Source organism: Phaseolus vulgaris, chromosome 6 (genome assembly GCF_000499845.2).
Source record: "Phaseolus vulgaris cultivar G19833 chromosome 6, P. vulgaris v2.0, whole genome shotgun sequence".
Classification (NCBI taxonomy): domain Eukaryota; kingdom Viridiplantae; phylum Streptophyta; class Magnoliopsida; order Fabales; family Fabaceae; genus Phaseolus; species Phaseolus vulgaris.
This window is the reverse complement of record NC_023754.2, coordinates 17,886,460-17,958,548: the sequence shown is the minus strand read 5'-3', so window position 1 is coordinate 17,958,548 and position 72,089 is coordinate 17,886,460. Positions and strand designations below refer to the sequence as shown.

General features: G+C 30.0%; 7 protein-coding genes and 1 long non-coding RNA gene across 11 annotated transcripts; 3 read left to right on the top strand and 5 right to left on the bottom strand.

Moving 5' to 3' along the window:
* Nucleotides 1–960: 960 nt before the first annotated feature.
* On the bottom strand, nt 961–8,143 carry LOC137831473 (SMR domain-containing protein At5g58720). 2 transcript variants are annotated; one of them, XM_068639160.1, is made up of 11 exons: nt 7,372–8,143; nt 6,802–6,827; nt 5,714–5,836; nt 4,920–5,005; nt 3,845–4,095; nt 2,329–2,405; nt 2,161–2,217; nt 1,876–1,943; nt 1,645–1,773; nt 1,471–1,541; nt 961–1,328 (listed from the first exon to the last, which is right to left on the bottom strand). In XM_068639160.1, the coding sequence occupies exons 1-10, from the start codon at nt 7,946–7,948 to the stop codon at nt 1,484–1,486; spliced, it is 1,452 nt and encodes a 483-aa protein (XP_068495261.1). In that variant the 5' UTR covers nt 7,949–8,143; the 3' UTR covers nt 961–1,328; nt 1,471–1,483. The 2 variants fall into 2 exon arrangements, with proteins under 2 accessions (XP_068495261.1, XP_068495262.1); XM_068639161.1 differs by having other exon boundaries at nt 1,667–1,773; nt 7,372–8,130.
* A 3,766-nt stretch (nt 8,144–11,909) lies between these two features.
* LOC137831470 (uncharacterized) lies at nt 11,910–17,251 on the bottom strand. 2 transcript variants are annotated; one of them, XM_068639157.1, is made up of 5 exons: nt 17,071–17,251; nt 16,815–16,963; nt 16,667–16,715; nt 15,456–15,598; nt 11,910–12,219 (listed from the first exon to the last, which is right to left on the bottom strand). In XM_068639157.1, the coding sequence occupies exons 1-5, from the start codon at nt 17,117–17,119 to the stop codon at nt 12,133–12,135; spliced, it is 477 nt and encodes a 158-aa protein (XP_068495258.1). In that variant the 5' UTR covers nt 17,120–17,251; the 3' UTR covers nt 11,910–12,132. The 2 variants fall into 2 exon arrangements, with proteins under 2 accessions (XP_068495258.1, XP_068495257.1); XM_068639156.1 differs by having other exon boundaries at nt 16,667–16,963.
* A 4,905-nt stretch (nt 17,252–22,156) lies between these two features.
* LOC137831469 (vacuolar cation/proton exchanger 3-like) lies at nt 22,157–25,521 on the top strand. The gene is made up of 11 exons (XM_068639155.1): nt 22,157–22,539; nt 22,695–22,762; nt 22,878–22,906; nt 23,214–23,410; nt 23,525–23,740; nt 23,980–24,096; nt 24,208–24,324; nt 24,425–24,478; nt 24,583–24,699; nt 24,936–25,029; nt 25,196–25,521. The coding sequence occupies exons 1-11, from the start codon at nt 22,252–22,254 to the stop codon at nt 25,204–25,206; spliced, it is 1,308 nt and encodes a 435-aa protein (XP_068495256.1). The 5' UTR covers nt 22,157–22,251; the 3' UTR covers nt 25,207–25,521.
* Nucleotides 25,522–28,656: 3,135 nt separating this feature from the next.
* Nucleotides 28,657–30,403, top strand: LOC137831467 ((S)-8-oxocitronellyl enol synthase CYC2). Its single transcript, XM_068639152.1, has one exon. The coding sequence runs from the start codon at nt 28,959–28,961 to the stop codon at nt 30,135–30,137; it is 1,179 nt and encodes a 392-aa protein (XP_068495253.1). The 5' UTR covers nt 28,657–28,958; the 3' UTR covers nt 30,138–30,403.
* A 3,786-nt stretch (nt 30,404–34,189) lies between these two features.
* Nucleotides 34,190–43,535, bottom strand: LOC137831465 (ABC transporter G family member 31-like). The gene is made up of 23 exons (XM_068639148.1): nt 43,057–43,535; nt 42,810–42,930; nt 42,340–42,428; nt 41,959–42,043; nt 41,090–41,246; nt 40,926–41,002; nt 40,683–40,827; nt 39,933–40,234; nt 39,562–39,843; nt 38,900–39,216; nt 38,647–38,807; nt 38,462–38,565; nt 38,208–38,364; nt 37,886–38,061; nt 37,440–37,772; nt 37,060–37,350; nt 36,868–36,951; nt 36,305–36,438; nt 35,871–36,098; nt 35,596–35,767; nt 35,420–35,507; nt 34,972–35,138; nt 34,190–34,879 (listed from the first exon to the last, which is right to left on the bottom strand). The coding sequence occupies exons 1-23, from the start codon at nt 43,392–43,394 to the stop codon at nt 34,598–34,600; spliced, it is 4,290 nt and encodes a 1,429-aa protein (XP_068495249.1). The 5' UTR covers nt 43,395–43,535; the 3' UTR covers nt 34,190–34,597.
* A 9,744-nt stretch (nt 43,536–53,279) lies between these two features.
* On the top strand, nt 53,280–56,171 carry LOC137831468 (E3 ubiquitin-protein ligase AIRP2). 2 transcript variants are annotated; one of them, XM_068639154.1, is made up of 6 exons: nt 53,297–53,438; nt 53,664–53,794; nt 54,008–54,158; nt 54,759–54,825; nt 54,966–55,197; nt 55,816–56,171. In XM_068639154.1, the coding sequence occupies exons 3-6, from the start codon at nt 54,051–54,053 to the stop codon at nt 56,024–56,026; spliced, it is 618 nt and encodes a 205-aa protein (XP_068495255.1). In that variant the 5' UTR covers nt 53,297–53,438; nt 53,664–53,794; nt 54,008–54,050; the 3' UTR covers nt 56,027–56,171. The 2 variants fall into 2 exon arrangements, with proteins under 2 accessions (XP_068495254.1, XP_068495255.1); XM_068639153.1 differs by lacking the exon at nt 53,664–53,794 and having other exon boundaries at nt 53,280–53,438.
* Nucleotides 56,172–57,160: 989 nt separating this feature from the next.
* On the bottom strand, nt 57,161–58,662 carry LOC137831466 (ammonium transporter 1 member 3-like). Its single transcript, XM_068639151.1, has one exon. It carries the CDS (start codon nt 58,651–58,653, stop codon nt 57,271–57,273), a length of 1,383 nt encoding a protein of 460 aa, XP_068495252.1. The 5' UTR covers nt 58,654–58,662; the 3' UTR covers nt 57,161–57,270.
* An 8,755-nt stretch (nt 58,663–67,417) lies between these two features.
* Nucleotides 67,418–67,910, bottom strand: LOC137833085 (uncharacterized). Its single transcript, XR_011084676.1, has 2 exons — nt 67,795–67,910; nt 67,418–67,631 (listed from the first exon to the last, which is right to left on the bottom strand). It is a non-coding gene; the product is annotated as an uncharacterized lncRNA (long non-coding RNA).
* Nucleotides 67,911–72,089: the final 4,179 nt, after the last annotated feature.

Genomic DNA, 72,089 nt, shown 5'->3' with positions numbered 1-72,089 from the left:
CCTATTATTTAAGGATTAGGTGTCATGCATTTAGGAAATCATTCATAAATTTATATGTGGAGTTAGTGGATGTAGAATCAGTTTTTCTCATATTTAATTGTATGGCTATAAAGTCTAGAGTCAGCACTTTGAATTAAATAACACGATATTTAAAAAAAAAAGAAAAAATCGTATTAAGTGACAATTGAAATTACATGTTACATTACAATCTTTGAAAGAAATGACATTGGTACATAATATAATTATATAAACATAACAAAAATAGCACTATTACTTGAAAACATGCAAAAACTAGTTCTTAAAATATGGATTTAGACTCAATTTAGTCAAAAACCAACTCAGAAATATTCTTGCCTTACATACATTTTTTATCATATTATTAGTTAATATAAAGTTTTGATGAACTGTTTTTTTATCACAATATTTAGACATTTTGAGCATATTTTTATCATATTATTAGTTAATATAAAGTTTTGATGAACTTTTTTTATCACAATATTTAGACATTTTGAACATAAAATTCCCATGACCGAAAACAATGTTCCGATAATACTTTAACATCATCACTTTCTCCTCTCATCCAAATTACAACTCTATAACTTTATAAATTATTATTTTATTTTTATATTCTTTTATACAAAATACTGCTAAGTGAATGTGAGTGAAATATAGGATGTTGAAGAGATATATTCCTTTCTGATAACATGTAAAACTCCCATTACAGGATTTGATGCAATCATTTTTAATTTAACTACAAAAGTCTCAGCAATTCGATCATAAACTCATTATTTTGAGCATTACCACCCAAATTTACCAGACTTCACCAAAAAAAGATTTCATTAAGCTCAAATTGAAAGTGAGCTTGTACACTTGGAGTTGTTAACTCTACAGTTTAAGAGTCGTGGCTTTGAGCCAACTAACAACAGAAAATGGAAAAGTTAAATGTAAAATCCCTGAAAATGAAATTAAATATCTTTTACCTATTCACACAGCTGAGTAATTTTGAGTCGTACATCCAAACTCAATAAAGCTACAGGTTACACATGATAGGATAGGAAGACAATATGTCCAAAGATCTAGCTTGGCTAACATGCAATGTACATGTCAATGTAATCTCTACTTTATTTATTTTGCCCAGGCTAATGATCTAATATGGTACAACAAGTTGATGCACATAACTTATGCAACATGCTTAATCAATCAGTATTATCACTGTCACTGTTGCTGTCCAGAAAGCTATACTCTCTCCATCCGTTGAGCTTAATCAACACAGTTCCCTGATTCTCTTCCCTCCATTCAATTGCTTCTCTCCCCAAAAGCTCTATAACCTGTGTTTAGAAACAAGTCAATTTCCCTTTTAATAACCAAGTTCCAAAATATTGGTCAACATGTAAATACTTTGAAAACTATGTTTCACACAAGATACAAGAGCATAGACAATAGGATGGAAGAGGGTGGATTAAACCATACTGATTGTTTCAGCTTAGACTTTCCAAAACCATGCGATCCACATCCTGTGATAACCCTTAGTGTCTGTACAGCTGAGGCAGGGATATAAATAAAGGCAATCAGATAAACAGACAGATGTAAATGCAAATGCAATTCAATAATGCAAGTCTAAAAGTCTTGAGAACATGTGAGAACCTAGGCCCTCGGAAATGCTTACAGGGGACATATGATCCAAAAAGAAGGTGGAGTTTCAGCATTCTAATTGCTTGTTTCACGTGCTGCCCATGTAAATCAATAGTTATCACGTTTTCTATACCCTTGTTTCTGCATATATCACAAACAGTAGCTTAATACGAGCAATAGTACATGAGGCAATTGTTAAAAGGAAGTTCTCTGGCTTTAGACTTCACAAAGAAATCCACGAACCTAGCTATAAATATGTCATGGCTGGCCCTAGTGTCTGCTTTCTGAGCTAGTTTAGTTTGTTCTTTACCCTAGCCAGACATAAAAATAGTTAGCATCATATAACAAAGCAAACCATAGTAAAGGCTCGGATAAATACAGTTAATGTCAAGGTTATCGATCCGAGATTTAAATTGTGAAAAAACAAAATTTAACAGATTATTATAAATATACATCTCAATTATCAAGGAAAAATAAGTCATATGTTTCCATACAAAATTCTGTTGTTCTCATAAGAGAAGAATAAACCTGGTCAGAAAGATATGCAGCATAAGCTCGATCCCCTTTGGTGTACGCTGTTGTAGCCTGCAAAATAATATCATCCCTTTATGTTATCAACTGAATTTGAACTCAATAGAAAACTGGCTTAAAGATCACAATGAAATAATCCCAAGAAAAGGCCAAATGTGAACTTACTTTCTTGTAATAAGATTTCACTGAATCCCACTGCTGGTTTGAATCTTCCCTAAATACATGATATTCATCTCCCTTAGCTACAAATGGGAAAAGCAAAAGAAACAAATGAAGTGTCATGGTTCAATTCGACAGCATCAAGGAAACCATCAAATTGAAGCATACAAAAATAAGATAATCAAAATAACTAAATACACAATAAGATTAGAGTAATTAGACGTCCATAGTTGGACATCTTTTCACTTCTCTTTTCCTCCTTTTATTTTTAGAATAAGAAAGTGGTATTATTGCATACGCTAACATAGCATTTTAAACAAGTAGAGATTGTGAGGACAATTTTAAAAATTACTCTATAATTAATTTTAACAAAACATATATTACTTTCTTATATATAACTATTTGGTTTAATTGCACATTTGGTTCCTTAGATATGGCAATTGTGTGGTTTTGGTCTCTCAGACTTCAATTGCATGAATTAGGTCATTTTGGTATGTACAATTGCGCAACTTTGGTCACCTGTCAGTCTTCAGTTAAATATTTAACAGATTTTGTTAACGTGACACCTAATAAGTTGCCTCGTACATATGTTATCATGGCTAAATTACACCTTCGGTTCCTTTAGTATTGCAATCATGGAGGACCAGAAGTGCAATTAAGTCATGTCATGTCAGCATATATGTCAAGCAATACATCAGTTGCCATGCCATCATCCAGTGGCACATCAACAAAGCTAAATACTTAACAGTACCAGTAGAAGGACCAAAATCGTACAATTATAACACCTAAGAAACCAAAAGTGCTAGCCTAACTATATTTGTTTCCCAGGTTATCATCGTGTTTTCTTTCCCATTTACCAATAATATATCATAAACCCAACTTTCCTCAATTTTTTTAACATTTTATATTTTTTAAGAATAAATTTATTTTCTATTTTACCCTATATTAATTTCTAAACTTTTTGAAGAAATTCATTAGCATAAGCATTGTGCTGCTCCTACTAATTGATTGAATGCTTGTGCTGCTCCTACTAATTGAACAAGATCAAGACCAAGGAAAATGTGTTTAGGAAGACCCCATTTCACATTTTCTGGTAATAATACTCAACAAGATCCAACCTTTTCTAACAATCTCTACCAATATCAGAGGTAATCTTGCCAAAAATGCATGATGTATTCTCCTTGCTCTGACTCAGGTTGCCTAGGATGGCAAGCCCCCAAGCCACCTGGCCACACCACATAGAGAGAGGTAACTCAATCATATTAATTTCATTAATCCTTAAATTGAGTGAATTTCAGTCCAACATTTTCAATAAAACCACCAAGAAAGTCCCATTTCAAAACATAATAAAAAGTAAAATACAAGGAGACGTAAGCATGCAACAAATCATAAAGTATTTGCAATTACTGAAAATCAGCCAACTACTTTAGAATAGTAAAATGGAACCACAAAAGCAGTAATGAACAGATACTGTTCAAGATAAGCCAGTAGATGCAAGTATTTCAAATTTGCCATTATGTACCGTAAGTACGTTGCTGAGATTCTGCAACATGTGGGGAAACATTGAACCCAGGTCCCAAAGACTGAATTTTCTTTACTACATTTCTCCAATTCATGCTATCTTTGTCATGTTCAGTGCTTTTGGGAAAGTTAAACAAAGATTCCAACACCTTCTGAGGAATATCGGACACCTTTAGAGGAATGTCAGACTTTGTACATTCTGAGCTAATAGCAAAATCAACCTTAGAATTAGAGAGGACCTCCGCATATTTCCTAAAACCAAGAAAAAACTAAGGTAGAGGAGTTAGGTTCCGCATACCAAGATTGTTGTTTAAGAGGATGTCAAGATTTGAATGCAGGAAGGTCTAAAGGGGCTAAAAATAAATGCTAGAATAGGAGGGACATTAAAGTAACAGGCAAACCAAAATTAAAAATAATAAGTTCTATTAGTATTATCTATTTATTTAATTTGGTACTATAGTGTGGCCTTGAGAGCATTGAATCTGTGACTACGTGCAAACTACCACACCTGTCTTCTTCTCTAGCCCAATCTTATATCACTAATTCAATCAGTACAAAAGTGGCATGTGCAATTGTATATTTTCATCTAAAGGGTAGGATGCCTGACTCCCAGGAATTCTGCAAGCATTATAGCCCAGGTTCAAGATTGAATTTACTACAATTTATGCAAGGAATTGAGAACGATAATATTTGGCCTGCTAAGCATAATTACAATCCTAGTGGATGAAACAGAGAATTCCATCCCAATGAATGTACCTTGAGATTCTATGAACTTCAACCCTCAAAGAACAAAAATGTACATGTAAAGATGCAATTGAAATATTATGCAGCAGGAGATGTCTATCGGAACATTCAATTGGCAACTACCTAAAATAAATTTATTTACCAGGTTACTTCTATAGATAAATATAATAATTTGATGAAACAGGTTAAAAGATATTAATTTATCATTGACAGATCCTCTAAGTTCCATTTTTTTGGAAGGAGGGGTGTCATGGGATAGAAACAGAAAGAAAAAGCCATAATTTATTGAGTCTATACCATGAACTGGAACATAATACATTGATATAATTTACCTTCCAAAGGATCCGAGAGACCATATATTATCAGAAATATCACCATCTGATGAAATAGATGTGGACTCTGATCTCCTGTCTATCAACTGTTACAAAAAATAGGCAATTAATACAATGTACAGTAAGGGTGCAGAAAATGAAGTCAAAATCATGGTAGTATCAGAGAGTTGATATTATGAATCGTAAATCGTTTCGTATCGTGAATCGTAAGATTCATAAACATTAAAAAATTTAATATATACTTAAATATATAAGATATGTATACATGCAAGATACAATAAATTATATATATGTATATGTATATATATATATACCACACAATTTCACCAAAACAACCTCTAAAAAAATAATGTGGTGCATACATGTTATTAACAAATGCTGTCTATCTTTTTTTATTTACTCATTTTTTAAAATCCACACTGATTCACACAATACGGAATCGTTTCGGTTCGCGATTCAGCGATTCTTCGTGCGAATCGCACGATCCAGCTAAGATTCAGGGACAACAAAGATTCTTCAAACGATTCGTATCATGGAATGGTGAAACCGTATGTACGTATCGTGAATCGTAAGATACTAACTACTATGGTCAAAATTACCTCCAAAATCAACAGTTTTGCAACTCTGTAGAGTTGAATAGACAAATAATATAAAAACTACATGATGTAGTGCAACTGCAGTAGCTTAAGTAATACGCACATTACTGAGTTTTTTAGAATACAATACCAGTTCCAAAAATAAAACAAGCGCAAATTTGAAAACAATAATAAACATGATTCTATTCTGCCACTTACGCTGTCATTGGGGTCAACAAAGACTCTCCCATCTCCTATGTTGTCTACTCTGTAGTTAGGATGTCTGTCAGTATTGGATTTCTCAATTGTAGATCCAGCTAAATCAAGCAATACATTTGAAGCCTGGAAAATCATTCAGAGCTAATCATATTACAAACTAGCATAACTTTATTTGATCTGTGTAGCTCCCTAAAACTCTTGTAGAGATGTGAAACCAGATACTGCAACACCACTACTACCAATTTACACAAAAATATCTACAGAATTAAAAGTACAACTAGAATAGCTAAAAATTGTGGCCAACAAACTCAAAAACAAAAAAAAGCAGTGCCATACAAACCAAAGAGGAATGGATACAACATGGCATGCACATATGACACAATATGGCCATGGGAACACCACAAATTTAAAAAATCATATAAACCAATACGGCTATGACACAACACATAAAATTGATATTAAATAAGCTAAACCACAAAGCAGAGTCTTTAGATAGACATGATGAATTGCTAAAATTTATCTGATTATTTTGGTATTAATGTGTATTGGAATAAAATTTAAAAAATAGAAGAAAATTATAAAGATGCAACTACAAGTATTTAAAATATCCAAGATGCAATGTCCAACATGGATAAATACACCACACAGTCATGACACGTCATTGCTACCATTTTGAAAGTGTGTGCTTATACCAAATAAGAAAGAAAACAACAGATTATGTCTACAAAAATGTAACTGTGTTTTACTCTGTTTCCTATTTCCCAAATTTTGTTCAGTTCAGATATGTATGTATTAAGTAAACTCAAAAGCCAAAAGACTTGAGACAAAAAAAGCTTTCCAATCAACCCGCACCCATAAAGAGATTCCAGAAACACAGCTGACGAGCTGAGTCTGAGGATATAACCATCTGCTTTTAAATATATCCACCACAAAACCAACAAAAAGAGAACAAACAAACAAACAAAATAAACCTTTTTTAGTACAGAGACAACAATTAACTGACTAAAAGTAACAAGTGCAATATTGAAAAAACACAAGAACATCAAGTGCTAAGGACAAAACTTTACAATCTCAGATTGCCATCATACCCTTTCAATATCATATCCACACTGACCTGCAAACACAAATTCCAGGTTCAGGCAATAAATAATAAACCAAAAGAAACTAATCTACTAAAAAAAAATCAAAACCGCCACATAGAAACAAGCATAAAATGTCTTTAATAAGGTTTCTTGCTTTAACGCACAAGCAAAGACAAAAAAAGTCTAAAAGCAGCATCAGATCACTTTAAGGAACAGGAATAATTTACTCCCATTTAAACTCAAAAGACCATCTGAGTTTCCTTTAAGAATCACGTCAAATGGTTGAATCTTTAATAAAATTTAGGTTTAATTACTCATTTGGTTCTTATAGATATATTATCTTTACTTTTTATTTAGTCTCTATACAATAAATTATTTACTTTAATTGCTATGCATACATTTTTAAACTAGCTTTAACACTTACATAATAAATAATGTATGCAGGTATAGAGACTTAGATCAATTACATAATTGAAATAAATAAATAAATTTTAAAAATTAAACATTTAGTAATTTATTTTCACAGCCAACAAATCTTGAAAAGAAAAAAACATCAAAAAAGGGCAATTTACTCACAAAGAACGTCTCTAACAACAGCCAAATTAAGATCACAATCCTCCCCAAGCATCGAGCAGAGGAACTGCTCTGCCTTCTCCATATCAAAAACTCCATCATTAGCACTAAACCCTTTGTTCCTTCCCTTGTTCCTCCTCACATACTCCTTGCCCAAAACCGTTGAAACAGTGCCAGTTGAAGCAACCACCTTTTTCTTCTGCTTCCCCCCTTTGAAACCCCCCACAACAACACCCTCCCCGCAATTCTGCTCCCCCTCCTCCTTCGACCCCAATTCCATTCCCAAAGAAGATGTTCCACCGCCACTGCTTCCACCGCTGTAAGAAGAAGAGCAACACGAAAATGAATCCTCCGACAACCCCTTTCTGAGGATCTCCGAAGCCCTGTCGGGATCACACCCTGCAATGTCATACGCTACGGAAGCTTCCCTTATGGAAGACAACGAGAAAGCGTCCACCAATGCATCCAAAACCCTTCTCTTTGTCTCCTCTTCTTCGTTCTCCACAACCCCTTCTGCTCCTTTTCTCTCCTCAACCTTCTTCTGGGGCTTCGGTCTCTTCTTCTTCCTCGGGTTCTTCATATCGGAACAGGGCGAAACGGATCTGGGGCCTGCGGAAGGAAGGAACGGAATTTCAGACGAAAACGGGGTCGAAGATTGGTTGGGAGGGTGAAAGGAAAGATTTTGAAGAGGGAATGGTTGATGGGTGTAGATGGCGGAACGGCATGGGAGAATCTCAGGTTGTGAAGAAAACCAATAGTATGAGAAAAAAATAATTATTTTTTATACCAAGAAAAATAATAATTAATAATATATTCTTAAATGATAATAAGAAATTAATCAATTCCTTTTCTAATGCAGAGCAGATAAATAAAAGAGTTAGATTGGTTTAATTTATTTTTTAAGTCAAATTGATTAAATTCTACCTGTTTAACAAAAGTTTAACCAACTATTATTTTTTATTTCATAACAATTTTTTTTAATGATATGATAGTTAAAGGTGGATAGTTTACATTACATAAAAAATACATGGCAGTTTCTTTTATGCCATTTTTTAATTAAACAATTTTATTTCTTAATAAATAAAAATTTATTTATTTATTTAATAAATAAATAATTATATAGCTTTAATATAATAACAATATAACTATACCGCTTCTCTAGTAAGATTTTCTTACCCAAATTACCCAATCATAATATTGATATCATATAAATTACTTAATTTGTTAGGATAATATAACAAATTATAATTAACATTTCACACTGGTATAATTTGATAAAATTATTAATTTATATTTTTAGTACCTATCTATATTAATACACATAAAGTATTTTTTTAGCAGATTTTTACAATCATAATATTCTACGGTTATCTATTCATTTTATTGATAACTAATTTCTCTAAAAAAAGTTATTGGTCATTTTTAGTAAGGTCTTTCCCAAATATATTTTTATATCTATAATATTTTAACCTAATACTTTACTTAAGAAGACTATATTCAATATCACTCCAACTAATTACTAGTTGGTTCTAGCAGTTTTGTTTTGATAAATACCAATGATAAAAAATATATTATTTTATTTTTATCATAATAACGTAATATATTTTTTCACAAGTATAGTAGTATTTTCTAGAGTAAATTAAATTGATACTTTATGATATTTTCTTAAATTATATTTACATTTTTATTTTTTTTCATAATTACAATTATCTTCTTTATTTATTAGAGGCGTAAGTGTAATGTTTTAAAAGTTATCCTTAATTATGAATATTACCACTTAATTATCTTTATTTCTTTTTGTTATTCTCGTATTTTGCCAAATATTTTTAAAAATTTTACTCATTGTATAGAGTGCTTTTTTGGTAGATAATGATTTTTTTTTATTAGTTTTGAGAATTAAGATGAATAAGATATGTTTTAAATAAAAGATTAAAAGCTTGTTTATTTGACTTTCCAATTTGAATGTAATATTTACTTTGCATAATATTAGAGTAAGAGATATGATTTTCAAAGCCAAATAATTATCTTTGTGGTCAAACTGTGTTTTCAACGCACACAAGTACTAAAATATTAAATGAAATTAAATGGATTTAATAATTAGTATGTTTTAAATTTGATTAAAAAGCCAACATTCAACCATCAACGCATTAGAAAAACTGATAAACCAAGTAAACAAATAAATAAAACAATTTTAAAGTGTTGAGGAAAAAGATTTTCAATTCTTTTGAGAACAGTTTTATTTTTATCTTTTCTTTTCAAAAGAAAATCAATTATCAAATTTTAACCTATTCAAAGAGAAGCCAAAAAGGTTTTGATTTCTATAAAAACAACAATTAAACGTCTATTCCCATAATATTTTGTTTTTGTAAATTTATTTTTTATGGGATCAAATAACTATTTTAATAAATTTTGTATTTATTTTTTTAAAATATATTAGTGAAAATTATACCCACCTTGTCGAAAACTATACCAAGTGATATTTATATCTTCAATTTTTTGAAAGAAATTCACCTCTTTTATGTATAAAAAGGTCATATATATATATATATAAACTAAATCAATATTCATTTATCTAAACTTTTATCTTTTTTACTTTTCTAAGTTTGTTAGTTGGGTGTTGTTTATTTTTAGATTTGATTTTATCGTTGTGAAGATTATAAAAAGTAGGTCAATATTAGTTTATCATAAATTTAATTAGAGTATTTTTCTCTCTCTAAAAATATTATATATTTGTGTTGTTTTACATGCATGAAGTTGGAATTGTATGTGAATTATGATCTGTTTGGAAAAAATATTTTTTGATCAGTAAAAGTTTGTAATGATATATTTAATTTTGGAATCAAGTTTTAAGTTATAATTATGATTATATGAGTAATTGAGTGTGCAAGTGAAACTAAGTAGAGAAAGTTAATTAGATTCATGTTACAAAGTTGAGATGAAATTTATTTTATTTTCTATGCATTGTTTTGTTGGATTTTGGATTAAAAGAGTATATCATAACGTTTGAGTTAGATAAAAGAGTTGAATTTAAAATATTGAAATTATATAAATGAGTTTGATTCTATTGTGAGACTAAATAACGTAAAGGTGACTCTCTTGTTGAAATTGAAGTGAACATGTGTTAGTAATGAGAAATATATATTATTTATATAACCCTTTTCATGTGTTTTTTTGTGTGTGTAACAATTATGAGTAGAGATTATACAAATTTTTGCATTTTTGTTAATTGAATTTTGTTTAACAAATGTTTTTAAACTAGAAGAAAAAAAACTTATCTCAATTTAATTGATGCTTAGTAATGTCATTGAAGTAATGAGAATGCCACTTTAATGCTGTACAAATAAATATATTTAATATTATAAAAGTATTATCATTTAACTGTTCATTTAGTTGTTTAGGCAGTATGATTTTTCAATTAACCCATGATTAATAATTTGAATGAGAAAAGTTAAATTAATTATCTCTTCTTTAGAGTTTAGGCACCACTTAAATTCTCGTTTGGTGGCTCAAGTAAGTAAAAAACTACCACAACTTTCTCTATTTCTAAAATATATTACCAAAACATTTAAAATAATGCTTAAGTGTTTAAAATAATATTGAAAGGAAATATGATACCACTTATGCATTTATTTACAACTTGAACAAGAGAGTTAATATGTAATTTATTGTTTTAGTCCGGATTTTTTTAACAAATATGAAAATTCTTTCATTTGATCCATTTCATGAAAGCTTTTATATGAAAAAACTTGACTTGGAAGAAAAGTAAACTTGAATTGAAAAAATGGGTATTAAAACTATTATGAACTTCTAATTATTCTTGTTCCATGAACATGCTTCAAACTGCAATCTTTTTCATAATATTGGGTTAATGGGTTTGGAGAACAAAGCCACTAAAAAGGTAGGGTTGTGAACAGTAAACAACATACATTTGATACTGTTTATAATAATATAATAGTATTCTTAAATTAAAAAATAAAATAAAAATTAATAAAATATTAATTTATTAAAGTGTGAAATATATGTTTTTTTTATACAGGATAGTTAAAGCTCCAAAGGAGAAAAAAGTTCTCTATGGTTAAGATAAGGAACAACTACATTTCTTTTTTAAAAGTTATTAATAAGGCAAATCTCTTCTAAATCTTTCAAAGCAATTTATTCTGCTCACAACTACACACATCTTCATATATTGACAACACTGGCTTATCTTTGAAGTGTCGTGCTATAATTTACAATTTTTTATTTTTTAACACCAAACTCCTAAAACAGCAAAAACATCTAATTCATTGTTCAAACAAATTGAATTTGCTCTTAATTATTTTCCACTTCATTTAACAGTGTTTGGAATAACTACAGCATGATGAAAAAGATCAATTAATTTTGTACAGTAAAAGTAAAACCAACAAATAATTATTTCATGACATCTACTATATGATTTTTGTAAGGAATTAATCAATTTTGTGTATTATCTAATCTAAAAGTTGATACTTTATATCCCTACCAACTCCTCCTCAATGGTTTAGAAGACTTTAAAATACCTCTAGTTATACAAATGCTCCATATTTTATACACTATTTAAATGCCCAAATGTCGGCGAAGTGATTGACAAATACCACGACTGAATACAGTTAGTCATCATTCCTTAGATGAAGTGCATTAAGACCGCCTCAATTACATTACATCAAATGAGGAGACAAATATCACATATTATTACCATCTGATCATCATCTTAGAGCAGACAAATACACATTACAACATCTAAGATCATCAATCTGATCGGATTCCACCCATGAAGGTCCTTGGATCAGGACAGTTTCCAGAAAATTGAGCTTGCGAAAAATCAAAACCTGGATTCTGCAGGAGGCACAGAAGAATCATGAGTAGTGGTTTGATTAAGGCAATAAGATCATCATCACCTGAACTATTAAAATCTGGGTTCCAGACAAGAAACAACATACAATCATAAGGAATAGTGGTTTGAATCAAATAATATTGTTAATGGCTAAGGCTACCAATAGTATAACACAATCTTTATCCATATATATGTCTTTCTTCAATAAAATTAAAAACCAATCTGGGAAGATAATTAAAATTCTCATAGTGATAATGCTAAGTAATATTTTTCTACTGTATTTTCTTCATTCTTATCTTCCCAGGAAATTCTACATCAGTCAACACACTTCACAACAAAATGGTATAACAGAGAAGAAAAATAGACATCTTATTGAAATTGCACGCTCTCTAATGTTAAATGCTAATGTTCCTGCTCATCATTGGGGAGATGCAGTCCTTATTAATGGTTTCCTAATAGGATACCTTCTTCCTCTCTTGAAAATGAAGTTCCTCACTCCATATAACTTTTCAAAACGAACCACTATATCATGTCTCTTCATGTGGGTTTGGGTGTACATGTTTTGTTCATAATGTCTCTCTAGGTCTTGATAAGATTTCTGCAAAGGCTATTAAGTTTCTTCTTGGGATATTCTCACCTTAGAAAGGGTATAAATGTTATTCTTCCTTAGCTAGAAGGAATTATATATATGCTGATGTTACCTTCTTTGTGGACACACCTTTTTTCTTGTCCTCCATGGAAGATTCTTAATTTTTTCAACAGGTCCTTCCTGTACCATCCTATGATCCATTGATTATTCCTTCTTCCTCTCAAAACTCAAGCTCAAAGTGTAGATGACATTGTTCCATTCTAACATACCAATGTCAGACACAAATCACTCCTTCATTCTTCTTGATGATACCCATGACTTATATCCTCCACCACTAGATTCCCATACCATGGATCCTTCCTCCTCATCACCTTCTCCTCTAATCATGTTTGGTCTATTGCTCTTAGAAAAGGTATTCGATCTACTCGTAATCCATATCATGTTTATAATTTTTGAAGTTATCATCATTTGTCTCTTTCATATTCCTCTTTTGTTTTCCCCTTGTCCACCATTATTGTTCCAAACAATGTTCATGAGGCACTTAGCACCTTGGATGACGACAATACATGATTGATGAAATGCATGTACTTGAACATGGTAAGAAGCTTGTGGGGTGTGGATGAGTTTATGATGTTAAGGTAGGTCCTATTGGTGAAGTAGATTGTCTCAAAGCTCTTATAGTAGCTAAGGGATACACTCAAATTTATGGTCTTGACTATTGTGATACTTTTTCTCCTGTGGCTAAGATCAACATTGTTTGTGTTTTTCTTGCTATGGTTGCCATTTGCCACTATGGTGATATGGAGAAGGAGATTTACATGGAGCAACCTCGTGGATTTGTTGCAAATGGGAAGTCTGGTTTAATTTGTAAATTACATCAATCTCTCTATGGCTTGAAGCAATCATCTCGAGCCTAGTTTGGTAAATTTAGTCATATTGTGCAAATTTTTGGATTTAAACGAAGTGAGGCAATCCATTTAGCGTTTTATTGTCATACTTCTTCTGGGAAGTGTGTTTATCTTATGGCCTATGTTGATGATTTACAAGAAATGACTAAAATTACTCAATTAAAAAAACACTTATTTAGCCACTTTTAGACCAAAGAGTTTGGGCTATCTAAAATATTTTCTGGGTATTGAAGTGGCAAAATCAAAATATGTCACTATTTTACAAAGAAAACATGTTCTTGATATTTTGGAGAAGACAGTCCTGAAAAATTGCAACCCTATTGATAGTATAAGTGTATCAACTAGCAATAAAGTATCTAGCGTTGGTATTCTATTCAGCCCTCTTAATATCCAATATCATACATGCACATGAAAATCTAAGCAATGCACTACAATTGAAATTATCTTCCAAGTTCAAGAATATCCTTGAAAAAAATCTAATGGGAGCAGGGCACTTATGTTTATAAGTGAACTCATGCCAACCGCTGAGGCAAACTTGACATTTGTTGGAGAGGACAAACAAACACGAGAATGGAAGCGTATCATCTAGCAATAAAGTGTCAAGTGTTGGTAGTCAGCCATCTTAAAAACTACAATTTCATCTTAACATTAATTGTGTTTATCCACATTAGATACCCACAAATAAGTAGTACGCGGTAATGAATAATACCTGCCAATTATCAGATCCCATTCTCAATGTTATACACTACTTAGGCCAAAAAACAGTATCAACCAAAGAACATGCTTTGGAAATGGAGGAACACAACCTAGAAGCTAGATGGGTAGACCCAACAGATGAAATATATGAAAGGCAACAATAATAGCCCATTAACTAGTAGGACAAGAAACAAACATAATAAAATTCATTTTGACAGTGTAGAATACACAACAGTTTTAAGTATACAAGTGACATCAAATAATTAGAATTAATATCTCAGAATCCATGTCAACAATTACTAATATTAGTAGTTAGGTAATTAGCTACTGTATAAAAGTAATACTCCATGTATCCAATACAGAAAAACAATAAACTTTGACAACGACTGAAATTTTGGTGATTTGATAAGTGAGACAGTACCAAAACTTCAGGGCAACATAACTATATTAAAAGTAGTAATAAGTAGTTTTTTTAATCTTAAAATGGTATGGATAGAGGTTGGACTGGCAAGGGTTAAATACTCAGGAATAAGGCTTAGATGCCAATAATCCATAACATAAAAAGCAAATAATCAGAACACATCCCTGTGTATTACCCAAATTAATCAATTATAAACTTCCTCATGAAGTAAAAACTGTAAAAACACTTGGCAGTGCAATGTTACACAGCTGAAGCCTTAAGGTAATGCCATAAAAGTGTTTTGAATGCTTTCACAAAATCATTGCATGATTTTAAATTACCATCTCCCAATCATTGGGAAAATGCAGTAGAGAGAGCTATTTTCATGATAAAAGAACGAACCTCTCTTCAAACGCACAGAAAACAAACATGAGGTAAAGATGAATTGGCAAGAAATAAAAGACTAAAAAGAAAAAATATCATACTATAATTTTTCATGTAGAAGACTGAAAATGAGTTATTAAAATTTCAGACCATAACAACAAAGGACACTGAGAAGCACATGGTAGACATATCATGGGATTGTAGCAAATGAATTCCAAATTGAAACACCTGGAAAAGGATTGTGATGAAAGCAAAACTCACCTCCTCTTGAAATCTCTGAAGCATGAGACGCTTCTGTTCAAGATCAGTAGAGTAAGGGTCCAACTGACCCTGACCTAATATGGGAGAAGCCCATGTCTGGCCTTTATCTCTCTTCTGCATTGTTATGTGCATTATATCATCCTCTGCAGGTCAAACCCCAAAATCAGCATTACTAACAAACTTAACCAAATCAAAATTATTTCATCACTGATTTCAAAAAGAAAAATCGTCCTCATTTGTTTCCAAAGCCAAACACCGCCAACCAATTAAAAATCACTATTTCAAAAACTTTATAAGATTATTATGAAAATCAACAAATTTATAACATAAATATATTTCTGCTATTAAACCTGCTGGATACTTAAAAAATGGGAATGTATCTCTGGGTTGGATACTGACACTCCTCGGGTGCTTCCATTATCCGTATACAAAAAGTATCCAATATTTTTTTATTTAACTATTTAATTCTTTTCTAAAACACTTCAGGGATACCTTTATGTACATATCCAAAAAAGTATCCAATCTTTTTCATTTGATTTTTTTATGGTATGATTTGAATAATTCCAAATAGTATCCGAAAATGTTTGTCTTAAAGTTTCTTGAACAATCATATTCTTCCGCATGTTATGAGGGAAATTGGAGTACATACCTTTTCATTTATTCTTTGAAGAGAACCTAAATTTCAATGAACTGGTAAAATTCTCTATTGATGAACTAAACTTAGAAGTTATGTTTTTTTCTAGATAATAGTTACAGAGGACAGAAGAATGGTTAATTTAGCATTAGATAGAAATTTAAATTTAGAAATGCTTCTGAATTGTAAGCTATTATGCAGAGGCAATATTTATTTATTTTGAGTTCGACCATAGATTTTTTACTGATACAGTTAGCAAGTATTGATTATGGTAAAGAAAAAAACTATATTCTTTTTGTTACTGTGACAAATGTTCTTTTGTAAATTGTGATCATCATAGTTATGAATGAATAAAAAATGATCAATGTCTCTTTATTTCTCATTATTCTACATCTATATAAAATATTTTATAACTTTTTTAGCATATCCATGTTGTATTCAAGTGTCCGGGCTTCATCGTATTTCTGATCAGATCATAACGTCTACACCGTAAGTGCACATATGATTAATTAAAAAAAAATATATACAAATCAATTTGGGACAAAGGGGAAAAAATTTAGGATAGCTTAAACTTTACCTAGGGTCCAAAAAGAAGAATCTGTCTTTACCGGGCAAGTGAGATCATGCTGAAAAAGAACACAGATAAATAAGGGGGAAATAAAATAAAATAAAAAGCAACAAGAGAAAGTGAGAAAGGATATGAAGTGGAGGAAAATTAGGGTTACGTTGAGATAGGGAGGATTGCCTTTGATGCCAAGTTCGAGGTGCTTGGACTGAATCTTACAGTAGAATTGCTTGGAATGGACGTTGGGAGGAAGATTTATGTAAATATTGACCTCGTCAAGGGTTTGATCCCACTCGAACACCTTTTCACCTAAAATCACACACACACGGGTTTGTTTGATTCGGATTCAATTGACGAAAAATTATAACAGAATAGAACAACCTTGGAGAAATAGGGATGGGGAAATTAAAAGGTACCGTTGTGGATGAAGTTGTGACGCTTTTCGGGGGCTAATTTTTCCGCCATTTTAGTTTCTAGGGTTTTCTGTACTGGCCTCCTTCTTCTTCTTCTTCGTTTCTGATTCTTCAGTTCTTTTGCTTTTCCCTTTGTTCGCGCGGTTTCCTTCGTTATTATTTTTGGTGTGTTAAATCTACGGTTTATAATCTCTAATGAAAGATGCATTATTTTATACATTTTCTTAAATTCTTAAAATCTTTAATCAGTTTTTTATCAGCACAAAAAAATAATAAATATATTTTTAGAACTGCTCTATTTTTTTAAAAAAAAATTCTATAAAATTATGATGACAATTATATGTTTATTTCTTTTTTATATTTGTGTAACATTTTCTTATCATAAAATAAAATAAAATTATTATCAATACTAATATATAAAAAGAGATTTCCTTTATAATTATTTTTGTTATACACAAATTTGTGTTTCTATTTATTTTTATTAACTTATTTAGTTATTTTGTCATTGTTATCTTGAATACTATTTTTTTCATTTTTTATATTCACTTTTACTTTTTTAATTCTATTATCTAAAAATTAAATGTAATTTCTTTCAAAACTTCTCATTTCCCTTCTTAATCCCCTTTATTTTTCTCCATCTTCTAATAATCAATTCTACTATTAGTTAACCAAAATAAATCATTCACAATATACTTTTACATTTATTTTCCTTATATTATTAGGTAAATTTCTACCCAATCTATGATATGCAGCAATTTTTTTAAAATTACCATTCATTTCATTAAAAAAATACATTTAAAAAAACAAATTCTAAATAGAATTAAAAAATATAAAAATAAATTGTATATTATGTATTATAGTTTTTTTAATAAACAGAAAAAACATATGATAGTGATAAAAATAAAAAAATATGGATATACAATAATAATAAAAAAATGTGAATACACATATTAATATTTAAAAAATACAAAATATACATAAGTTTACAATAAATTAAAATATTACAATATAAATTTATAGTTTTAATAAATACAAATATACATATAATACTGATAAAACTAAAAAATGGAAATATACAGTTTGATATTTAAAAAACACATAAACGCATAAATTGATGATGAATTAGAATGTTTGAGTATGAATTATTATAATTCATTTTAATAAATACAAATACATATATAATAATGGTAAAAATTTAAAATATGAATACATAATAATGATAAAAATAAAGAATGTGGATAGATAATAATAATAACAATAATAACAAATAAATAAAGATACACATTATTAGCAAAAATAAAAAATTGCAGATACACAATAATGATAGAAATAAAAAATTGGATATATAATATTAATAAAAAATACAGATACAAGTTAATAATAAAAATAAAAATTACTAATATACATACGTAGGAGCGTTTGTGTTCTCGTTAATTATAATAATTAAAATAAAAAATATATATTATTCAATTGTAAGAGAACTCCATAAAAATAATTCTAAGTATTTTTTTTATTGAATGAATAGTTCATTTCATTGTAGGTAATTATTTGAATTTAAAAGGATAGTTGTTTAAAAATAAAATGGTTAAAATATCCCTTATTAATATTAATTAAAATAAAAATATTATTAAATTATAAGAGAATTTGATAATATATACGTGATTTTTTTATTGTAATTTTGTATTTGAATTTAAAAGATTTTTTAGCTACAAAATAAAAATGGTAAGAATTTGTGTAAAAAAAAATAGTTAATATGAAGAATAATGTTAATTAAAATATAAATTATATTATTAAATCATATGAGAAGTTAAAGAGTATACAGTTAAAAGAATAGTGTGTATCCGCATTTTTTATTTCTCTTTCTTTAATATTTTTTTATTCTTCAAAAATAATTTCTCTTAATAACATTAAAATGAGAAGTTAAATAGTATACAGTTAAAGAGTAGGTTAATAAAATAGTGGAGAACGGTAATTAAAAGTTACATATGGTAAAGAGAATGAATGAATTTTCAAAATTTAAAATTTAAAATTACTATTTGAATTCAAAACCGTTTCTCCAGATAGAAAATAATTAAATAGAATTTTAGTTTCATATTTTTTTATAATTTTTAATATTTTATTAATTATGGATAAAAATATATGTATTTGGTAATAGTTAAAATTTATTTAAAACTACAAACTCAACCGAAAAAATAATTAAATAGAATTTGAGTTTCATATTTTTTTTAATAATTTTTAATATTTGATCAATTATAGGAACTAAACCAATATTTTTCATTAGGTCTATAAACAACCAATAATATATGACAATCATTACAATACATATGACACCATTAAACAATAAACCAAAAATTCATCCTTGTTTGGAAAATATTATATACAAAAGAAGAAAATGTAATGAAATCTGGTTCTCTTTTCTTCACCTTGGACCGTTAAACCTGTATAGAGACGGTTTAAATTGTTCTCATCTTTCACACCCAAATCTAATGTTCCTTCGTGTTAGAACCTTACGATTGGGGGAGTGAGCACGACAACGAAACTCAGTTTCTTCTTCTATGATTCCTCTAGTTTGCTATGAATATTAACTATCAACAATTAACAAATAAAAAACAAACAAAATATTAGTATAACATGTAAAACATAGATTTAAGAACACGATGAGATACCTTCTCTACATAATATGGTAGGTACCTATATAGGGAGAGAAAGTGGGAAGTAGGTATCTAGGAGAGAGAAAGTGGGAACTAGGATGCGTGGGTTATGTGTAGTGGAGAAACATAAAATCTGTTTTTTAAATCAATTTTAAAATTTTACAATTTTAATAAAAAAGAATATCAGTTTAAATCAGAAAAGTAATGTACCAAATCTCCACCCTCCTGCTAAAGTGGTCCACAAAATATTACAAATATCTTTAATTTTTTTATTTAATAGAGAAGGAGATCTTTAAAACAAAAAAATAACTAATCAATCTCTCCACTCTCTTCACTCCCTCCACTCTCCAGTTAAATAATAACAAATAAAATAAATTTTAAAATTAAAAAATTATTTTATTAATTTTTGAAATTATAAAATGTCCAAATAATCAAAATAAATTAATACAATAAATTATTAAGTAAAGATAAAATGGAAAAAAAAAATTAAGAGCAGTTAAGTGGAGAATAAGAAATGACACAATGACCATAATACAATAATAAAATTAAATATTAATATAAGGATAAAATAAGAAAACAAATTAAGAGCAGTTAAGAGGGGAATCCCCTTTATATATAGGTATAAATTATAGATTATAAATAACAAAACATAACAAATTTATTATTAAAATTAAAAAAATATTATTACATTTTATAAATAAATAATTTGTACAATATTATTCTAGATAGTTTTTTTATTAGGTAGGTAGTTTTTTTTATCGTGGTAGTTAATTGAGTATGAAATTACAATTTATTTAAAGATAAGTGTGTGTTGGTAAGTGCTATGTGTCTTGAACGTGTGTGCATGTATATGTGTGAAGGTATGTGTGTGCAAGTGCGTGTTTATGTGATCATTTAGATGTATTTATGTGGATAGGGGATCACTTTCTGCCAAAAGCGAGATGACGCAAGTCCATCTAGGTTATACAAACTAAAATTGGTAACCCGCTCTGCCATAGAGTGGGTTAACACTTTTATTTTTTTTTTCAATTTTTTTTAATTTGTGTGTTTTTATCTATTTATTTGGTTATAGTATTTGATATTACTTTTTGGACAATAAAAAATACAAGAAAAAACAATAAAATTGAATCATACTTTAATATTCTAATAAAAAAGGTTTAATGTCTAATAAAATAAAATAAATATCAACAATACTTCAATGAATCAAATGATGTATACAAGATTAATGTAAATAAAATTTTATATAAAACATTGAGTATCACCAAATTTAAATACAAAAACATGAGATTCCTCTTTAAAAGTATCAAAATTAAAGAATGATGAGTGAATGGGTTAGACAGACCGAGTCAATACGGGTTGACAAGTTAAAAAGTTAACTCGTCCCGCCTAAATGAAGCGGACTGGTGGATCCGATCCACTTTACCATTCCTAGGTGTGGAGGATGAGTGAGCAAGTGGTGGTTATAGATCGATATTTATCTTATGTAACAACTAAGTATTTTTAAATTCTTGGATTATTGTGTTTAAATACATAGTTAAAACATTAATACATTAAATCATTTAAAATCAACAAATGATTTATAATTCAAGGTAACCCTTTAATTGACAATTATTTATGTTCCAAGTAATAGGGAAAATGGAATAGAAGTTGTCAAAACACCTAAAACTAGTGAAAATCATTAAAAAAACAAAAAATCAAATATAAGGATGAACTAATTCGGAGAATATTATTTCTCAATTGATAGAATCAACAAAATATAAGACACTTCCCTAATTAAAAGTAGAAAACTTTTAAGCTTACTCTAAATTTAATTATAATTGAACAAAAATGTTATCGTGTACTTTATGGGACACGTTCTTAAAAAAATGAAAAATAAAATAATTATCATAGAGAAGAAAAAAGAGATAGAGAAAGAGACAAATATTATTTTTGTTATAGAAATGTGATTGAATTTCAATTATATGTTTTACTATGTTAAATAAGATTTTTTTATTATCAAGATACATAGCACATTTGTATAGAGAGTACTATACGGAAGGAAACTTCGTCCCCTTCAGTGAATCTCTAAAATGAAGCTAACTGCTACATCAACGTTCCATTCGTTTCTCTGCGTAAATACTTCCAAAATTCTACTTACGGATTTTGATGCTTTATTTACGTCACGGAAAAACATGTATTAGTACTAGTTAACAATGGAGTCAAATCCTTTGTTTCTTTCAAATATTATAATAATAATAATAATAACATTATTTATACCACAAAAGTTAAGCACCTCACATTCACTACTAACATCCAACACTGAAACATTCATCACACTTCCTTGTAAAACACTGATGCTAGCTAGCAAGAGCTGTGAAAATTCCTCGAAACTTCAAAGTTCTTCTAAAGAGCTTCATTGTACATGAATGGAGGCTACATTGTACGTGTAAATAATAGAGGCTACACAATAACAGAGGATGTATACATATTTTACCTGACTCAATTCACATATTCACTATACAGAATTAACAACTCTTGATTTGGTTCTACCAAAATGTCACACCACACTATGGAGGAGGACTTAAACATCTTGGAGATGAACACTGAGCCTTGTAACAACAGCAATGCTACATGTGCAAAGACAGCACCACCACAGGCACAGAACAACCTCACATCTTCAACTGTAACAAAGAAATGTCCATTTCTGGTCACCAAAGTTCACTGCCAAATGCTTAGGAGTTTCACAGCCAATTTGAAAGAGGTTGTTTTTGGCACTAAGCTTGCAGTGCTTTTTCCTGCTGTCCCTTTGGCTGTTGTTGCAGATTTTTATAGCCTTGGAAGGGTAAGTATATATGAAGCAAAATGTTCCATCCTTTTCAAGTTATTACTTCTTCCATATATAACATAATAATGTGTTAATTAGTCTACATAAGAATGGTTTATTAACACGAGAATGCTGTGGCATGAAGTTTTTGATTAATTTTCTGCCATATGTAGCCTTGGATTTTTGCTTTGAGCCTGCTTGGACTCACCCCGCTAGCTGAACGTGTCAGCTTCCTTACTGAGTGAGTTTGCATGTCTTCCTATCTTAAGATCATGCAGTCACTCTACAAATAAATTATCTTGATGTTCATGTTTCTAATTCTCTTAATCTGTTTGATTTTTCGTTCAAAATTGAAGGCAAATTGCGTATTACACTGGCCCCACAGGTAAAAGTTAAACCATGTTATCACTCGTCATCTACATGCAATAGAAAACTATATGAGTTAGGTAATTAAGCACAGGATAATGATAACTAAAAGTTTTAGTCTTTCACCTGAAACTTTTTATTTCACTTTGATTCTCTAAATTTACGAAGTTCTACTTTAGTTCGTTAATTAGAAAAATTGGGTTAAATTGATCTGTTTTTTCATTAAATCCTAATTCACCCTTGATTGAAATGGATTGTATTACATCAATTGAGCTACAAATTTGAAGAATAAATGGGGCAGTGAAAAGTGATTGAATATTTTTCAGTTGGAGGGCTTCTAAATGCAACCTGTGGTAATGCAACTGAGATGATCATATCTTTGCTAGCACTTCACCAAAACAAAGTAAATGTTGTGAAGTTCTCCCTGCTGGGTTCCATTCTCTCAAACCTTCTATTAGTTCTTGGAAGTTCACTCCTTTGTGGAGGCTTAGCCAACCTTAGGAAGGAGCAAAGATATGACAGAGTACAATATACAATGCTTCTTACCATTTTGTTTCAGTTTCAAAATTTTCTCACTGTTTAATTTTCTTGCTTCTGACCCTGAAATTTTTTTGTCATTTGGTGATCGAATGAGCAGAAACAAACAGATGTAAACTCACTGGTTTTGTTGCTGGGGTTGCTGTGCCATTTGCTGCCATTAATGTTCAGATATGCCATAGCAGAAGAATATCCTTCAATAGCCACTAGCACTCTACAATTGTCCAGAGCAAGCAGCATTGTTATGCTTCTTGCATATGCCGGATACATCTTCTTTCAATTAAAAACACATCGACAATTTTTCGATGGACAAGAGGTGATTGATATTCAACCCTTGATTCAGCACATTTGATCAGCATTACTCCAACATTTTTGCTAAACAAAATAACAATTCCTGTTCAATATATGACACTAATTTTGACTTGGTGAAGATGTAAAACAAGCGTTGACATTTTATATTTTATAGAATAAGTTGGTCTAGTTAAAAACTCCTGTGTTTTGACATAATAGTAATTTTCCGATACAATGATAATTAAGCAAGTGATTTGATCACAGGAAGATGAAAACGAAGAAGAGAAGGCTGTGATAGGATTTTGGAGTGCATTTACTTGGTTGGTTGGTATGACACTTATCATATCTCTGCTTTCTGAATATGTTGTGGCAACCATTGAGGTACATATCAATAAGTATTTTACCTATATTATTCTTGAAGTGCATATATTCAGAAATTTCAACGGCTTGAACTTAGATTAATGAGTTGTTGATCCTTTCATGCTTAACTAGGCTGCTTCAGATTCCTGGGGCATTTCTGTTAGCTTCATTAGCATAATTTTGTTACCAATTGTGGGAAACGCTGCAGAGCATGCTGGCTCAATCATTTTTGCTTTTAAGAACAAGTTGGTATGGTTACATCAATTATTTTGCTAAGCATAAGTTTCAATTTTGTGTGAAAGCTTAAGTTTGTCAACTATCTTTAATTTAAGATCTATGTATGATTCAGGACATATCATTGGGTGTTGCTATGGGATCTGCAACTCAAATTTCTATGTTTGTGGTGAGGCTAAACTATTATGAATTGTGTGTATAATGTAAGGTATGAGTATGGAGAATACATAATGCTTTGAGACCAAATTTTGATTATCTAATTATAAATGACAGGTTCCATTAAGTGTAGTTGTTGCATGGATAATGGGTATAGAAATGGACTTGGATTTCAATCTCCTTGAAACCGGGTGTCTTGCTTTTACAATTATTGTTACAGCATTCACTTTGCAGGTAAACTATGCATAACACCTTCTGCATATATATGTGGTGATGAATATTGATATGTTGAAAACCATATACCAGATTACAAACTTTTTATGAAATGAAACAATTTTAAATTGTATTGGCCAAATCACAATTGTAGACTACTAGACTGATGTTTTTCAAAACATAGTTGTGAAAGGATCATTTTCCATATTTGATATCACTTTTATTTTTCTAATATGATTTTGTTGTATCTCATATAGGATGGAACTTCACACTACATGAAAGGAGTGGTTCTTTTCCTGTGTTACATTATCATTGCTGCATGCTTTTTTGTTCACAAAACTCCACTAATTAGTAAGTACAGATCTTGCTATTCCAAGCTACATGTTTAACCCTATCTAGTATTCCATGTAAGTATTTTTATAGTGTAACATATGAACACCAAATGTAAACGAATCAGTTGTAGCATTTTGACATGAAATGATGGTGGATTTGACAGTGTTAATTATCTGTGTTACAGATGAAGCATAGAGTAGGGTGAATTTCTGAGGTAGAGAATAAATTGGAATGAAGAGGTGCATCTTCTTTTAGGTGGATGCTTGTGTCTTTGAAACTAAAGCTTGGAGGGCCACCAGAATGTCACAAAACCACAGAACATAGCATTGATGTTTCCCTATAATAATAAGGTATATATATACAGAACAGTGTGACATTTAGGGTGATAATTTGAATCCCCTTTTCCCTTTTCTTTACCTTTTCCATGTTTCCTGCTTACTCCATAATTACATATTTTTTCACTCAATGTACGAAATAAATTACCAGTAATTAAAGCATGATGTTTCCTTATTTCTTGCCTTTATAGACAAACTCTCTTTTTAAGCTTTCTCACTACTATTTTTTTACTGACACAAATCATCATGATTATTTTAATTTAAACATAATTCCACATTTTATTACTTAGTTTTTTGTCAACATTTTTTCATTATATATTATTTTATTTACATTATTTATACAGAACCATAGTCTACATCAGCAAACTATCTATTTCAATAGCTTACAAGTTTCAAACTAACTCCCCCCAATCTTCTCTTAATTTTATATTTTAAGGCAACAACAGGAAAAGAAAGAGAGAACATACTCTCACACCAAATCTCACATATATCAAATAAAATAACATTTATTCTCAATCATTATCTCTACTTCATTTCAAGCAACTCTTTGGTAAAGTCATTATTCTTTTGTATCTACTATCAAGTTAATCGCAACCTTAACACGAACATCATCATGCTCTCTGATCCCAAAACTAACAATGGAAAAAAAGAAAAAGCTTGAAGAATAAGAGAAACTCAAATCAGAAAAAAAAAGAGATTGATTAATCAATTCATATTTTTCTTTTACATATATATTTTTTTAATTTCGAGTCATCCAAAATAATTTCTGTATATATTAAATTTGTATTATCCTAAAAATTGAGTAAAAAAGAAAAATGTAGATACACAAGTGCAATAACACATGTGTTTTTGCTAGTATATACAATATACTTATCATTACTGTTTTTGTAAACATAGTACTTTTTCATTGCTGAAAATAAAAACACTGTTATTAATTAAACAATTTATAAAAATAATTTATTCTTTATTTAAGCCTTTAATTATTAATATACGTTGATTTTAAATAATAGTAAAATCTTATTTCATTAATCATCACCAAAAATAACATATACTTTACAATAATGTTATCATAAAAAAAATTATTTTTAATTGTTAAAAAAATTGGGTTTGGTGTTTTCAATTGTATGTAACAAAACTTTTGGTGTCGGCAACAAGCTGATAAAGTAATGCCTTTCTAATACTTTAAATATTATTTTCTTACGTTTTTTTTTAATTATCAATAATTTGTTTATAATGTTATGTTTATTTCAAGATAATAATTTCAAATATAGTACCTAATATATAAAGATACAAAATGAGTGAATGAATGAAACTACTATCAATTTTTTTAAGTAAATAAAAAGAAAGATAGTAATAATAATAATTTCAAAATAATGGGTTCATTAGTGAAAATATCACTTATTACTCAAAAATATTTTGTTGACTGATTATTACTTTATTATAACTATTTAATTTTTTAATAAAAATATTAATAATATTTATATAACTTTTATTTTAATATGTGTATATAATTTCTTTTTACCCTCCAAAATGCAAACTTTGAACTTCAGACCCATCACTATTACATATTATTATTTCCACAAAATGAGGGAACACGTTTTCCTCCAAATTAAAAAGAATAATGATTCAACCCTTGGAATCATAAACCCTATAATATTCATTTTTTTAAGACAAGTGCACCACATAGTGGTAGGGCTAACTATACAGATAAATATTTTTTTAATAAATATGCTTAAAACGTTGTATATTAAAATCAATTTGCATAACTTTTTTTGGAAATTCTCTCGTCTATACTTTTTGTATACACTTATAAACCTAACTAATTTATTTTTTTTAAGGAATTTTCAATTTACAACTTCTTAAAAATTACAAGCTGATTTAGATATTGATTTGGTTCACCTTTCTCCACTTTCCTCATAAGCTTCGAAGACTTTCTTTTTAATAATTTCCGGACAAAGAAGAGGAAGAGTTTATGTAGGGACTTACCAGAATAGATATGAAAATGTTTCTTTTTATGAGATGGATTAAATATCTTTTTCTTTCTTTTATTATAACATAAATTTTTATTTATTTTTAGTTCAAACTTTAAATTTTTAAGATATTATAGTAAGAAAACTATCGAAATGAATCATTCTCATTTTTCTTACGAGATAAACATATTAATTTTTCTTACGTGATAAACATATTAATTTTTTTATGTGATAAACTGTGAAATATGATATTAAAATATTATAATACAGTCTATGTTGAATATTATTTTTTTTACGTAAAAAATATCATTGGTAAATCTTACGCTCTAAACTCATTTTAATAGTTTTTTTACTACAATTCAATAAATCCAAAGTTTGAACATGGAAAAAAATTAATTTTGTGTTATAATAAGAGACGAAAAATATATTTAACCCATATAAAATTACTCTATGTATAGATTAAAATAAATATTTAAAGAAATTATATAAACAAATTTATGTAAGTTAACTTATATATATAAATTAACTTAAATTTGTAAATCAATTAATTTTTATTTTTTTAGAAATAATATATAAAGCTCGGCCGAATATATCTATATTATTATTATTATTATTATTATTATTATTATTATAAGAAATAAAGGCATGATAAACTTGTATGTTTGTATTTTTTATGATATCATTTTATATTTTTTACAAATAAATAAATATTATTATTTTTTATTTTTATATGATTTTTTATTAGATAAAAGTAGGATAATTAAATATGTTATGTTATAATAGGAAGATTTAATTATATATAATTAAAAATTGTAAACACTTAGAGCTTAATTATAAATAGACTTGGGCAGTTATTTGCTTTAAATTATATTGTAGTTCCTTCCTATTATTTCTTTGTTTGTGCTTATGTTTCAACTTTTTATTAAAGAAAAAAAAAAGAGATGATTGTATAATGATATAGATTATTATTTACGCAACACCTTAATATATATGTTATTTTAACTTGCTTGTGACCGCAACGCCAACATTGCAACGGCCATTGCCATAACCACCGCCTCTTTTGAATTAGCAAGAGGGTTTGGTCAAATTTTGTTCAATCATAAACGTCATATTTATAAAGAAGTGGAATATATATATATATATATATATATATATATATATTATTTGATTTGATTTTATTTTATTTTATGGATAGTTGCTATATCATAAGATAAACAATCTCGTAAGATAGATTATAGATAATTTTGATATCATGCTAAAAAAAATGGACTCTAAAGTTGAATTATAGATAATTTTGATATCATATTAACAAAGAAGCTGAAGTTTGAAGCAATGGTAGAAAGTAGTATAATATAATAATGTGGTTGTTGGTGATAAAGTACATATTTGTAGCCATATTTGAGGAGCTCTATAAAATAACACATTCATGTCTCTTATCTTGGCAACAAGTAGCATCTATCTTACTTGGAATTTTTAATTGAAACCTCTATCTTACAAGTGACAACTATGCCAGCCCAGAAAAACACCTCAAAAGAAGAGCAATATAAACAAGTTGATCGGTGTTAGGACAGTTAGAAAGTCCACATTATTGCAACCCAAGTTCCAAATAGACACAATAAGGCACCACATTCATTAGTATAAAATGGTTTCAATTTGGGAGGGAGGGTCAGCATATAGAGCCCCCCATCTGGCAATGGGAAGCATAGAGGAGACAAGCCATGTTGCTATCATCTTTGGGGTCACTGGACTTGTTGGGAGAGAGTTGGCTAGGAGGTTGCTACTCTTAGAACCTTCTTGGAAGGTTTATGGTATAGCTAGAAAGCCTGAAACACCACCAACCCTTATAAGCCCTTGTTACCATTTCATCTCTTGCAATTTGCTGAACCCTTTGGAGACCCAGAAGAAGCTGTCTGGCTTACAGGATGTGACTCATGTGTTTTGGGTCACATGGGCTAGCCAGTTCCAATCAGAGACTCAAGAAAGTTGTGACCAGAACAAGGCCATGATGTCCAATGCTTTGAACTCTATGCTCTCAGTAGCCAAGAGTCTAAAGCATGTTTCCCTTCAGACAGGAACTAAGCACTATGTGTCACTGTATCCCCCCTTTGATGAAGAGAAGCTCCACTGTTACTACTACCATGAAGAGTTTCCCAGAATTAGCAGATCCCTTAATTTCTACTATGCCCTGGAAGATTTGCTCATTGAGAAACTGAGTGGTAAGGTGTATTGGTCTGTGCATAGGCCTGGTTTATTGTTGGGTAGTTCTGTTAGATCAATTTATAACTTCATGGGGAGCTTGTGTGTTTATGGGGCTATTTGTAAACATTTAAGGCTTCCTTTTGTGTTTGGGGGGACAAGGAAATGTTGGGAGGAGGCTTATATTGATGGATCAGATGCTAGGCTTGTAGCTGATCAGCACATTTGGGCAGCCACAAACAGTGACATAGTTTCCACCAATGGCCAAGCCTTCAACTCAATCAATGGCCCAACTTTCACTTGGAAGGAGGTTTGGCCAATTGTTGGGAAGAAATTGGGAGTGCAAGTTCCGGAAGACATGCTTGTGGAAAACTTCTGGTTTTCAAAAGCCATGGCTGGGAAGCAGAAAGTTTGGGAAGAGATTGTGGAAGAAAACGGTTTGGTTCACTCAACTCTGGAAAATATGGCCAACTGGGAATTCTTAGATGCCTTGTTTCGTTTACCTTTCAAACTCTTGGGGAGCAGAGACAAAGTTGATGGACTTGGTTTTTGTGCAAGGTATAAGACATTGAATTCAATAATGTATTGGATTGATTGCATGAGAGATGAGAAGCTGATTCCCTAGGTTCATGCTGGCTTCTTTGACTTCAACTTTGAAGTTTTTGGTAACAGAAATTTATGGAGCACCATAATATGGAGTTTTCCTTAAGAAAATTAGTGGCAGGGTGTGCTTTGCATGTGCTGGTTGACCAGACCCTTTATTGCTGCATACTTTACTACTATATATATATATATACACAGATGGAATCATCCAAATTAATAATGTGTATAACTTATTTTCTAGATCAATGTCCCTTTCTGTCACTTGTGTATGCATACATTTTGTCTTCATCCATTGACAATAACTAACCCTATCTTTTGTTTTGGTGCCTATAATCACTTTCCACATTTTTTTTTTCAGTCTTTGCAGTAACCATATACTAATTAAAAGAAAAAGTTAATATAAGCTCTCAGACCAGTTTATCAAATGTTCAGGTAGTTCTTTTTTGAGTCCTTTCTTCTGCTCGTATTTGTGACCATGTTAACTTGAGTACTTGATGCATTTTTCTATTAATCCTCACACTGTTTTATAAGTATTAAATGCAAAATAGTATATTTAGGCTTTGTTTTTAAAAAACATTTAATTGAGAAAAAAAGATAAAATATATAATACTTTTTCACAAGCTAAAGTTAATTAGTGTCTTAGTTTTAAAAGTAGTTAAATGAAAAGTTTTTTTTTATAAATATCTACACATCACAATTATAAAAAACATTCAAATCTCTTATATTTAGTGACTAGGAAGATCTATAACAAGATATATGGGAAGATTAGTTTCTAAGTCAGAGAAGAGTGACCATTAGCAACAAACAGAGAGACAGACAAATAAATTTCAACACAAACTAAATGCTTCTATGGTGTATCTCAATGAGTCGAGGATATTAAAGAATATATATATTCTTCTAATCTAGAAATGTAATTTTAAGTTTTGAAGAAAAGTGTAAAGTTATAATAACTAATTTTTCAAGTAATAGCTGATATTGCAATATAATTTTTTGTTACAAGGTTAGAAATAACTTTATTATGAAATCCTTGACTTCTCAGTCTTTTATTGCACAGGTTTTCGGCTCGTTACTCCTCTAACATGGATTTAGGTTTGGATGTAACTTGTGAGCTATCATTTCATTGGACTAGGTTCATTAGATCTCTCGGTCTTTAGTCTCAGTATCTTTTTCTTGGTGGGTGTGTGTACCTGCAAGGATATTCGATGATAAAGTCAGAATTGATTTTAGTTATGATCAAATAAAATTCACTCTACTTACTTTTTGAGTTGATCATCTATTTATAACACTTTCTTATCGGGCCTTAAACCCAGTTGGACTTTTACTCTTTGTACCTAATCCTCTTTAAACACACTCTCTATGTTTTGGACCCTTTTAATTAAAGGTGGGCAAAAAATCCAAATTACCAAATCCAATCCATAATTATCCAAATCCACATTACTTTTAATCCATTCAAATGGAGGCTTCTTCTTCCTGCACCCCCGCAATTTTAAAAATTCCAAAACTGACCTTAACCTATTATTTGAAAAGGGGCACCATGGTGGAGTTTTTTTGCCACTGTTCATCTTCTTCATTCATATTAGGTGCTGGTGAAGGGTCTTTGTAATTGTACGGAGCAAGGTGGAGGAGTAGGTTGCCGAAGTGTTGCTTGGATTCTAAAGATAAGAATTATGGAGTTTTTGTGGTTGCTAGAAATCAAGATTGGGGAATGTGTTACAGATTCATTAATTCGGAATTGAATAATATACTATGGATTCATCAATCCAGAATATTACTGGAAGCAGCAATCCAGAATATTACCAAAACTGTCAATCCGAGATTATACCGGAAGCATTAATCCAGGATTTCTACGGATTTAATAATTCGAAATATAAAAAAACATATATGGATTCTCTATTCCGTAAAACTATTGGATTGCATTGTCTGAAATAATATAGATGAAGTATGGAAACGAAAATCTAAACAAAAAATAAAATTACAGATCCAAATACCATAAATTTTACTTAACTTCAAGTTGTGAAGATCATCCCAAACCACCAAGATAGAGTTCCTAGAATGGTGCCGCACGGAATGGAGATCTGGAGATTGGGAGTTGCGGTTGTGCTGGGAAGACGAAAATGAAAGTGAGAGTTTTAGGGTTTCTATGAATTAGAGGCATTTTAGGGTTTTTAAAAAATAATTAGGATATTTTAGTCTTTGCATAACATTGTAGGGGTGTAGGAAGAAAAATGTAGGGGTGCAGGAAGAAACTGCCTCAAATGGATTTATCTCAAATCCAAATCCATATTTTTGGATTTTAAGTCCAATCCATTTAATTGGATATGGATTAGATATAGATTATATACATTTTTGGATTATCCAAAATTGGATTTTGACTTGGTCCAAACCCAGGTTGAGCAGAGTCAATCCGGACCCATGTTGAGCTAAGTCGACCTGAACTCATGTCGAGTCGAGTCGGTCCGAATCGAAGTCGACCCGAGTCGACCCAAGCCCATGTCCGATATCGAGCCAAGTCGGTCTGAGACCCTGTCGAGCCAACTCCACCCGAGATGATGCCAAGTTGAATCAAGCAAGGCCAATGTCGAGCTACGTCGGCCCAAGCAAATGTTAGGTTAAGTCAGTCTGATCCGATGTCGATCCGGGTAAGCCAGGGACAATGCCGAGTTGAGCCGGCTAGGGTCGGTGTCGAGGCGAGTCAGCCATGGTTGGTGTCGAGCCGAGTTGACCCGGGCCCATGTCGAGCTGAGTTGGACCAGAATGACATCTAGTCGAGTCGGTCCGGGCCGATGTCGAGCCGACTCGGCTCGACATCGACCCGGGATGATGTCGAGCATCGTTGACCCAGACCGATGTCGAGTAGAGTCGGCTGAGACTAATGTCAAGCGGTGTCAGCCCTAACCGATGTCGTGCGGAGTCGGCCCTAGCCGATGTCGAGCGGAATCGACCCGTGCCGATGTCAGGTGGAGTCGACCCGGATCGACCGGTGTCGAACGGAATCGACCTGGGCCGATGTTGATCGGAGTCGTCCCGGGTCGATTTCGAGGGGAGTCAGCCCGGGTCGATGTCGAGCGGAGTCGGCCTGGGCCGATGTCGAGCGAAGTCGGCCCGGGTCGATTTCAAGGGGAGTCGGCCCGGGTGGATGTCGAGCGGAGTCGATCTGGGTCGATGTCGAGGGGAGTCTTCCCCAACAAATGTTGACTGGAGTCGGCCTGGGCTGATGTCGAGTTGAGTTTCCCCAAGCCCATGTAGAGTCAAGTTGACCCAGGCTGAGTCGGTCCGGCCTAGGTCGAGTCGGGCTGGGCCGAGGTATAGCTGATTCGACTAGTTTTCATGTCAAGTCGAGTGGGTCAAAGTACATGTCGAGCCGATTGGGCTCAAAACTTTTTAAGCTAAGTCAGTCAGGACCAAGATCTAGATAGATTTAATCTAATTAACAAAGTAGATTTAATTTAATTGACAAAGTGAATTTAATCTAATTGACAAAGTTGATTTAATTTAATTAACAAAATGGACTTAATCTAGATTTAATCCATTTTAAATGGATTTGAAAAAATCCATATAAATTATATCTAGTTAAAATGGATATGGATTCTAAATCCAATCCATTTTATTAGATCTATATTGGATTTTGAAAAATCCAATCTATGAACACCCCTATTTTTAATGAACTTTGCTAGAATAACTAATTATTTATTCGTTTTTATTTTTATTTTTCGATCATCCAGACAGTAAGTGCATAATTGATCAAAATTCAGTCTTTATTTTTTCAATTAAGGATTATAACTCCCTGCTTTCTTCTTTGTAGTGCACTATTCATTCCAGCTAAACTGGTTAAAGTAATGGAGAAGATTGATTCTTCCCAAAATTTTCATCCCTTTTTTTCTTTATTGCGGTGCTAGAAGGCCAACCATGTGAACTATTAAGAGTCCTTGATATCTCTTGCACAAATCAATTAGACATTGCACGTATTCTGATTTAGTACTATGAATATTTATATAATTTAGCTTAACACTTTTTTATATCTTATCAATCTATTTCTAACTATATCATGCAGTATTAAATTGACAATAAGAAAACTCAGCTCAACATGATGTATATTTATAACTGAAAAAGTTCATGCATATCGCTGAAATTTAACAGATACTAAAATACCATTTCTATTCTTTTAGAAATGGTTGACATTCATTAATGATATCTCTTCCTAGTTCCTACCTTACAAGGATGAAAAAAATGGTAGAATAGGATTACAAATTGGAGCTTCTACAATAGTTGATCTGGAAAAGGGTAAATGGAACGGTTGAGGAATGTCAATACACTGATTTGATCACCATAATAAACTGAACTGCATGTGATGCTCCCTCAGTCCATAATTTCATATATTTTAGTTGCTGATGACTTTATTTGAAGATTGTCCAATAATGTAAAAATCATCAATCATGGATGTATAGCTGTGTCTTCTCTGATCTTGAACTCTAAATTCTCGAATCACCTCTTTTGGAAGTTCAAGACTTTAATTGACACGGCAAAGCAACCAAAGAAGAGGATGTTGAAGCAAATGAGCACAATGACTGACAGCAACACTGATGACATTCCATTAATAGTTTGGTCATATCCAAGAGTAACAGCAATGAACTCTTTCACAGTGCCTTGGAATCCAGGTCCCTCGAGCATTTCTTCCACATCGCCAAGCTGAGATGTGATAATGCCACGAAGTGTCCACGAAACTGGGCAGATATAATGGAACCAAATCCACCATACAGGAATATGCTGAAACATTGCAAGACTCGTTGATATTAGGCCAAGACAAAAAAAAATGTCAGATACATCTAATGCACAAAGTTATAGGCTGTTTTACTCACAGATTTTGGAATAAGAAATCCAGATACAAGGTTCCATAGAGAGTAAAATGCAGAAGAAATAACTGCTGCAAAGTGTTGGGTAGGGGTAATTCCAACAGCCATCATACCGTAGAAGGTGAAGTACATGAATGTAAGGAATAAGAACACAAGATAGAGCAAAAACTTTCCTGCATAAGATAAGAAAAGCCATAGTATTGTGTTAGTGTTTGTCTGAGGAAAAATTTAGGAAGCCAACATGAGAAAATATAAATATGTAGGTAGAAAATTTCTCAATATGTAGGACCACACAGATTTTATTCATGTTGAACATCTTCAACTACTATCTTTTAAAACTAAATGAGTTATGATTAATGTAACTAGAGTGAGAAGTCCTTCTTTCTATGATGTAAAGCTGGCTAACAGGTCCATGATGCAGGAAGCATATCAATATGGAAACTTGAGATCTTACCAGCATCCCTTTCAAAATTGACCATGTAATATGTGATTACACCAAATATTATTGTCTGAAGAGCAACGTATGGGATCTCCACCAGCCCCTGTTAATAAGATAAAGTAACAGTGACATATGCAATCTGAAAATGAAAAAATAGCCTTGAAAATCATTCCTGCTAAAATGGCACCTACCTGGGCAATTGCATATGAGATTGGAGAGTACATTCCAGCTGCTTTCTCCCTATAAAACACTGTCCTTTCTATTGAAACAACAGGTTGTACAGAAGATGCATTGTTTACTCCAAGGAAAAGGCATGCAGAAAAGAGTGCACCCATAATTACATACACTTCATGTGTTGTTCCCCTACAGAACATTCAGTGACATGATTATCATAAATACTTTTGCTTTTGTTTTCATTGATAAGATACTTCTTCTGATGGCATATGGGATTATGAAGAATGCATACCTCTTTGTACCGATGTTCCAAAATACGGTACCAAATATCAAGGCGCATATTATTGTAAAGAAAATCCTCATTGCATTGTAGGGTGGACTCCTCCAGTATACTAGATTCTGCTTCCATAAACACTTGAGAAATTGTGCCATTGTGTTTTGTGAGTATATTGTGTCAAACTTCAAAGGTTGTGAGCCAGGAGGAGGTTGACCATATTCCTTAATAGAAGATAACACCCCCCTGAGGTAAAGATGTGACAGAATCATTAGTCCCACATGGAAAACAATCCTTCTATGCACAAGGTAGTAACCTGATAATTTTATATTTCTAAAAACATATGAGCTTTTGTTATTATTGTTATTGTTCATCATATTCATAGACCTTATCTATTCCTCAAATAAAAAAGTGTAAGGGAGACTACGCCAGTAGCACACATAAACAAGAACCTGAATTGTTCGGAATTTTCGTAAACTTCGGCAAAGTCTACACCAAGTTTCGTTTCAAGAGCTGGTGTGGTAACCTCAAGCATCCATGTAGCTGGATTGTAGCCACTGGGGATTGGAGAGATTCCTTCAAGATCCTGCAGAACAAATAGAAACTGAATTTAACACTTTTAAAAAATAATAAACTGACTGAACAAGATACAACAAGAGAGTTTTGATCACAACAGAATTCAGTATTTCAGTTTCGATTAGTACATGTTATGTAATGCAAGAAGCAAGGTCAAGCCATGACACACAAGTAAGGTCATGGTTGATAATACTCTATAGTCTTAAAAAAATATAGAAATTTAATCTGCTCACAGCTCTTCCATGTTCTTAAAAGAGCAAGCAGGAAGATTAATTCTTGTGACTTAAAACCATGAAGTAAATATTCGAAGGTAGAGGGTTTTGACAAAAGACTTTTGCTTAAATTCCATGAACTAAATTTCTACTTCAACATACTGAACCTCACACTACTAAGGAATGGAATGTGAAAATATACAAGAAATGATTGAAGATAGTGATACCTGGAAATATTTTATCATGACATCCGATTGCCTACCAATCTTTCCTCCATAGATGACTCGTCCTCCACGTTTCATTAGAAGTAACTGAGAATGAAAAATCAAAGTTAGACCTCTGAGATAAGCTACTTAATCATTAGTTATAACTTAAAACAATATTAAAACTGACTAGAGATAGTAATTGAAAGAACTAACCTCATCAAATGCTTCAAATATATCAATACTTGGCTGATGGATGGTGCACACCACTGTTCTGCCGGTATCAACTGTATTGCGAACTGTTCTCATAACAATGGCTGCTGCACGTGCATCAAGTCCAGAAGTAGGTTCATCCATGAAAATTATGGAAGGGTTTGCTACAAGCTCCACTGCAATTGTCAGTCTCTTTCTCTGCTCTGTTGATAAGCCGGAACTACCAGGCATTCCAACCAAAGCGTTCCTTAAACTATCAAGCTCCACCAGTTTCATTACTTGTTCAACAAATTCCTGCAGAAGAGATCACCATGTCAATGAACTGATCACAATTAAGCATGCTAAGGTATTCATTATTGTCACTTGTTCAGTAAGGAACTTACAATCTTTTTCTCCATGCTTACTTCCTTTGGAAGCCTTAATGAGGCAGAAAACCACAGGGACTCCTCAACTGTCAGCTGAGGAGAATGTATGTCATTTTGTTCAACATATCCTGAAATTCTGGCAAACGTTTGTTGCACTTTAGGATGGCCAGATATTTTAATTTCACCCTCAATATATCCTCCTGTTTTCCTTCCCGCAAGAACATCCATCAAAGTGGTCTTTCCAGCTCCACTTGATCCCATCAAAGCTGTAAGGACACCAGGTGCAAAAACGCCGCTCACGTTTGACAGGAGCTTCAGCCTAGTTTCTCCTACGCCTTGTTTTGCTATCTCCTGGTGAAAGCAAGTTTATTCAGAAAAAGTTAATGATCAAACAACTTCTACTATTTGTTTTTGTCTTTAAAATAAAATGCATTCAGGAAACTGAAACTACAAAAGCCCCACACCTGTGGCATATCAACGTAATAATTGACACCATGGAATGTCATTGTCATAGGCTCAAAAGGAAGAATCATTCCCGAGGCTTGTCCTTCATCACCACTAGATTTGGATCCATTTTTATCAGAACTCGTTTGTGAGTCCTCTTCATTACCAAGAAGAATAGATCGTGCTTTTTGGAGTGCTGTGGCAAGCAAAGCAAAAAGATTTATTAAACTGGTCTTCGACTGGAGAAAATGATAGTCTTTGGAGATCAACCATTGCATACCAAAAGAAACTCAATTGATGAAAATGAGAATAGAAAGATGAGAAAAGTTGTTCTAAACTTACGATTCAGATAGCTCAAGCCCCATGTGATCAAGCAGTTGAAAATAATTGTGTAGAGTGTTAAAACTCCAAAACCAATCCAATACCAGTAATCATCAGATGGTATATTGTATCCGTTGAGAACATTGTGACCAACTGTGTCCCCCCCGAAAGCAGAATGCTAAAACACAGTTTTCATAGTTACATCAATCTTCTATAAACCACTACCGATAAGGATGGAAAAGCAAGAATAAATTTAATTAGCATGTATGAAATACCTGCATCCATCTAGTGGCAGTAAATTCATTGACTGAAATTGCTCTTTGTCCATAGGTAAGAGGTGACAACCAGTAACCCCAAATCCACCATGGCTTAATCATGGCTGAAAGAGTAGCAATCAAATCATTAACAACAAAACTGCATTATATCTGCCTTTTATTCAATGGTTCTGGCTGCAGCCTACCTTTTGGGATAATAAATCCTCCCAGCAAGAAGATGACCATCAATGCAGCTGATCCAAATGTATTAGCAATGACCATGTCACGAGCAAGAGCAGCCATGAATCGGAAGAGACCTAATGCCATTTGATGAAGCATAAGTAGGAGAAGCATGTAGCGGAAAAACCTGAAATATTAAGCAGAATGCAAAGAGTATTATTAGTCTTGAATATTTTCTAAATGGAAAGGATTCCCAACAAAGGATGAAAAGATAAGTACCTTCCAGGAGCTGGGGCAAATCCAACAGAGTAGTACACAACACAAGTCCATACAACAGCTTCAATAAGGGAATATGGTACCCCAAGAATCCAAGTGGCCAAAGACCATGCCCATCCGGGATAAAATAAATTGCCTCTTTGTTTGTAGAAGACTGGTAGCCGAGCTATCATGAGTGACAACTCAGAGTATCCATTAAACATCATGTGCACCAGTCCAAAAAATAGCGCGGATTGATAGAGATTGCCATAAGTCTCATCCTTTTCATGAAACTTTGTTTGTATGAACATTGTGCATGTGACAAGTCCAACAAATGTGACCTTTTACAGCAAGAGATTTTGTCAAATTTTAAATTATAAGTTGCCTTCAAACAATGAATAAGAAATCATAAACATTGAGCCTTCTATTGATGTGTGTGTGTGTATAGTGTGTTTTGAACTCTGAACTCATGATCAACTTGTTTATATGTTTTCCATGTTGAATTGCTTGATTGGAAATGTGTTGGAGATAATCTATAATCTACATTTAAATATGAACTATAAAGTGTAAGAGATTAACGGTTGGAACCTTTCTAACTTATCATGAATTCAACTTGTACAAAATTAAGAATTGAAAAAACTATTTATAGAAGCAGTGCATCACAATTTACTTGGGTTTGTATATACCTGGCAGGTCCTGAAAATATATAGAAACTTGTGCCCGTTGAGCAAGATCAACTCTCGTGACAAACAAGCCTTAAAGAGCTCCCATTTTGGCACAGCAAATCTAGTTGTGGGCAAAGCTGAAGGATGACTCTTTGATTTATCAAAGGGTGCAGTACACATGGATTCCACAGCCTTTCCAAATTTAGAATTGTTAAAGGCTTCTGCAATCTCTTGTACTGAGATAAATTTATAGGCCTTTGAAGGATCAGCCCAGTATTGAGCTTGATCTTTTTTGGAGGTCACCTGACATACGAAAAATACCATGTTTTAAGCAATAATAACTTCTTAAAGCATTTGAGTTTGGCCGTTAAAAAGAAAAAGTTTACAAATACCTCTTGAAGAAAATCTGCAACTCCCTTGCGGGGTGGAAGTTTGAAACCTAATGATTCAAAAAACTCCAGCACATCTTCTCTGGGACCTTGATATACCACATACCCATCTGACAGAAGCAAAAGATCATCAAAGAGCTCAAATGTTTCCGGTGCAGGCTGAAGTAGAGCCACGAGTACAGTAGCTTCCATTTGATGAACAAAATTTCTTATGCATTTAACAATCTGGAATGTTGTAGAGCTATCTAGTCCAGTTGAAATTTCGTCCATAAATAGAGCTTTTCGCGGTCCAACAATCAGTTCTCCTGAAGAAAAAATATGAAATGCAAAAGCTTGTCATTGCTTGCTACAATTTTCAGCTTCAATTAGTGCCTTGGTAATGTCTTAATCTTCTGGTGTATATATATATATATATATATATATATATATACACACACACACCACAGTCAAAACTAACATGGATTCAAATTCCTGAATTGTGTTAGTTTCTCTATTTTGTTCTATATGAATGTCCTATGTTGCGAATAAGAAGCAAAATTACAATTGAAATCTCTCCTTCTGTCAAAGCGATATTTCATATTACAAGTGGAAAGAATTAACTTCATCTAAAAAATATAGGGACTGAAATTGGACCCTTTTTGTGTGTAACATTAAAGAGCTAATCCAGTTAGATTTAACATAAGAATATATGACCACAAGAGCCAAATTCCAAAGAAAATTGCAACAAAATCCTTGAGAGGGGAAAGAGATCACCTGTTGTAACTCTCCTTTTTTGGCCACCAGAGACACCCCTTAACATTTCATTTCCCACAACCGTATCTGAACATACATCAAGACCAAGCACTTTCAAAACATAATCTGTCATCACATTGTGCCTTTTCCCACCAACAAGTGATGCCTGTTGAGTAAAATCAGTTTCAAAAGACACAAATTAGAGGACCTCCCTGAACTTGAAAATATGCATGATTTTTCACATATTATTTAAGATGAGACGACCTTCATGAAAGCATCAATTTCTGGACTTGGCATAATGTTCTTCTCCTTCTCCAAGCGTTCCAGATTTTTCAAAATTTCTGTTTGTGATAATAAACAAGGAAACTAATATTATAAATGTGAAATGGAAAATAAAAATAATGAAAATTAGTATATCATATACATACCTGCATCACTTGAACCTTGACATCTGTTAGCAAAATCAAAAGTTTCTCTCACTGTCAGTTCTGCGATGTGATTATCAGTTTGTGCTGTGTATGCAGAAGCCCTTTGAATGCAAAACTCACTTTGCTCATGGCCATTGTATGTGATACTACCACTTTTCTGCAAAGGTATTACAAAAACAAAGTTGTAATGTAGTTCTACGATGAGAATGAAATTTTGAAAAATGATTTAACGTGTCAAATTCAGAATTTGACTCATTCCAGTTAGATAAAGGCTATACAAACCGAACCAATGGCATAATGATTATAGCACATTGGTTTCTTACTTTCATTTGCTGTATAATAATTGAAGTATACAAACAAAATGGTTAGTATAGGCATTGCAGAATTCCTATATATAAAAAAAGTTGACTAAGTTAGGTTGCCCTACATAATAGCTTAGTAGTATTATTTACTTCAAAGAACCACAGTATTATTCACACAAAAAAAACATTAGAAATTACGAAATGTAGAGTAATATATATATATATATATATATATATATATATATATATATATATATATATATATATATATATATATATATATATATATATAACCCTCCCTGATGGAATGAGAATATGAGATCCTTTGCAATTATTTAACTCTTTACACTACCAGTGTAAAAAAAGTTAAAACTGTCAATACATTAAAAACTATAGTTAATATAGATTTTGAAGAAGGTATCATAAAAATCAACCAGTTTATCATTGAATAACATTTTGAAAATCGTTCAAGTACCTACTTATTTAGTACTCGTAATTTAATTAATGTAAAGCATTGGTTCTTTATGACCAAAGGGTATTCTAGTTTAGGCTAGAACTTTGTACTACCTTGAGATTGCTATCAAGCTTTCCCGCAAGAGCCAAAAGCAAGGTGGTTTTGCCCGATCCAGGGGGTCCTAACAGCAACGTCATCCTACAAACGACACATAGCATTAAGCTTCATTTTCATCACAATGCAAAGATATATGAAACTGGAATTCTCCATAAAAAAATCTACTATAAAACATTTCTCATTAAAATAGTATATGCTTCATTCATTATTGAAAAAAAAAAAAAACTGATTCAATTCACTAGCCCACTGCAAAATTTTGGCTAAATTTAAGTACTTTGTTTTTTCATTTCTACACAAATGAGGTTAAGGTAGATTAGTGTATATAGTTCCATGAAGAAAATAGACAAGTAATATATAACATAACAGAAAAACATTACCTTCCAGGCTTGATAACACCACTGATGTTATTCAATATTGTCAAGGAATGTCGTTGAGGTTTACCTATCCCTATCCCGGTTATCATACTCTGGATGCGATCATGGATAAAACAAACAAGAAGAAAAAAATTAAATAAATTCATCTTATAAACTTACAGAGCAATAGAGTTAATAATAGAGTTTCACAGTTTTAGGAATAAGCTTATTTCATTTTTCTTTTTTATAACCTTTTTTTTGCATAAGTATTTATAAAGAAACACTGATGTTAGAAGTTATGATCTTATGCATGCTACTTAAATTCTTTTATTACTAGACTGATCCTAAAGAGTTATATAATTCAACTAATCTTATTAAACATAAAACATAATCAGTATTCTCTTAAAAAAGTATCTGATAGTAAAAGTTCAGCTGGTATATATATATATATATATATATATATATATTGTATGAGAGTGAGTAAAAGGTATCACCTCAAAGACATCTCGTGTGTAATTGATCAAAGTTGGGAGAGCTCTTGAACCTAACTGAACATCAGCTCCGATTGTCAAGTTTCTGTATCTCACTTCGATGCTTGGCACATCCAAACCAACCCTTTTGCATTCAACAACACAAATAATTTAAATGCAAAATGATATGTACAACCTTCCATGCATGTGTATAATAATAATCTGATAACTATTTGGTCTAATAATATAAAAGATGAGAAAGTTTTTTTACTTGTTGAAGCGTTCCTTGATGGCAGAAAGAAGCTTGTAATTGTCTTGTTCATTGGTAGCCAAAGCATCACTGACGAGGCGTTCACGGTTGAACCGATTCAGCTTCCTCACATCAATTTGCTCCAGAACCTTGCCTGCATTCTCCCCATCCTTGCTGATATCCGAAGATGCTTTCCTTATCAACGCCGTGTTCACCCTCTTCTGCGTCGGCAACCTCAACAGAGCCGCCATTTGAAGCTCCTCCTCGTCCTCCTCCACCCATTCTGCATTTGAGGCCTTAGCAAACGACTCCTTCCCCCTTTCCGGGGCCATGTCGAAACTAAAACCTGCTATGGCCATCTTTTTCTCCTAACAACTGTTCCTCCTCCTTTCGAACTCTTTTCGATGAATCGAAAAGAGGAGGAAAAAAAAAAGAAAAAAATGAGAAAAGTTTTCCTAAAGGAAAGAAAAAAAAAGAGTTTCTGAAATGAATGAATGTGAGAGACAACAGATTTGGGTTAGGTATTTATATGTAAGAGATCATGCATGGCGAGAGAGGGACCGAGTCTTATGCATGCAACGACAAATTTAGAGTAACATTTGTCTTTTTCCTTTTGTGGATATAAATAATGCTTGTAGAGTTGTAATGCAATTTTGTAGGAAATCTTTTTTCACACTTACTATCTGTTATTTGAGATTTTAATAAATCTTTTGTTGTAAAATAAATACATTATAGTTTTGATAGAAAGTTTAACTGAACCCAGAGTTTATTTAATATAAATCACATTTTTTTTGTTATTTTTAAGGTATTATATGTGGTTCACACGTGTGAAACTTTTTTTAAAAAAATGCAGATGTCAAAACATGTTCAACGTGATTAAGTTTTTCGGTATTAAGACTCGTAATGGTAAAATTCTTCGTCCTCTTCCTATTAGATGGGAATTTCCTTCACCAGGCTGGGTCAAGGGCTGCTAGGAGGTATCTTGGTCTTGCTACTTGTGGAGGTTTTTTTCGTGGGAGTATGGGAGAATTTATTGGTGCTTTTTCAGCGTTTCTTGAAGTTCAAACTGCTTTGGTTGCTGAGTTTTATGGAGTTATACATGCTATGGAAGAAGCTCAAAAAATGGGACTTACTAATGTCTAGCTTGAATGTGATTCTGCCTTGGTTTATGCTGCGTTTACTGCTAGGACTAATGTTCCGTGGATGCTTCAGAATCGATGGAATACTTGTCTTAATTTTTGTGGGACAATCAGGTTTAGGGTAACTCATATTTTTCGTGAAGGGAATGTGTGTGCTGATAAGTTGGCTAATTTAGGATTTATTCATAGAGAATCATTTCATTGGTATAATAGACTCCCAGCTAGTCTGTTCTTAGAATTCTTTATGAATAGGTATAATCTACCTATGTATCGTTTGTGTTAACATATGGGTTTTGGTCTAGTCCTCCCATATTTTTGTATTTTCTTTCTTTTTTCTTTTTTTAATAATATTTTTTTCATGTGATGACAAATGATTGTTGTTACTTGAGGTGTCAGCTTAGTTGAGATGTTAAGTTGCATAGTGATGCCTAACACGAAAACTTTAAAAAAAAAAAAACATGTAATATACAAAAGTATGTTTATTATTATTGATTTAACTAAGGAGGATATGCTCACTTTTTTTCTAAGATTATATGATGATATGATGATATGAAGATGGAATTCCAATAAAATATATAGATATATTAGATTTGAGAGTGTTTATCTATAGTCATAATGTTTGTCCTGATTAATGGAGGTACAATAGATGAACTCAATGTGGTAAAAGTTGAAGGCACATGATCTTCTATCACCTTTATTGTTCCTTTGTCGATATGAGAAATTGAGCATTCCTTTATAAGTTAGAATTTGTAGTAAAAAAAAAACTAAATAGTTACAATAGTAATTAAATTAGAGATCATTTTAGAAACAATAAAAAAATGATTTTTAAATTAATTTTTAGTTAAATAGTTTCTAAATTGATATCTAATTAGCAACCAAGGTTTTAACTACAAATTATTTAGTGTTTAAATTTGGTAGCAAAAATCTTGGTTGCTAATTATATATCAATTTATAAACTACTTAACAATAATAGAAACCAAAATTTTTGTTAGTTTCTAAAATGGTCTCTAATTTAGTTACTATTGCAACTAATTATTTTAGTCTCTAAAAATTGGTTTCTATTTCATGATTTTCTTGTAGTGTAAGTTACATTTATGGTTTATATACGTGATATTCTTATAAAGAATGTTGGAGATATTATATGAATTACAGAAGAATTTTTTTTTATTATAATATATAAATAGGTGAAAACAAACTTTATAAGCCAATTTTATAAAATTTAGTTAAACTTAAAATTCACTTATTAATATGGTATCAGAGTCATTTAGTATCATATTATCCAGCGTGAAATGATGTGTTGAAGATCTCATATCGACTAAAGATAAGAACATTTCATAATATATATATATATATATATAAAAGTGAGTGCAGTTGTGTAAGGTTTAGTTAAGTTTAAAATCTATTTCTTAATAGAGAAGAATGTTTGTTTGAGCCTGTTACTTTTTTTTAAGTCGATGTTAATGATTATTGGTTGGCATAGATAACATGTCTCCTACACTACATAGTCTGATTCCTTTTGTTTTTCTTGGTCCTATTGGAGTTGATTGTTTCAAGTACTTGAAACAAAAGTGTTCCAAACAAAAGGATTATGCGATTTTAAGTCTATAACACTCAAGATAGTCAAGAGTAAGTATACCCTCAACTGATATGTAAGAGATGATCCTTCTTGTCGATGCCTTCTCTAGTATATATTGATAAAATCTACCTTAACCTTTCTGATTATGGCCATGATTTTGTCTTAATTGAGCCATTAAGCTAATTAATTTGGGATCCCTTGACTTATGCCAAACTAACGTCATACATATCTGGGCATATAGTTCGAAAACTGACCTACTTATTATATAATCGGGTCTAGACCCATCACCCTACATGCCCCCCAGGCATAGGCCATTGAGGCTATGGCGAGAACATGCAACTTACCCTTTCCACATTCGTTGCCTGATCTCGTACGCTTTACAGGTAATTGTGCTTTCATTTATCGTTTCTCTATTATGTGTCACATCAATGTCTTTTTCCTTTCCCGATGTTTATGTGTTGTGCTCTTATTGGTAATCAAAGTGGCGGTTGTCCTACCCGCGTCGCTTAATGTTCCCGCTTTGCCTTCCATTCCCTCTTTCACTCTTCCACACTCTTGTTTTTTCACTTTTCTCCCTTACTTTGCACTTTCGCTCCCTTGCTCCACACTTTCCAACTTTCTTCGCACTATGCGTTCATTTCCTTTGCACTCACCTCTTAACTCTTCTTTCTACCAATCCCGCTCCCTGGTACGCCTTCAGACTTATCTACTACTTGTCTTATATCCTTGCCTATTGTTATCGCTGCTTCATTTGTATGCATTGTGTGTAAACTTCTATTCTTGGATTATTACTCTATGTATCCTTGAGCAAAACTTGACATTTTTCGTGAAATTTTTGTTTTTACTTTTGTGAAATGAATCTGAAAACTTCGTCATGCTCAATCTTTAAGTCACTCTAGCTCAGAAAAAAGATGTCATTATCATACCATGTAAGCCTGAGGAACCCATTTGTAAGGATTGTGTAATTGAACCCCCTTTCTGTTTTTTCTACGAAACATTGTTTACCAAACTCGGTGTTTGACTGTCGCTGAACTCTTTCAAAAAAGAAATTTTTAACACCATGATTGCAACCCCTGCCCAACTACACCCTAACAGCTGGGTCTTTGTAAGAGTCTTCCATATTTTGTGCGGCCAACTCGGCTTTGTTCTAAGTTCCAACATGTTCTTTTATTTTTTTGAATACAAAAAGTCAAAGCATACCTCCTGGGCCTCTGTTAGAGGGGTTAAGGGTCGAGCATTGTTAACTCTGTTTCAATCCTTATATAAATCTTTTAAGGGTAAGTTCGTAAAAGTCCAAAAATTCGAATGTAGCCCTGATCTCCTAGAAGGATTTCCTCTTTATTGGTCGTCCCATCTTCAGTGTCAGCCTTCCCGATCTCCTGAAGACCTTGACAGTAATGAACTAAGTGACTGCAAAAAGCTTGATGACCTAGGGATTATCTTTGAAACTTCGATCCTTTTAAAGCTTGAGTACCGGCCCAATGATCTAAAAGTCTACATTGGTACATACTTCTACTATTTTTCCTCCTCCATAAGGACCTCCCATTGCACGATCATCCCTTCTTGTTTTTATAACGGGCCTCCCCTCTTATGAATTGATTGAATTCCTATAACCATCTTTTCTCCCCTTGGTCGCTCTCCTTCCTCGTTCCTCCTTTCCTCCTCTTTCTTCTTCAAAGTAAACTTTTTTGCCTTAATATGAGACGTGGCCCTAAGGTTAATAGCCGCCATGTCTTTCGGCCTTCTTCACACCAACAATTCACCGAACGTTCCCAACCTCAAACCCCTAATGAATGCCTCAACACACATTCCCTCACTTGGTTGAGGGATTTGTACCACTACCTCATTAAAATGACGTAGGTATTGTTTTACCGACTCCCCGTTAAATTACTTCACTTCAAAAAGACCTGTTGTTTCCAGAGGTTTGGCTTTGTTTGTCGCAAAGTGAGCAACAAACAACCTAATAAACACATTCAGCGACATGACCGATCCTCCTGGTAAATTGCTAAACCAGTCCAGCATTGTTCCCACCAACTATCCAACCAACATCTTTCATCGCATTGCATCTGATCCTCCATAAATCAACATTTGTGCCCTAAAATTTTTTATGTTTCCCAGTGAATGAACCGATCTTGGGAAAAACATAATTCAGAGGGATCGGCTATTTCAAGATTTCCTCTGAAAAAGGTTGAAAATCCGGATCCACTTCCTCGTCAAACATCCATTTGCATTCTAACCATCCATCTACCTTTGAAGCTCCTTGTTCTGCCCCTGCAACTGTTCTTGCACCTTAGCGATTCCTCATCCTCAACCTTGCTTGCTCTTGTGCCCTCCTAAACTCCTCCGCACGCTCGTCATTTTGCCTTCTCATTGTCTTTATCATCTCCATCAACATTCGGGTTATGTCGATCGTCGTGCTGCCCTCATTCTGATTTGTAGCCTAAATTTAATGGTGCAAGAGTAATTTTACCTACCCCACGGTGTACGCCAAAATGTTCCAGACAACAGGACTAGGTGATCTTAAGTCCAGAATACTCAAGGTAGTTAAGAGTAAATATACCCTCAACTGATATATAAGAGATGATTCTTCTTGCCCGTGCCTTCTCTGGCATATATTGACAAAATCCACCCTTACCTTTCTGATTATAGCCATGATTTTATTCTAATTGAACCATTAACACTAATTAATTTGGGATCTCTTGACTTATGCCAAAGTAACGTGATATCCAAACGTATTGTTCAAAAACCAACCTACTTATTATATAATTGAGTCTAGGCTCATCACCCTAAAATGTAAATTCTTTTCACAAGATAAAAATGTGTTTTGTCAGACAAAAAAATGTGTTTAAGAAACTAACTCCCTTTTATTATATATAACTTCTTTCAACTAACAAACTTTGTATTTGTGAAGGAATATTATTTGCTTTATATTTCATCTTGCCCAATGGAAGAGTTAAATGACTTAGATCAAGAAAAGAGCCATATATGTGAAAGAAGACACTTAACTAGTATGATTAAGTAAAGAACTAATACAAAGTAAGTTGATATGAAGAACTAATATAAGTTTTCAATCACATTGATTGATTAATTTGATGATTTATCTCCTTTCTTTTCTCTATAGTAAAACCTTCCACAAGATATAATATTTTTAAAGGTAAAACTTAAACCACGTCTCACCAATTTTATAACAATCAATCAACAAGATATTTTAAGGGCACACAAACAGTTAGAAATTACAAGAAAATTAAATTGTGGATTGTGAAATGGCCAGCAACAAACGGTGATATAGTACATTCTGTCATGGAACTATTGGTTTGACATATTATTATTTTAAATAATTTCAATTTTTTTTTAACATAAAAAAAACCAAAATAATTCATTCAGATTAACCCGGCTTAAATTTAAAATTTTCGAATCTAAATTATTAATTAATAAACTAATGGTTAGTTTGGTGAATTTGCGGTAGTTGTTTGTTGGGTAGTATTGTCTTTTCAGATTATACCATGGTCGGCCCAATTTTCGAAGCTTGGGGGCGCCGCAACCTAATACAGGAACATGATAGAAACTACTTTTTAAACATAAATATAGATAAAATTAACTATTTTTTAAGCAAACTAATTAACAAGATTTTATTTGAATAATTCTACTGCACCTTTTTACCTTCTTCCTCCACCTTTATATATATATATATATATATATATATATATATATATATATATATTTTATTTTATTTTCAATAATATCTTTCTAAGTATGATAGACAGTTATTATTTTCTTATTTATTTCATAATGTTAATAATTTTTTTACGGTAATTAATATGAATAATGATTTTAGGGAGTATTTAATTTTGATTAAGTTCTTCCAAATTTACTTTGATCTAATCACTTCTAAATGCATGCATTCTTTGTCCTTACTCAATTTTGCTTCATGTTTATCCACTCTTGTTGTATACTATTGAAAATTATATCATTGCAAGGTGAAAAAATGTAACAAAAATTCATGTTTAAATTCATATCAACCCAAAAAAAATTTCAACAAGGTGCAAAAATGGAATACGTAACTCAAACAAAAAATTATATTTGTATTGAGAAATGTCAAATACAACAAATTTTCTAAACACCCTCTTACACACGTTCAAATGATGGAATTACTCTCTTGAACGTTGCAGCTGAAGAAGAATGAAAATATTATGCAGATTAACTGATTTATCACCGGATTACCGGATTTATAAGATGTTATTTAATTTGTCGCATGTCTCTTTATTTACTATTTAAACTAACCAACTCATCCGGTCGATCAGTTGATCACCGATGTCGAGTAATGTGACTCGTTCGATTACGATTGATACATGTTTAAAATAAATCCCTTTTATATCAGGACTCTAGAAAAATGTATTTTTATTTTATTAATATTTGTAAATTTTATTTATGAAGGTAGATGTTTTCATATTAAGGTTTATGATAATAAGAATATGCGAGTAATTTAATTTATTTCTCTTAATGAATTTTCCAATAAAATATTTTAATCTTAATTGATTACCATTATTATAATTGGTAAAAATTGTTTTATCTTGATTAAGATTTCTGAATAAAAGTACTAGTAAGAAAAAAAAAGAGTGTATTATAACTTATAATAACTGATATTTTAATCTTTTATACATGACAATTTCCTTACGATTTTATATAATATAGGGTTAAAATTCCTTTATACTAATTGAAAGTCCAAAATCTTACCACTGATAAGAAAAGTATAAAAACAAAACTTTAACTGTTAATTTTACAAAATCCAATAATTCATATAAGTTTACTTGAAAAGTAATTGGATTGAGAGGGATTTTAGGTATAAAATGCACATAACTCACTTATTTATTTAATTTTTAAATAAATGATTTAAACTATCATTTAATAAAATTAACGGTTAAGATTTAATCTAAATACTCAGATTTACAACTTACACTTGGTATAAATATGTAATAGATCTAACCTTATATTTAGTATATATAATTTAAGCACTATATAATGCTTATCATAAATCTTAAATATATTTTTTTATGTTAAAAAAATATTATTTATTAAAAAAAATAATTATAATATAATTTATATTGTCAACACCATTTACTTGCTATAAATCTTAATTTCGTATATATTAAAATAATAAATAATTTTATAATAAACTAGTATTTCATGTTTTTGTATATTGTAAGAAAATAAAAAAAGTAATAATGACAATCCTAATTATATCAATTGGAAGGATATATCATATCAATGTAAGAAAAAAAAAGTATATATATATATATGGGTAAATATCTTTCATATTATTATCAAATAATAATACAAAAAGATATTCATTTTATATGAATTTTAAAATATATATTAAAATAAAACATAAAAAAATAAATTTCATTTGAGTTTTACTACATGCAACATCCTCTTCTGTTATCATATAATATAATGCAATTTCATTACAGATTTTAAAAACAAATACAAACAAGAGTATGATAAATTACAAATTTTTAAAACTTTTAGTCACAAACATATTAATCTAAAACTTCATTTATTACAATAGAATAGGCTAAACAATATTTTCAAGTAACTTATTCAACGTCACTCATCCCAATAATCCACATGAACATACATACATAGATACTTGACTCTATTGTTTGAAGATTCGTGCATTGATTTAGACTTATAGATCTGCATCTATAATAGTAGTCCCACTATGAGATCTCTCTACACAACTACATGTATACATATAAATCAAGTCACCATATATACAAAGTTAATCCAAATAACCTATCAGACCAGATACACCTAAACCCTAAACCATAAATCTTAAACCCTAAGTTTCAAATCGCATACTTAATCATATAAACTTTCTTCGACTCCCACTACCTAATAGTCTTTATCTATATGATTTTAATATATGAATGAATTAATATAACTATATCTAGAAAAAATTATAATCAATATACGTGCTAACAATTTCAATATAATATTTTATTTATTAAAAGTATTATGTCTCAACCATATTTTCATATTTATTCATAATTTATATCACACATATACCATCTAATTACACAAATTACAAAACTCTATATTCTAAACTTTCATATTACATAACATCTTGTTTCCCTTTCAACTTAGAATTACTATGATTGACAAATAGTCAATTATACTATAAGTGATTTATAATATATTTGATTGTTAAAATAAATCAATAACTCATAATATAATTTTCTAATTATAAAATATAATTAAAAATAAAACAAGAATATAAAACATACATCAAATAAGAATTTTTTATTATATATATACTGATAATTATTTTGTGTGTGTGAATTGTATAATTTACTTTTTATTTTGAATTATTTTTTATTACTTTAAAAATGTGGATATAAAATTACTACTCTAGGTATGTTTTCACTGATACATTATAGTACAGTAAACTTTTTATTATTGATATATTCTTAAAAATACTATAACTTCATTTAAAAAAAAAGAGAAAAGAGTTATAATTTCATTTTAATATAAAGATAAAAAATATAGGAAGTTAAGAAAACCTCTTAGAATAATTTCACTGAGGAACAAAAAAACTTATTAATATATATTATCTAGAGAGGGAAGTTTCTAGTATATATATTAAAAAAACCACGCAACCTTATCCTTTCAAATAAATGCAAGGTTTTCGTACGTAAATTCTGAAAAAAAAAAACTGGCATAGAAATCTGTGCTGATATCTTTCGTTTGTACTTATAACTTTTATACAATCTTATCCAAAGAAGATTCATTCAATGTGGGTCCACCTTAGACAATCACATTATCAAATATCAAATCTTTATATTAAAGCTCATCGAGAGGGCTTTTCTTTTTCTTTAAAAGAGATATGTAGGGGCAAAATCGTCATCTGATTCATTGAAAAATGCAGTTGCTGTCTCCAACAGTTCTCAATACCATTGGCTAAAGAGTACATAGAATTGAAGGGTATTATTTTGTAAGATAAATATTTATGCAAGTTGGGTCATTAGAAGAACTAATTAGGGTTTAAGGTGTTAAGCCTTTTCAAAAATAAATGCAGTTAAAACAAGAGTAGTGGGAACAGACAAAAAGTGTTTTACTTCTTTCAAAAAAGGGTAACTACTTGAGTTGTTAACATTAAATAACATAGCTATTCTCAGTGAGAAAATTCTCTCATGTGGGTAAAATTTCCTTAACTAGGAAAAAGTAGTTAAATTGATTTTTTTTAAGTGAATTAGTCCTCAGCTATTGCATATATTCCATTTTTTTAAAATGTATTCATTAGCAAAGTTCTCAATTTCTTTTGGAATGAAAATAAGTATCATAAACTAAAATAAGTAATTAACATGAAAAAAGGATTTTTTTTAAAGAATAATTAAGTTAGATTTTGGAGTATCACCTAAAATTAAAACAGACCTTCAAATGAAAAAGGTACTTATATTTTACCAACCGAATTAACCTTTATCAGTTAAAAAGGGTAACAGTGTCATTATGAGAGTGTTATAAGCAGATCATATCATATATCTTGGTATAGTGTAATACAATACCATTGCCTTTGTGGGATTGTCCTTGGTTGCATGCAGAATAGTTTTCTGGAAAATATCAATGGGAAAGTGCTCCTTCAAGGACTCTCTTAAAGCTCTGGAAGCTGATATTCAGTATGCTAATACCCTGTATGTCCTCTCTTCTTCTCTTCTCTCTCTCTTTCTTTTGGGGGAAATTGATTGCTTGAATGAGAAATTCAGCTTCAAAAGATTACATGCATACCCCATTCCCAGATTAAAAATTGATTTTTTTTTTCTGTGCACAATTGAGTTTCTGTCATGCTAATCACTGAAGTTTAGCACTTTTTTGTTTTTATTTTTAAGAATTGATTGTTTTATCTACCATTTTTGCAGTGTGCCTTTGTCTGTAATCCATTATCCATGTAATATAGTGCCTTTTTGTCATTTGAAGCTGAATGCTACTGTGTTTTTCTTGAGGTAGTAAAGTGGGACCTTGAAGCTGGGATTTTTTTTTTATAGAAAAGGTTGATGATCTGCTCCTCTGAATTTGTATGAAACTCAATTTGCTTGTTGGAAAATTGAACTAGATAGCACTTTTCAATATCCAACACATCATTGATATGTTTATACTTGGATCAGTCAAAGAGATTCTTTTAGCAGACTATAGCCCTTCTCCTGTGAGTCTGTGCTTAATGTGCTTTTTCTTTTTCCCCTCTTTGCTCTTCTCTCTTTCTTAGGGCATTGGACTATCCAAGGGACAGAGACGGAGGATGCTTTCAGATGAGGATATCTTACAGTTCAGCAGCCCCTCTTTTTCTATTTCTTCTTCAGTGGACTGATTACCGCTTGGCTGGTGCTCTGGGTTTGCTGAGAGTTCTAATTTATGTGGTATGTATGTCCTAAATGTTGAAGTTACAAGGTTTTTGAGAGAACAGAAAAAAGATAATAACTTTGAATTATGAGAATGCTTTTATATTTTTAGTTAGCATGTTATTGGTGGAGGCTTTGTGGATATCTAACTTTTGTTGAAAAACTTGACTAATTACTTTCAGTGAAGTATCTTTTCCATCCACAACGACTTGTTGGTTAAGAATATGATGTGTTGCAATGATCTTGTGCAAAAGACTGAGTCACTAACCCTTGTTTATACTAATTAATAGACTCCAAATTCTTCTCAAGAAAGAAAACAAATCATGGTAACTACTCAGAAGAAATATTAAAGCTAATCCTAGAAGATATTATAGGATAGAAAACTAATCCTGAAGTATAATCTGAGTTACTCTGATCATTAGAAGTAATTTACAATATTTTCCATGTTTTAACACTAAACATGTTCTATATACGCAAATGCTTTAGTAGAGCATCTAGTTTCTTTGTAAATTTTATTTTCTTGTTTTGTTTCCTTCCTAATTTTTCATTTCTTGTTCTAAAATTGTCATAAGTTCATAACCTGTTTGTAGACTTAATTTTCCTTCAACATATATGCAGAGTTATGGAAATGGGAAGAATACTATGACAGTATATGAAAGGAAAGCAAGCATTAGACAATTTTACTGTAAGTCATGTGCTGTAAAGATAATGCATACTTGGCTACATGTCTAGCTTTGTGCTTGTTGCTCTCTCTAAGAGCAACTGGCTCCATGTTTATTTGTGTTCTTGATGTTTTTTCTGTTTTTCTCTTTTGATGATAAACAGCTGTTATATTTCCTGCTCTGTTGCAACTTGAGAAAGGAATCACGGATTTGGAGGAAAGGAAACAGAAAGAAGTCGCTCTTAGGTACAAAGGAAAGAGTGGCTTCATGGAGAGAGAACAATCTGATGTTGACATTGAAAGAGAAGAGGAATGTGGAGTTTGCTTGGAGGTGAAAGCTAAAGTTGTGTTGCCTGATTGCTGCCACTATATGTGTTTGAAGTGCTACAGAGATTGGTAAATTTCTTTGATTGTGATACTATTACATAACTTCATGATCTCACAAATATTATATTCTTTCCAGTTATATTTTATATTTTGCTGCTGATCATATTTTTGAGGTAAAACCAAGTTTTTTTTATCTACCATAGTGTTATTCAACATATGAATGAAACATGTCAGTCTCCTCTGTGATCTATAATTTACAATCAACCTTCCTCTTCTTTTGGACCTACTCAAAATTACATCAATGAGAACATCTTGTATGTCAAAATATGGTTGGATCAATGAGTCCTTTTTAGGTGGGGATCATTAATTCTTCACCGACTTTTTTGAGGACAGAATAATTGTTGACTAAAATGTTGATAATGATTCTCACAAGTTCATAGCTTGTTATCAGATTTCTTTTACTTCATAAAAAGCCAAATCCTTGATTTCATCAATGGTCACCCTCTTTTTTGCACTTAATTTTTGAAAGTTCACCCACCTCACCCCACCAACCAAAATTAGTTTACTTCTTATACTAGTTAGTTGATTGTGTATTTGACCTAGATGACATCAAAATATCATAATGTAATTACTAGTTTGTTGTTCTCTATATATGACTTATTATGACAATTGTGCTTGTTTATTCAGGTGTCAGAGGTCTCAATCTTGTCCCTTTTGCCGGGATAGCCTGAAGAGAATAAACTCTGGGGACCTTTGGATTTACACAGACATGAATGATATTGTTGATATTGGGACAATTTCCAGAGAGAATTGCAAGAGGCTGTTTCTTTACATAGAGAAGTTGCCTTTAATTGTTCCAGATCCAAGATCTGTGTTCTATGATCCATTTCTGAGATGAGTTTCTGAGATGTGAGTTGCCTAAAGGATTTTGGAGAACAGTGTATGTTTCACTTAACTTGTACATGCATTTTAGACCGTAATTTAGTTGTCCATATTTAATTGGCTTTTTTCCAACCTACTTCAAGTTGGTGATTTATTTCTAACCCAAGTTCCCTTACCTTAATGATTTAGTTATTCACTCATTATATTATTATAGTGTTCTTAGTTTTAGGTGAACCAAAATTTTATTCAACCATAAATTGTACTTAACACGGTTAGACCTAATTAGTCAATGATACAATTTTTTTGATCCAAATTCAATGATATTCATTATCTTAAGGATGCAACTAATGACAGTTGAAAAGGACGTGAAAGTGACAGAATCATGTCTATCCAATGTGTGGGATCCACTCATTTGACAAGATTCCTTGTATTTATGATATTTTGATGCATGTTGAAGCATAACTCTAACCCAAGTGAACTTGTCCCTCATTAGATTAATGCCCTTTTTGTTTTTCCTGTGTTCCCTTGTGAAAAAGTCTCATTCAAAATGAGTGAACCAAATAAATGTAGTGCCACTCAAATTACAGGCACAAAATTTAATTTGTTTCCGTAAGTTACAAAATGTTAATCTTGCTAAAATTTCAGAAAATAACTCTGTTGTTTGTTCCCAAAAATAGAATTTATCCTACTGATAGAGTTTAATACATATATGTTTCTTTTAAATTGTTTAGGAGTTAAGGTTAAATATTATTTAAATATATATTTCTTCATTCAATTTTTTATGTGTCTTTTAAGGTTAAACGGTAACAGAGGCAACAATATTTTGGTATAATGATTGACTCAAATAAATCCTTGTTATCTAAGGAAAAGGAAAAATGACAAATCATCATTCTTCTTGAACCTCAACCAAAGCCAACAATATCTGGGTATGATGATTGACTCAAATGAATCCTTGTTATGTAAGGAAATGGAAAAGTAATGCTCAATCGGCTGTGGTATGCTACATCACCTTTTTCTTTTAACTCTTTGAGACACTTATAAAATCATGATAGAATTTTCAACTCCAAAACAGACAATACTTCAAATGATGATTGTCCTTAATAATATAATGGGATCTGAACAACTATGATACTTAAAATAATATAATATTAATTTTTATAATGAATATTATTTAATGATATAAAATATGCCAATCATTAAACAATGCTAATCCACAAAATAACCAAGAAAAAACTAAGAAACATGTCACATAAAATGAAACTAAGATAGGCCATGTTGAATAGGCATATAATCTCCGTAAAGTCTGAGATAATAATTCTCTTGAGCATAAGCAAAGCCTCCATGACAAGAAATATCAAGGCCAGTAACTTCCTCATTAACAGGAATTCTCAATAACTCAAGCTTGTGCAAGGCATAAAATATGGGGCCCATTGTTACACTTACCCATCCAAAGATTGTCAAAATCTCAATCACTTGGGCTCCAATCAATCCCCATCCACCCCCAAGTAGGAGACCATAGGGCCTTGAAACCCCAATCTCACCAGAATTATACACTTGGATCACAAACTCCTCCTTGGCAAACAACCCAGTAAACAACAAACCCCAAGTACCACACCCCCCATGCAATTGGGCTGCCTCTAATGGATCATCATAGTTCAATTTTAGGGCCACAATGTTCAGCCCAATTAGAACCCAAGCCGACACAAACCCGCAAATAATGGCAGCCCATGGCTCAACAACTGAGCATCCGGAGGTAATGGAAACAAACCCACCAAGCAAGCCATTGCACACATCCATTGCATCCCAGTGGCCGACTAACAACCGTCGGCCAAACAACGTGACTATCCCGGCCGTCGAACCAGCTAATATGGTCGTTACGGCCGTCCGTCCGACCGACGTCCAATTACCTTGATCCGACGTACCGGGATAGGCCACAAGGATCTTGTCAAAGGATCCTGGATTAAATCCAAACCAACCAAACCACAGCAAAAACGTCCCAAGAACAACAAGTGTTGCACTATGGCCTCTTAGAGGCACGGGCCTGCCTAAAGCATCAAACCGGCCGGCCCGTGGGCCTTCTATGATGGAGCCCCAAAGCCCAGCAACTGCACCAACCAAATGCACCACTCCACTCCCAGCAAAGTCAATTGCTCCTGAGCCCAACATCAAGGGAGTTGAACTTGGACTGAGCCAACCACTTGATGACCAGACCCAATGGACAACAACCGGGTAGACGAAGCCACTAAGGAAAAATGAGAAAACAAGATAGGCACTGAATTGAGTTCTCTCAGCTATGGATCCACTTGTGATGCCTGTTACAGCTATAGCAAAAGCCCATTGGTAAAGGAAGAAAGCATAGTCGTAAGTGCCATTTGGGATGTGGGCTAGAGCAAACAAATTGGAGCCAATGAAAGGGTTGGAAGTGCCATATGCAAATGCAAAACCGAAGAGGTAGAAGGAGATGCTACCAACCACTGCATCAACCACGTTGGTGAGCATTATGTTCATTGCATTTTTGGCACGCACTGAACCTGCACATATCATGGCAAACCCAATTTGCATGACAAAGACAAGATACGCTGAGAAGAGAAGGTAGATTGCGTTGATGGAATAAGTCACACTTTCTTCCCATGAAACCCCCATTAGAGTGAAGCATTCAGAAATAATGAGGAACTTGGTATACTAATAGAGATATGTGATTTCTGTAAACTTTGAATGGTAGTTAGCTACCTAACTCTTCACGTTGCTAAATGTTGTGCATTCTACACAACCGTTTTAAGGGACATTCATTTAAGCTTTTAAATAAAAGAATGATTAAATATGTTTTCATCATCTTTAAATGCTTAGTGTTTTTACTAATCCAAATTTTAGACTAGTAAAATAACTATTGAAATGATTATTTATCAGTCTTTTCTTAAGTAACAAACATATCTTTAACAAAAAATATATTATAATATTTATATTAATGATGAGATAATATAGAATATTTTAACATCCTAATCTATATAACAAATTTATTTATTATGCAAAATAAGAAAAAAACTTACAAAAATCCACTCTAATAGTTTTCTTAACTTTTCTAAAAGATTCAAATTTGAATTAGAAAGGAAAATTAATTTTGGGTGAAAGTATAAAGATATATATATTCCTTAAAAAGAAAAATATTACATAATATATGAAATGATGGGTCACATTTTTTTATCCTATAAAAAATGCATTGGTCCATTATCATTGAAGTTAATGAAAAAATCTTAAAATCAAATAGAATAAATTAAAATATAAAGAGACAAGAATATCTTCTCTCTAGGCACAACCATTTGAATATAGCTAACTTCATTTACGTTTTCTTTTTCACCATTAATAGTTGAAAAAATATTAGAAATCCGTTTTGAACTATTTCTATTATACATACTAAGAAAATTATTAAAAAAAAGTTACTTTTAAAAATAAAAAATAATTAATTATTATATTGACTAAATTATATATTAATTATATAAAAAGGAAAAAAAAGAAAAAAAATAAACATCAATGAATGTAACCCACAAAAAAAAATATTTTTTTCATTTTAGCCAATTTAAAGGTATTACTTATTGAACCAATGTCATTATTTATTTATTTGGTTCTTATTAATTAATACAGGTTGTATAAATTATGATTGTTTAACAACTAATACTCCTCATTTTTTATTTCTTTTACTCTGTTTTTTATTTTCTTAGGTTTGTTATTAGAGTTTCTAATTTTATTCTTTTTCTTTTTATTATTATATTCATCTTTTTTAGTTTTATATCTTTTTTAGTTTTATATTAGTAAAAAATCGAAATTAGTGATTTACAAGTTGAGAATGAAACAAATGACGTAATTGCTTTAATATATAATTATGTTTATTGTGTTATAAATTTGAATTTGTTTAATATATTCTTTACTATAATTTAATTAAAATTGTATGTTGAAACTCATAACTATTAAAATTGTATATTGAAACACATATGCTATTGAAACACATGCTATTTGATATTTAATATGAATTTATTTCGAAATAATTATATTTATAGCAAATGAAATTAATATATGCATTTGTCGTGGTTCAAAATTTAAATAATTTCAAAACATAAACTTAAACTTAAATTTTCCTTTTTCATATTGAGAGTTATATTTTACAAGTCTTACTTGTCTAGTTTTTAAAGTTGGTGTCTTTCTCAACTCATACTATAGCAGATATTCTTCTGTTCTTAATTAAGATTTTAGATAATTTTATTAAATATATTTCTTAATAATGAATAAACTCACTCATAAATATTCATTTATTTATTTTATTAAAACTGTACATAGTTTTATTAAATATCTATATTAGTAATTAATATATCATAAATTCTAAACCCTAGATCATATAATTGACTTCAAATAGGTTACATCATCTTTATTAAAAAAACATCAGACTAATATTAAAAAAATTGTAAATAACATCTAATTGTTATTCGTGTAAACAATATCAAATTATTTGAAGAAAATATCTTATATATTTATTTTAGTATTACGCAGTGTTTATATATATATATATATATATATATATATTATTTTATTTTAAAAAAAAAAATTGCATAATATATACACGGGTGGGGTTTCAGAATTATAGAACGCATAAAAGTAAACAAAATCCGAAAATGACGATAAGTTGCGGATATTTTAAGTAGCCAAAAGCTTCCTCAATTATTTTTCCTAAATTTATATATTATGTTTTGATTCTACAAAATTTTATTTGAAATGAATCTTCCAAAATTATTTCAAATTTCTGGCTCCAATGATTTTGAATTAAACTCCGTAAGTGTTAATGGAATGTTATGGATGAAGAAATGTAGGATCTTTATTATCAATTTATATAATTTATAATTTTATAATATATAGATCTGTGTTCTATTTTTTATATTTTAGAAATTATACGTATATTTATATTTATGTTTATGTCGTATCAGTGTCCGTGTTTATAGAATGATATAGACAAAGAAATGTAGGATGTTATTTCTTATCTTGTATGGAATAAATTGAAAATGAAATGATTACATGTTTATTTGAAGCATGAAAAGCTAAAGTTTATTTGATTATCATTAATTGTTTATCAAACATTTCCATTTTGATTTTGATCTCGAGTGAGTTTATGGCAATCGCAAAGGCAACATCCATTGAGGCAATATTTTTTGCAACCAGGGCGAAAGCATTGTAAGCTTTTGCAATCAGACGGGGATCCACACTTGTAATCACATGCATTCACAAAACCTGCAATTTTTCTTTACCTTTCTCAAAATCTTAATAAAAAAAAATGGTGTTTTATCAGACCATATACTCACACAAAGGAGAAATTACCTGTTTCAAGTGCTACGAGAAATAAAACTATCAAACAAGGAAACAACAATGAAGCTTTTGCCATTTTCTGTGTCTATGCCTTGAAAGCTGATTTTACAATCAATTTCTTTCACTTGTAGAAGTGTCTGTCTCTTACCATTATTTATAATAATAATAATTAATACTACAAAAATTATTGAATAAAAACTAATTTTAGAGCTAAAAAATACTCTTAATTATTGAATAAATTGCATATTAAATTTATTGGTAGGTAAAGTAATTTCTATTGTTAATAAATATTTTTTAAATTGATATATAATTAGCTATCTATAATAGAATAAAACAGAAGAAAGATGAACAAAAGAGAAAAAAAAAAGAAGACAAAAGATATGAGAAGAAATATTTATTCTATTTTTTTTTTTTTACCTAAATCAAAGCAAAAAGTCTGAATACAAACAGTACACTTATTCTAGGTATAGTTAAAGATACATAATGTAAAATAAAGAATCAATAAAGAAACATAATGAAAAATATAGAGATAATAAAGACTAGAATAAGAAAAGACAAAATAAAGACTAGACATATGTAAAAAAAAAGGGAAATAATTAGAAAGGTCAAAAATTAATATTAGCTTCCTTGTAGAAATTTTGTATTCATATTCTTTGTTAGTACCAATATTTTAAAGACCGTGTAGAATCTAAAGTATTAGTAGCTAAAATTTGATAGTTAATTTAAATACTAATTTAAAAACAAATTTATAAATTTGTATTAATAATAAAAATCACTTTAGATAGTTCTTTAGTATCTAAAATAGTATATAACTCAGTCCATTGATTAATTATTTTTTGTCTCTAAATTTGGTTACTATCTAATGATTTTTTTCATCAACATTGTTTGCAATAAATCACATTTGATATTACAATTATATCTTTAAATTACCAACACTACAATAAAATTATTAAATAGAAATTAATCGTTTAGAGACCAAAATAATTGGTTGTTACTATATTCATTAAATTTAGATACCGTTTTAAAAACTAAAAAAATCATGGTTAACTAAAGTAGTTTGAATTAATAAAAAATTATAATGTAGTTTAGCTACTAATTACTTTATATTAGTTAATCTCTATTAGTCTTCTAAAGACTAATTTATAATCTAAAATATTAAAAGTTAAAATCTTGATAGTTAGTTTAGATACCAATTTAAAAAATATTTTATAAATTTTTATTAATAATATAAATAAGTCGAGATACCAATAATTGTTGTCTTTAGATTCATTAATTATTTTTTATTTCTAAATTTGATTGTTATTTAATAATTTTCTTGTAATAAAATTACTGGAAAATATAACAAATTCAAATTATTTATATATTAAATGTTAAAAAATAATTAATTAGAGAAGTTAAAGAAAGTTCATCTAAGTGATACTTTTGATCTATGAAGTCCAGACACTTTTTTTAAATGGCGTATCCATATCGAACACACGTATTAGTGTCGACACTCGTAGGAAACTTATCGATGAAGTGTTCAATTCAAAAAATATTTGTTGGATTTTTGAAAATTCTAACACAGTTCTAACACAATTTTAAAAGGTATAAATACGATAATTTTCTAAAAACTCAAATTTATTGTATAAATTTTTATTATGATTATAAAAATAAGGAACAAATTCTTTTGAATCAGTCATGAAAAATATCTTCCTGTTCCCAAAAGAATCTGAAACATATTTTTGCACATCAATATTTTTTTTAATTTATATAATTTAAAATTATATAATATATAGATCCGTGTAGAGATTATATGTATCTCCGTGTCCATATATATATATATATATATCTTGATTAATAATAAATTCTATATTTACAACATTTAAAATATACTGTTTTAAAACCATTAAATAATAGTCTAAATTTAATATGCATGATATCACTAAATTTAATGAAGGTTGTCCGTTATGTTTGACTGACCAATTTTTATATTATATTATATTATCTTTATTGTAACATTTTTTTTTAATTTCAATATGTTAGAGCACTTTTAAAATTTGATTATAATTTTTATTTTATTATTTTATTTTATTGTTGATGTTTATAAAATATAAAATATTGTTTTCCTGTATGATCAGAATTTTGAATCTTATCTTATGTTAACGTGTCTTTAATATTTCAAAAGTATTAAACTATACAAAGTTCTAACATTTAAAATATATGGTTTTATAAACAATACTCTTAATTTAATACTCATGATGATATCAATATAGTCCAATAAATTTTTTTTTATATATATATATATAAATTGTTTTAAGTAACATATTTTTGTAAAGAAAATATAAAATTATTTAGAGCAGAAATATATTTGATTTTTTTTAAAATAGCATATTAATATAAATATTGTTTTATAAAAATAAAATTAAAATTAAATTTTTTATATCAATTAAAAATAATAATATTTTATAATATATAAAGTATGTATAAATCTTATTTATTGAGTTGATTTTATAAAATGAAATAAATTTAAAGTTTACTAATAAATATTATAAAAAACATAAAAGAAAGAAAAATCTGGAACCGAAGATATATGAATATATGATGTATATTGGCGAAGAATGGAAACTTCATCTTTTCTTATTATTCATATTCTCTTATTACAAATAAATTTCACAACAAAATCATGAAATTGTTACATTTTGATTTCCATTTTGATATCCATTTTGATTTGCAGTGCAATCGCACTGACAGCAAGAGCCGACGCATCGCTTTGCACAACTTTGACAGTGCATAATACTTTCACAAGCATGTGAGGATTTGCACGGGAATGAACAATAACCTACAAAATTTATTCATCCTCGTCAGATCCTTAATCAAACAAAAATGGTGTTTCATCATCTTCACAAAATTTTGTCACAGAACTATAGATAATAATTGTAAATAAACTGCATACAACAAGGAGGAACAGAGAAGAACATGCCTGTTGCAAATACTACGAGACATAAAATTATCAAGCAAGGAAACAACACTGAAGCTTTTGCCATTTCTCTGTCTGTGTTGAAAGGGATTTTTGGAATCAATTTTTCGAGTTACCCAGTTGTGTATCTCAGGATTATTTATAATAACTAAGAGTGGTTAGAATAATGTTAATAATTAATTTATTATTTTATATAATATATCTCATTTTATTTCATATGAATTACTTAAAAAATTTGTTCACGAGGATGAAGGCTTGAATATTATTAGTTTTCATCATGATAATAATACATATTTTCTTAACTTTGCTTATAGTAACAAACATTGGTCTTTACTCTTGAAAGCCAAAGTTCTTAAATCAAAATACGAGTTTAGAATGGTTTATAGGTCATCCTCTCTTTGACTTGGAATTAAGCAATTTTATTCTATCATACTTGATTATACTTCTTGAATTGTTGGTACATGTTCTTTTATTAATTTCTGGAATGATAAATGGTGTTCTACTACTTCTTTAGCAAATATTGCAGGTTATCTGATGGTGCTAGCATTCCGGATACAGTCTCTCAATTTTGGACAGGTTATGATTGGAATATTTCCTTATTTTTACAGCAGATGCCTCATTTTTTTAATCATATCATGGTTAGAGAGGAACATGATATTCCTAATTGGATTCTAGATGAGTTTGGTCGTTTCACTCTTAAATCAGCTAGGACTTTTTTCTTCTTGGGGTAAATTCATTTGGTCTTCATCTATTCCACCTTCCAAAACTCTAGTACTTTGGAAAAAATTTCATGGACGACTTCCTACAGATCAACATATTCAGAATAAGGGTTTGCATATATGTTTTATGTGTAAGCTTTGTGAAAAGCATGGGGAATTTATTCAACATCTATTTTTTTTAATGTTCTAATGCATTGCATATTTGGAGTTGAGTTTGACAGATTTTTCTTACTTTCTCATTTCTCTAATAAGGACGATCTTCTTTCTTTTATTAAGAGTAATGGTAATCCTTTGATTAAATTGATTTGATTAAGCTTGCTGTGATAACCTTTTCTATATGGATGATATGGCGTATGAGGAATTATGCTAGATTTCAGGATAAGATTGAGATTTCTAAGGCTATTTCGGTAATTAAAGATTTAAGTTGTCTATTGGAAGATTCGTCTAAAGCTTCAATGAAAAATGATATGTTGGATTTCAACGTGATTAAGTTTTTTGGTATTAAGACTCGTAGTGGTAAAGTTCTTCGTCCTCTTCCTGTTAGATGAAAATTTCCTTCATCAGGCTGGGTTAAAATTAACAATGATGGGGCTGTTAGGGGTATCCTGGTCTTGCTACTTATGGAGATACTTTTCTTGGGAGTATGAGAGAATTTATTGGTGCTTTTTCAGCGTTTCTTGAAGTTCAGATTGTTTTGGTTGCTAAGTTTTATGGAGTTATACATGCTATGGAGGAAGCTCAAAAGATGAGACTTACTAATGTCTGGCTTGAATGTGATTTTGCCTTGGTTTGTGCTGTGTTTACTGTTAGTACTTATGTTATGTGGATGCTTCGTAATCAATGAAATACTTGTCTTAATTTCTTGGACAATCAGATTTTGGGTTACTCATATTTTTTGTGAAGGGAATGTGTGTGCTGACAAGTTGACTAATTTAGGATTCATTCATAGAGAATCATTTTATTGGTATAATAGACTTCCATCTAGTCTGTTCTTAGAATTCTTTATGAATATGTATAGTCTACCTATGTATCATTTTTGTTAACATATGAGTTTTGGTCTAATCCCCTATATTTTTGTATTTTTTTTAATAATATTTTTCTCATGTGATGACAGATGATTGTTGTTACTTGAGGTGTCAACCTAGCTGAGTTGTCAAGTTGCATAGTGATATCTAACATTAAAACTTTTAGTAAAAAAAAAACAATTGATTACTATATTGATTAAAAAATTAAATACTCTTTTAAAAACTAAAAAATCATAATTAACTAAGTAGTTTCAATTAATAAAATTTTATAAAATAGTTTAGCTACAAATTACTTTATATTAATTAATTTCTATTAGTCTTCTAAAGACTAATTTATAATCTAAATTATTAAAAGATAAAATTTTAATAGTTAATTTAGATATCAATTGAAAAATTACTTTATAAATTTTTATTAATAATAGAAATAACTCGAGATACCAATAATTTTTGTTGTCATATTAATTTATACATTAATCAATATAATAACTAATTATTTTTTATTTTTAAAATTATTTTTTATTTAATATTTTATTTAATAAAATTATTAAAAAATATAACTCATTTAAATTATTTATATATTAAATGTTAAAAAACAATTAATTATCTAAGTGATACTTTTGATTAATAATAAATTATACAGTAACAACATTTAAAATATACTGTTTTAAAATCATTAAATAATAGTCTAAATTTAATATGCATGATATGAAGGTTGTACGTTATGTTTGACTGACCCATTTTCATATTATATTATATTATCTTTATTGTAACATTTTTTTAAAAATTTCAATATGCTATAGCACTTTCAAATTATAATTTTTATTCTATTATTTTATTTTATTGTTGATGTTTATAAAATAAAAAATATTGTTTTCCTGTATGATCAGAATTTTGAATATTAGGTTATGTTAACGTGTCTTTAATATTTAAAAAGTATTAAACTATACAAAGTTCTAACATTTAAAATATATGGTTTTATATTATTAAACAAATACACATGATGATATCAATAATTTATTTTAAATAAATCTCTTCAATAGTTTTATTTATAGTCCAATAAAACTAATATATATATATATATATAAATTATTTTAAGTAACATATTTGTGTAAAGAAAATATGAAATTATTAGATCAGAAATATATTTGTTTTTTTTAAATAGCATAATAATATAAATATTATTTTATAAAAATAAAATTAAAAAATTCATATCAATTAAAAATAATAATATTTTATAATATACAAGTATGTATAAATTTTATTTACTAATTTTATAAAATCGAATAAATTTAAAGTTTACTAATAAATATTGTAAAAAATAAGAGAAAGAAAAATCTGAAACCGAAGATATATGATGTAAATTGGCGAAGAATGGAAAGTCTATATTCTCTTATTACAAATAAATTTCAGAACAAAATCATGAAATTGTTACATTTTGATTTCCGTTTTGATTTGCAGTGCAATCGCACTGACAGCAAGAGTTGACGCATAGCTTTGAGCAACTTTGACAGTGCATCATACTTTCACAAGCATGTGAGGATTTGCACGGGAATGAACATCCTGCATTCACATAACCTACAAAATTTATTCATCATCATTAGATCCTTAATCAAACAAAAATGGTGTTTCATCATCTTCACAAAATTTTGCATTATGTCAAACTAATGTAGATCACAGAACTATAGATAATAATTGTAAATAAACTGCATACAACAAGGAAGAACAGAGAAGAACATGCCTGTTGTAAATATTACGAGACATAAAACTACCAAGCAAGGAAACAACACTGAAGCTTTTGCCATTTCTCTGTCTCTGTGTTCAAAGGTATTTTTGGAATCAATTTTTCCAGTTACCAGAGTTGTGTATCTCAGGATTATTTATAATAACCAAGAGTGGTTAGAATAACGTTAACAATTAATCTATATTTTTACATAATATATCTCATTTTATTTTAGAGTTTTTTATTTATTTCATATGAATTACTTAAATTTTTGTTTTAATTTTTTAAATTAATATTAAGAGACATTTTTTATATGCAAACTAACTTCTCACTCTTCTCTTAATTTCTACCATCAAGTGAATCTTAATCTTAACGTGAACATCATCACACTTTCCGATCCCAAAATCACTAATGGAAGAAAAGAAAAAGCTTGAAGAAGAAGAGAAACTGAAACCAGAGGAGAAGAAAAAATGATTAATCAATTCATCATTTTTTTTTACATGTTATTTTTTGTTTTTCAATTTCGAATCATCCAAAATTATTTATGTATGTATGTATGTTAAATTTCTATCATCGTGGAAGTTGAACAGAGATAACAACACATATGTTTCCGTTAGTATTAATAAAGTATTAAGTTATAATTGACAAAAATATATTAATAGTTAAGATAGATGAAAGTATGACTTAACAACACATATATTTCCGTTAGTATTAATAAAGTATTAAGTTTATAATTGACAAAAATATATTAATGATTAAGATAGATGAAAGTATGACTTAACAACACATACGTTTCTGTTAGTATTAATAAAGTATTAAGTTATAATTGACAAAAATATATTAATGGTTAAGATAGATGAAAGTATGACTTAATTATTATTTTTAGTTCCTATATTACGGGTCAAAAGTATATTCAAGACAAATTTACCTTATCTCAATTATTATTATTGCATTACACGTTGAATTATGTGTATTGTTAACACATTGAATATTTAAAAAAAAATTGAAACTATCACATTTAATTGTTTTAAAAAAATTAAGATTACATTAAACATTTTAAAAAAATTGAGATCAAGTTAAACTTTTAAAAAAATTTAACTGACATTGAACTTTCTCCCATATAAAAGAATAATTGATTTTTATTCTTAATATAAAGACTAAAAAGATAATTACAACTAATAATATTAATAATATTTATAATAATATTATTAATATTTATTATTATAATTATTACCATTAATATTAGTATTATTAAAATTATTATTATTAATAATATTATTAATAACAATATTAATAATCTTAATTTTTTAGAATTATAATAATCTTAATAACATTAATAATATTATTAATATTTATTATTATAATTATTACCATTAATATTAATAATATTATTAATAACAATATTAATAGTCTTAATTTTTTTAGCATATTAATAATCTTAATAACATTAATAATATTATTAATATTTATTATTATAATTATTACCATTAATATTAGTATTACTAAAATTATTATTATTAATAACAATATTAATAGTCTTAATTTTTTTAGCATATTAATAATCTTAATAACATTAATAATATTATTAATATTTATTATTATAATTATTACCATTAATATTAGTATTACTAAAATTATTATTATTAATAATATTATTAATAACAATATTAATAATCTTAATAACATTAATAATGTTAGTAATAATATTATTAATATTTATTATTATAATTATTACCATTAATATTAGTATTATTAAAATTATTTTTATTAATAACAATATTAATAATCTTAATTTTTTTAGCATATTAATAATCTTAATAACATTAATAATATTAATATTAATACTAATATTGTCATTATTAATATTAATGATATCAGTTATTATTATCAATAGTACTATTATTACTATTATTATTATTATTTTTTTATTATTATTATTATTTAGGTAATAATCTGTAGATAGTATTCAATTTACCCATGAATTTGTTTCCGTATTAATTCGTATGTAATGTTGAATTTATCTATAGATACAGATTTGTAGGTAATTTATCTATAAATTTGTATTTGTATGTAATAATTTAGCTACGAATTTGGATCCATATGTAATAATTCGTAGATAATTTTTTTTTTTTTTTTGTAGTGACTATAAATCACAAATTGTCTTTGTATATCATCTTAGTTATGTAACCCCAATTCATCAAATTCAACTTATAAACATTTACAATCATTTATGTACAAAGACGGTCAAGATCACCTTGATCAAAGTTATGAAATTTTTTTTATTTTACATATCAGTGTCATCTTCAACTATTTTTCATTTGGAATTTCTCAATTTTGGAGGCTAATGTATAGAAGTTGTCAGAATCACCTTAAGAATATATATGAATTTTTTTTCTGTTTGTCATATTCTTCATTATTTTGCTTACTCCTCGGACATGTCTTCATTATATGTTAGTTTTTAGTGTTTCAAGCAATAACAAAATGAAGTTGAAACAACACTAAAAACTTTTGGATACTAAATGAAACATCACCAAAACACAAACAAAAATATGATTTAGTTGAGAGAAAATTTCTCAAGTGGAAAGATCGTTGAAATTTTAAAATATTCATAATTAAATCAAAGAATTAAGGATAAAGAAATTTAAGAGAAAAAAGTACTTACTATAGATTAAATTTTGATGGGAATAGAAATTTTTAATACTCAATTTCCTCCTTCTAGTTAGTTTGATTTATTAATGAAAAAGAAGAGAAACAACTTTAAAAATTTAAGAGAGAAGTGTAGTATAAGGTAAGTTCCTTCTCCTTTATCTCTTGTTAGATTTCCATCTTTTCTTCTCCAATTTAGCATACATGCTTAGGATTGTTATATATATATATATATATATATATTTATTTATTTTTTATTTTATTTTATCAATAATAACAAAAATATATAAATACGAACCACTTCAGGGATGGATCAATCCTTATACATACAAAGTCCAACACCTACCAGTATCCACGGGACCAACGACCACATACACAATCCTTAGGATTGTTATATGAAATAGGGTTTTGGGGTTTGAGCTTAATTGTGGAGGTATCTTATCACTAGGATTTCAATATTTGGGGTGATCAAAGGAATTTTTTGTGATTTTACTTCATTCTCTTCAATTTTGTTTTCTTCTTAGGGTATAGGGTATAAGGTATCCTAAGGGAAGGGAAGTTATCATTGTTCTAAATTTTTACATTTAGGATATAAGTACTAATTTGACGTTATGGATCAAATTAATAATTTAATTATATGTATGTTGATCTAAGATTTTTTTACGAGAAGAGTTTCGATTAAATTAGTAAAATTGTTAAATTCATAATTTTAACACTTGCAATGTTATTTATTTGATAAATTAGAACTTGAGTGTAGTTACTTAGTTAGGCTTGATCTTACTAGGTTAAATTATTAAATTTTGAAAATTTATAGGAAGATATATGAAATTGGATTATTCTTAAAATTCTTTATGAATAGATATAGTCTATCTATGTATCTATTTTTTTTTTCATGTAATGCAGATGATTGTTGTTACTTGAGATATCAGCCTAACTTTGATGCCAAGTTGCATAGTAATGTATAACCTGAAAACTTTTATAAAAAAAATTGTTAACTTGTCTTTAACATTTTAGTTTAAATGGTAATATTCTTATCTAATAAATTTTGAACATTTACTTAGAAATTGCTTTATTTCATTTAATTAATTGCATGTAATGGCTTATGGCTTATAGTTTAATTATTTTTTTTTACTGTAGTTGAAACAGTTATTTGATATTTAAAAGATACGAATAAATATATATAATAAAAAAAAGTAAAAAATGTTGATACACTTACACTTGTGTCTATGCTAGTTTAATATGAATTTATTTCAAAATAAATTACAGAATAATTATATTTATAGCAAATGAAATTAATATATGTATTTGTTGCGGTTCAAAGTTTAAATGATTTCAAAAGCATAAACTTAAATTTAAATTTCCTTTTTATATTGAGAGATATATTTTACAATTACTAGTTGTCTAGTTTTTAAAGTTTGTGTCTTTCTCAACTCATACTATAGCAGATATTCTTACGTTTTTATTAAAATTTTAGATAATTTTATTAAATATATCTCTTAATAATGAATAAACTCACCCATAAATATTCATTTATTTTTTTTATTAAAACTGTACATAGTTTTATTAAATATCTATATTAGTAATTAATATATCATAAATTCTAAACTCTAATTAATAGATCATATAATTGACTTCAAATAGGTTACATCATCTTTATTAATAAAACA

Coding starts and splice junctions, on each gene's coding strand:
- LOC137831473 (XM_068639161.1), bottom strand. CDS start 7,948: ATGAAGAACCCGAGGAAGAAGAAGAGACCGAAGCCCCAGAAGAAGGTT. Junction 2,406..3,844: donor ATCTCAGCAACGTACTTACG/GTACATAATGGC, acceptor TCCCATTTGTAG/CTAAGGGAGATGAATATCAT. Junction 1,774..1,875: donor CATGACATATTTATAGCTAG/GTTCGTGGATTT, acceptor TGATATATGCAG/AAACAAGGGTATAGAAAACG.
- LOC137831470 (XM_068639156.1), bottom strand. CDS start 17,119: ATGGCGGAAAAATTAGCCCCCGAAAAGCGTCACAACTTCATCCACAAC. Junction 16,964..17,070: donor TCACAACTTCATCCACAACG/GTACCTTTTAAT, acceptor GTGTGATTTTAG/GTGAAAAGGTGTTCGAGTGG. Junction 15,599..16,666: donor TTCTTCTTTTTGGACCCTAG/GTAAAGTTTAAG, acceptor TTTGACCTGCAG/AGGATGATATAATGCACATA.
- LOC137831469 (XM_068639155.1), top strand. CDS start 22,252: ATGTCACACCACACTATGGAGGAGGACTTAAACATCTTGGAGATGAAC. Junction 22,763..22,877: donor CGTGTCAGCTTCCTTACTGA/GTGAGTTTGCAT, acceptor TCAAAATTGAAG/GCAAATTGCGTATTACACTG. Junction 22,907..23,213: donor GTATTACACTGGCCCCACAG/GTAAAAGTTAAA, acceptor AATATTTTTCAG/TTGGAGGGCTTCTAAATGCA.
- LOC137831467 (XM_068639152.1), top strand. CDS start 28,959: ATGGTTTCAATTTGGGAGGGAGGGTCAGCATATAGAGCCCCCCATCTG.
- LOC137831465 (XM_068639148.1), bottom strand. CDS start 43,394: ATGGCCATAGCAGGTTTTAGTTTCGACATGGCCCCGGAAAGGGGGAAG. Junction 37,351..37,439: donor TAAGCATGGAGAAAAAGATT/GTAAGTTCCTTA, acceptor TCTCTTCTGCAG/GAATTTGTTGAACAAGTAAT. Junction 36,099..36,304: donor GAAAATTCCGAACAATTCAG/GTTCTTGTTTAT, acceptor TCTTTACCTCAG/GGGGGTGTTATCTTCTATTA.
- LOC137831468 (XM_068639153.1), top strand. CDS start 53,371: ATGGGAAAGTGCTCCTTCAAGGACTCTCTTAAAGCTCTGGAAGCTGAT. Junction 53,439..54,007: donor ATTCAGTATGCTAATACCCT/GTATGTCCTCTC, acceptor TCTCTTTCTTAG/GGCATTGGACTATCCAAGGG. Junction 54,159..54,758: donor TGAGAGTTCTAATTTATGTG/GTATGTATGTCC, acceptor ACATATATGCAG/AGTTATGGAAATGGGAAGAA.
- LOC137831466 (XM_068639151.1), bottom strand. CDS start 58,653: ATGGGGGTTTCATGGGAAGAAAGTGTGACTTATTCCATCAACGCAATC.